The 71,139-nt window shown below is 56.5% G+C and overlaps 1 protein-coding gene across 1 annotated transcript; it reads right to left on the bottom strand.

The window, feature by feature from the left end:
* Nucleotides 1–13,350: 13,350 nt before the first annotated feature.
* Nucleotides 13,351–48,865, bottom strand: XKR6 (XK related 6). Its single transcript, XM_038771478.1, has 3 exons — nt 48,075–48,865; nt 16,327–16,523; nt 13,351–14,297 (listed from the first exon to the last, which is right to left on the bottom strand). Exons 1-3 carry the CDS (start codon nt 48,818–48,820, stop codon nt 13,351–13,353), a joined length of 1,890 nt encoding a protein of 629 aa, XP_038627406.1. The 5' UTR covers nt 48,821–48,865.
* Nucleotides 48,866–71,139: the final 22,274 nt, after the last annotated feature.

Raw genomic sequence — 71,139 nt, forward strand, 5'->3', positions numbered from 1 at the left:
CCCGCCCCGCTCCGGCTCTCCACGTCCACGGAAAGGCGGCAGCCTGATGGGTTGGGAAGGCCGCGGCCCCGGGGGGGTGAGGAGAGGGTGGGGGCGTCTGGAAGGTGCCACCCCCTCGCCACCTCGACCCACGGGGTCTCCAACGGATTCAGCCAGAGCAGCTGCTGGGTCCCCCGGCGCACACCCCCATCCTCGCCGCCATCCACACACCGAAGCCCCCTTCCTCACGACCCGGCGGCCGGAAGCACCCCAGGATTCACCGGGGGATCGATGGGTCCAAAATGAGAGTGAAAACAAAGTCCTGGAAGCCCCCACCCAACAAACACAACGATATTGACTCTAGCCTAGTGTGTCGGGGAAATTTGGCCCGGAGGGGAATTCCAACCAGTTAGAGAGCGGACAGTACACGGTTCTGCCAACTTATGAATATTCAGTGTTATAATAGCTTTGAGCTTTATTGCAAAGCAAAAAATATATATTTGTATATATATATATTTTTATCTACAGATCACCTCTGACATTTGATACGGCACGAAAGCACGGGAAATCAAAGAAATCATAATGAGGTAGATACGAACAGTTAGGGATGGAGACGGCCGAAGGGCTCCAATTTGGTGGGACCCCTCCCCTTCCTCCTTCCCCTCCCCTTCCTCCTTCCCCTCCCCTTCCTCCTTCCCCTCCCCTTCCTCCTTCCCCTCCCCTCCCGATCCTTTCCCTCCCCCCTCCCCCCTCCAGGTGGGCCTTGCTAGCCCAGCAGCAAACTCGGGGTGTGGGACCCCCCCCCGATAACCCCTCCCCCCCCCCCCCACAAAGCCTCCCCTCTTGATTTCTCTTAGAAGGGGGAGCTCCGTCCCCACTCCAAGGCAAACCCCGAGGAAGGGCTTGGGGGGCACCATGATGGGGCTGGGAGTAACCTGCCCTATGGAGCCGGGGGGCTCGCACTGGTCGGGCAAGCTGGTATGTCTGTTGGAAGAGAAGGGAAAGGAGGAGGAAGAAAGTGGAGGAGGAGGAGGAGGGAGAAGTGGTGATGGAGAAGGAGGAGGTGGTGGAGAAAGGTGGTGGAGGAGGAGATGGAGGAGAATGTGCTGGCGGAGGAGGAAGAGGTGGAGGAGGAGGTGGTGGAGAAGTGGAGCTGGTGAGGAAGGGGCACGTGGGATGGTGCCAGAGCTCCCAGACGGGGCTTTTCTCTGGACAGGGCCAGATCCCAGACCCGGGAGAGGCAGGTGCCCAAAAGCACCTTTAGCTCCCGGTACGAGTGCCTCCCGAGCGGATGGGGATCGTGCCTAATTCCCACCTGCGGATTCTCTCCCTTAGTTTAGTTCGCCGACTACTTCCCGGGGCTGGCAGGGTGGGCGGGCGGGGCCGGGGCAGGGTCCAGCTGGGACCCCGGAGCTTTCTTTTCTCTCAAGCCAGTCCCCGCTTCCGGCCGGTTCAAAGGACTCCGGAAACCCACTCACCCAAACTGACCTGACCGTGCACACCTCGGGAGACGGGGACGGACACAGAGACGGCCTCGGAGGAAGGGGGAGATGAGAGGCGCTCAGAGATAAGGGGAAGGGCCACAGACACACGGAGACAGCCTCAGAGGGAGAGGAGACAGGGGCGCGGACACAGTGAGACGGATAAAGGCAGAGACAGACGGAGAGAGGACGGGAGTCGGAAGGAAAGGTGACAGAGAGACAGAAGCAGAGGGGGACGCTTAAAGAGAAACAGTCTCGGAGAGATGGAGAGACCAGGAGAGAGGGGGACTAGAGAGACAGAGACCCCCCTCCCAATCGAGAACCCCTGGATGAAACTGAAAGCTACCATGCACATCTGGGTTTGGAAGTGCCCACCCCCCCGGGCCCCTGGTCCACCCTTTCCCCTTTGGGGAGGGGTGGAGAGTTGGTGGGCTTTGGACCCATGATCGGGTCAGGGGTTGGGGGGCGGGAGGGAAGGAAAGTGGTTAAGAAAAACTTCCGGGAAATAACCAGGCCTCCCGGCAACCCCCCAGGCCGGGGAAGGCTGGTTTCCTAGGTGCCAGGGGGGTGAGGGGAAGAGCTGGGTGGGGTTGGGGGCTAGTGGGCTATCCATAATCCAGCTAGCCCGAGAGGCCCGGGGGCCTTGGAGAAGCCCAGAGGAAGGGCAGGATCGAGTTAGGCCCGGAGGCTCCCCACCCCTCACTGTGTGCAAAGAAAAAACCTTAATGCAGGTCCCCTGAGAGGCAAAGCCGTGGGAGGGCTGGGTGGCAGGATGTTTGAGTCCCCAAAGACCCTCCTCCACTCTCCTCCACACCTCCCGCAGAGACCCTGTGGGTGGGGAGGGGGTGTCTCCACCTCCACCGCCAACCGGCAGGGCCTGTCCCGGCTGCCCTTGTGCCCGGGGGGCGAGGGGCGGGGGTGGCCACTATGTGCTTTACTCTCTTGTGCTATGCATCCCCTGGCCCAGGACGGGGGCTTCGGTACCGGCGGGGCACCCAGGCGCCCTCGCCCCATTCACCCAGCCGGCCGGCCCAACCCCTCACCTCCCCGGGGCCCCTCGGAGGTGACGGGGAAGGGAGTGGGGATTGGCATTTTCTGGGCACCCGGTGGTCGGGGCGGAGAGAAGGCCTGAGATTTGGGGAGGATGTTGGTGACCCCACAGGATCAGGTTACTCCAACCCATAAGGACAAAGGTGACGGGGAGGTCCGGGGCGGGGTGACTTGTCGCACATCTAGCTGTGGGTGTGCTACGGCTGTGTGCGCACGCACACTCCCCCCCCCACACACGTACACACACACCATCCCCTCCACGGCCCCCTCGTCCCAACAGGCCAAATTTGTGCCTTCCGCCAGCCTGCCCCAACACCTACGCTACAAAAACCAGGATTTAAACAAGAAAAGGAGAAGAACGTTCTCACACTGAAGCAAGAATGCAAAAAAGTTGGTCAACTCAACCCTGGCACACACATTAACCGAGGGAAAAAACCTACATACAAAAATACACAACGATTCGCTTACAGAGCCAAACCGGATTATGCTGAATCTCCGTTGGAAAAATGAAAGAAAAAACTCTACTGTTTTTTTCTCTTAGCTCTTATACTTTAAGAAAAAAAAAAAAAAACCGTCGCTGTAGCACTCTCACCTTGAACCAGAATTTTGGGTCGTGTGGTCCTTGTACGAAAGAAAACCTGTTTTGGGTATGGAAAAGAGTTTGGGAATCTGAGGTGGAGAGAGACGGAAAAAAAGAGGAAGGAGAGAGAGAGAGATAGGCAGAAACAGAGAGAGAAGGATTGCATAGTTGTGAGACAGTGGCTTCTCATCAAGGTGAAAAAGTGCATTTCTGATAAAATAGCATCTGATTCTCTCATTATTATTATTATTCTTTTAAGTTCGGTTCCGTTTGCGGTGAGTTTTCTCTGTCGCCTGTACACGTCACACATTGAAAAGGTAAACCACGGCACACACACATGCTAACATTGAACGTCGACAGCAAACATCCAGTCTTCTCCGTTCGGCGGACGACAGTTCTACACGAAGTTGACAACCCTAGAGACGCTTCTACTACGGCCTCCCGGCGGGTCTCGCTCGCCCTGCCCCGTGCCGTTACAGGCCCGGGAACGGGCCCGGCCGGCCGGTTCCGACCCCGACTCAACGCCCGGACTCTCCTCGTCGACCTCTCGGTTTTGTAAGAGGCGGGGGGCGTGGGGGGCTTAAGGAAGGAAAACGACGGCCTTTCTCTAGCTGCGGAAGTTACAGAGGGGACGGGGGCGACCTCTCCCTTCCCCGACCCCCGCGAACCTCCTCTCCAAACACTGAAAGGCGAGAAACGATAATAATAATAGTAACGATAATAATAACACTATCAAGAGTCCTCGAAAGATTCCTCCAAAGACGTTCCGTCCCGTCTAGACACAATTCGAGCGCCCTTCGCTTTTAACCTCACCTTTCTTGAGGAAACAGCAACCGGCTCCCTCTTGGTTCGTTATACCTTATACGAGATCTCTCTGCGTTTTGTCCCTTTATTTTTCCTTTTTCTCTCTTTTTGTGAAGGTGTTCCATTTTGGGGGGTGGGGCGGAAAAGGGATAAACAGTTGGTTATAACGCTCTATAGTAAAGGCTTCACAGAAGGAATTCTGCGTACTTTTCTCTTTCCCTCTAGGAACCAAAATATATAAAATGAGGTTAAAGTCTAGCACCGTGTATTAGTATTACAGATGTTGCTCCCTTGGTGAATCGCGGCACTACCCAGTCCCGGTGTGCGGCTCCACCCGGTTATTCCGGGATATTCGACGGTATTGCCAAAAGAAAATAAGACGGGATTTGTCGTTGTTCTGTTGGGGGTTTCGGTTTTTTTGTTTTGAGCGGGGGGAGAGACGGACGTGGGGAAACCGGGTCAGAATGCCGAAGAAAAACCAATGTTGTTACATCGCGAGCGGTCTCCCCCCGTGTCACGGGTGGGAAGGGAGGGACCCGGGCCCTTTCCTCGGGTCCATCTTCCCTTCTCCCTGCTCCCCGGCCGGAGGGACAGGGACAGGGACGGGGACGGGGACAGGGAGAGGCCCAGAGAGTACCGTATGTCTGCGAAGAGGAGCGTGGCCGCTTAGCACCGTAAATCCGCGAGGAGCGGCGCAGCCCACCCCCGTTGCTGGTGCCGCCACCCACGAGCCCGGGAGCACCGTATTTTGACGAACAGCGGCGCGCGCCGCCACGCGCCGGACCGGGCCGCAACTGACCAGCTCCAGTAGCACCGTGTTTCTACGAGGAGCGGCACGGATCCCTCCCCACCCCCCTCGGCCGCCGCTCGCGATAGTCGACGCCACGTCGGGCCGCAGCTAACAAGCCTCGGTGGCACCGTATTTCTGCGAAGAGCGGCGTGGTCCCCCCGCCCCGGCCCAGCCGCCGGTCGCGATATTCGACGCCACGTCGGGCCGCAGCTAGCGAGCCTCGGTGGCACCGTATTTCTGCGAAGAGCGGCGTGGTCCCCCCGCCCCGGCCCAGCCGCCGGTCGCGATATTCGACGCCACGTCGGGCCTTAGCTAACGAGCCTCAGTAGCACCGTATTTCCACGAGGAGAGGAGCGGTCACCCTTCCCTCCGACCCCCGCCCGGTCGCTACTCGCGATATTCGACGCCACGTCGGGCCGCAACTCACGAGGCTCGGTAGCATCGTATTTCTACGAGGAGCGGCGCGGACCCCAGGCGCTGGTCGCGATATTCGCCGCCACGTCGGGCCGCAACTAACGAGCCTCGGTGGCGCCGTATTTCTACGAGGAGCGGCGCGGACCCCAGGCGCTGGTCGCGATATTCGACGCCACGTCGGACCGCAACTAACGAGCCTCGGTGGCGCCGTATTTCTACGAGGAGCGGCGGGGATCCCCCCCGGCCCAGCCGCTGCTCGCGATATTCGACACCACGTCGGTCCGCAACTAACGAGCCTCGGTGGCGCCGTATCTCTACGAGGAGCGGCGGGGATCCCCCCGGCCCAGCCGCTGCTCGTGATATTCGACGCCACATCGGGCCGCAGCTAACGAGCCTCGGTGGCACCGTATTTCTACAAGGAGCGGCGCGGATCCCCCCGGCCCAGCCGCTGCTCGCGATATTCGACGCCACGTCGGGCCGCAGCTAACGAGCCTCGGTGGCACCGTATTTCTACGAGGAGCGGCGCAGACCCCAGCCGCTGGTCGTGATATTCGACGCCACGTCGAGCCGCAGCTAACGAGCCTCGGTAGCAGCCTATTTCCACGAGGAGAGGCGCGGACCCCAGCCGCTGGTCGCGATACTCGACTCTCTCTCGGACCGAAGCTAGCGTGGCCGACGCCAGCCTATCTAGGTGTGACTATGCGGCCCGATCCGGTCCCGCCTGGTCCCCAGCCCCGACCCCGCCCAGTTTGGAAAAGCACCACGAGAAAAGGCACCCAGAGGTGTTGAGACTTGAAACGTGTTTTGTTTTGTGTGTGTGTGTGTGTGTGTGTGTGTGTGTGTTTTAGCACCCTTGCGCGGAGCGGCGGGAACTCGGAGAGCGCCGGGGGCGGAGGGAGGGGGTCGGCCGGACATGGGAGGTCGCGTTAGATACGGGTGGAATCTGCAGTAAGCGCTCAATAAATACGATTGAATTAAATACGACTGAGTGGGTCTTCTACGGACCGGCTTCGGACCGTGGCGGGCGGATCACGGGCCCGTTTGGATAGAATAGCACCGAGTTGGGATGGGGGGGCCCCTCCCCACCGTGGCCCTCCCCGTTTCCCGCCGAACCGAGTTAGGGGTCCCCTTGGCCCGATGAAGCCCCCAGACTCAAACTCCAGAGAGGATTTCATGGGCCCAGGCCCAGGTGAGACCAGAGTCACGCATTGTCCACTCTGGACAGGGAAACCGAGGCCAAGGAGTGTCTCCCCTTCACCGCCCCGCCAAAGGAAAGCACCGTGCAGAGGAGGGTCGCTCCTATGCCGCGTGGTTCCTTGCCACCTCTCCCCACCCCCCTCCCCAAGGCAAACGGCGTCGGAGCAAACGGACCCCCGCACGTCCCTGGAAGATGGCGAATCCCGAGGTCCCGATTGCGGAAACCGCCCCCCTCCCCTATCTCCCCCTTTTGTGGTCTGGAAGGCGGCCCCGCTCCAATGGACAGGCCTTCACCCCGATGGATGTTTCCAGACAACTGGCTGGGGGAGGATTCCTTTCGGTGGTTCAAAACGGGGTGGGGGAACAGGGGAGAACCCCTTCAACCCCTTCCGCCCTGCTTTCTCCGGGCTACCCCCACCCCCATCAGTTGACCCACAGCCCCGGGAGGGGGGCAGCTCCGATGAAGAGCAAGGGTTGGTCCACGGCCTTCAACCCCATCTTCCTCCACCCTTTCCCCCACCATGCAGATTCATGGAGGTTTGGGGCGGCAGTGGGGAGGCTGGGGGCCCCCCGGATGCCCACGGGAAAGGGGCAAGATCATCCCACCCGCCAGGACTGCCTGGGAGAAAAGCAATGGCGCAGTCAGCGGGCGGCCTGGACCCCAAAAGCCAGCACCCTCGAGGGAGTCCATCCGGGCAGCTGAAGGGAGCCCCGTCACCCCCTTTTCTCCCCGAGGAGCTGGCGACCGGTAGGATCCCGCTCAAGGAAGTTTTCCTCCTTTGTGCGGGGTGGACTTGGAGAGTGGCAGCACGGACGTTTGTGGCCACGGAGCTCCCCCCTCGCCCCCCCAAGCACGGCACTGACTGAACTCCCACCGAGGCCAGAGCACTGTCCTGAGCCCTGGGGAGAGCACGGCAGAAGCGAAACCCGCACTCCCTCCCCACCGGGAGTTCCACTGGAAAAGGTCTCCTCTTTCATGTGGGCATCAGGGTTGAGTCCCCGAAGTGGAGCAGGCGCGTTGGGAGCTGAATAAGCACCTCTCCCTCCATCGGTGGGGTCTACTGAGCGCCTCCTGAGTGCAGAGCACTGCAGTGGGCACTTCGGGGAGCACAAGGGAAGGAAAACACCACCCCAGGGTCTTACGCTCTAATGGAAAAACAAGGGCTAGGGGAATTTAGAGGGGGGTTCTCTCGGCCAGAGAAGTCCCCTGGGTGGCGGGTAAGAGAAGACCGCCAACCCATCCTGTTCACTCTCTTCCCGTTCCTCCCCAGGGCGGTGAACAGATCTTTCTTGAGTTCTCCCACAGGCGCCCAGCACAGTGCTCTGTTCAATTAATACTAATGAATGAATGAATGAACCGCAAATTCTGCATAGGACCATGTGCGTTGGGTGCTTACATGTCACCCAACGTACGTGCTGTAGCTCGTACAAGTCCCAGGACTCGCCCCGTCTTCTCGATATACCAGGGGGAGGGAGGAGGGGTCCTACTCCGGACTACTCTCTCTCCCCCCGTCCCTCTCCACAGGGACATTTGGGCTCAAAGTTGGGAGGAAGGGGATGACTTTCTGATTCCTAAACCCCCCGCCCCCATCCCCGAACCCGGAATCACAGCCCCACTGTCAGCTTTGGCTGGGAGCACCTCCATATTCCCAGGCCCTTTCTCCTTAGGCGCAGGAAACTATTCCTTGAATGCTGAACCTGAGAATCCCAGGAATATCCCAGAGAACTCCCAGAGGACTTCTCTTGGACGGAAATTTTGACCACCTGAGCTCAGGTCAGAGCTGTCTGAGAGAAAGGTAGGCCAGAGGCTGAGAAAGAGACTCTTAGGTTTTAGCCCCCAGATGTTTGTGTTTGTGTGTGTGTGTGTGTGTGTTGCAGGGGTAGGAGGATTGCCTCCCTCCCAGGTCAAAGACTGGACTTGCGTCCATCATTCTGGAAAAGAGATACCCTGGGGGAAGGGCAGTGACCCCGGGAGATCAGGTCTGGAACAGAAAGAAGGAGGGAGGCTCACTAACCGGAAAGGGCAGGGAGTAAAGAGAGGGATTAGGGCAGGACTGGGATTAGAGGTTGGGTCCAAGAGTCGTAGAGGTCAACACGGAGCAAGGATACCCAGTGGGGGTTGGGAAATCAACGGGGTATGGGGTGGGGGTTGCGGGGCTGGTTCAGGCCTTTCTCAGGTGACCCCAGAAAGATGACCCAAGGCCTCGCCCTCGCTCCCCCATCACTGCCCCGAGGGGAGAAAGCCAGGGGCTCGATACCACTCTGGGGACAGGGCCTGTGTCTACTCCAGTGCTCGCCACAGTGCTTGGCACATAGGAAGCACTCAACAAACGCCACAGTTATCACTAGGCCGGCTGGAGGGAAGAGCTCGGCCTCCTGGACCCCAACCCGGCTGGACGGACCGGGCCCGGGGAGGGAGCCTCCCTCCGGACCGGTCGAGTCACGGGGCTCAGCTTCGGGAGGACAGAGCCGGAGCCGGGGCCGAGCGGGGCAACCCGAGCGGGAGGAGGCTCGGCTTCCGGGCAAGGAAGAGATCGGAAGGCTCTGGACCCCGCGGGCCGGTCGGACGCGGGCTGAGAGGGGCCGGAGCTGGAGTTTACAGAATCAGGAAGGGGATGGGCTGGGCCGGCTTGGAATTGTTGTTCCCCAAATCCCACCCCACCACGGCGAGGGACCCCATCGGGGCTGGACAGAAACAGTCTGAGAGGGGGCAGGGCTGGGAGGGGCAAAGAAAGCATTGCTGTTCCCCAAATCCCAGCAACTCCCCCCATCCCGGGGTAAGGGGCACCCAGGAGGACTGGAGGGTTTAGAACGGACAGCAGGAAACGCTTCTTCCCCCAGCAGAGCTGAGCACGGGGAATGTTTCCACAGGGAGCCGAGCCCCAGGGAACACCAGCAGGTCCAGAGGGATTTGGCATGGACCAGCGTTCCCTGCTGAGTTCCTGGGGGGAGAGTCAGGGGTGTGGGATGGTCCGGGCTGGGACACTGGGGGAGAGTCGGGGATGGAGAGGGGAGAGTTAGCGGCGTGGAAGGTTGGTGTTGGGTCACTGGGGAAGTGTCAGGAATGGAGCAGGGAGAGTCAGTGGTGTTGGATGGTCCGGGCTGGGTCAAGGAGGAGAGTCGGGGATGGAGAAGGGACAGTCAGGGATATTGGATGGACCGTGCTGGATCACCGAGGGGAGTCTGGGCTGAAGAGAGGAGAGGCGGGGAGAGTCAGGGGCGTTGAGGGGGATCCACCCGTCACCATGACAGCGACCAACACCCGGCTCCCTCAGTAGAGAGGGGACGGACTGCTGGTTGGGTGGGCCGTGAGGTTGACCCAGCGGGTTTCACCAAGAGCTCGGGGTCCTAGTTCTCTCGTGCCAAAGCCGCGGGTTCCCCCCGTCCCGTACGGCCCTCCCTGCTGGGTCAGAGAGCCCTCTGCCTGCCTGGAAACGCCCCGTTCGGGGGCATAAAGATGAAACCGTGGCTGCGGTTCCCAGGCTGGACAGGGCAAAACTGTCACAGGAGGTTGATGTGAAACCCCGATGACGGGCCCCAGGGATGAGGGAAAAAATCTCCCCCAGAGACCAGAAGGGGCAGAGACAGCGGGCTAACCGGGGGCTCTGCCCATTCCCTGAGCACTGAAGGGGACGGGGGAGGGGATGGGCAGAGGCAGGGCTTCGTCGGGGGGATGCCTGGGGTCGGGACTAGACGTGGGAAGGAGGGCCTGGGGCTGCGGTGAGAGGGGAGCCCGGCAGTATTCATGGTGGACGTAAGGGGACTTTCAGCGTCCGCCGCACCGGACGCTGGGTCACTCAACATCCTTCCCATCGCCCCGCTGTCCCCCCAACTCCGGGTGCCCTCCTGTCCGTAGGAGGGGGCACAGATGGGGTCGGCTCTCTTCCCTTCCCCCACGGCGCAGGAGTCGCCTGCCACCCGTCCACCCGACACCCGAGACTCTCACCCCGCATGGGCGCACAACGGACGCCGATGAGGGGGTATCCCGGAGTCGAGCCCGGCCCCACCGAGACTCGGTGCGCCTGGAAGCCCCAAAAGGCCGGGCCCCGGTGTGGGGGCGCGGGGGGCGCGGAGGGGTGGTGAGAGACCTCAGATGGGATCCCGGGACCGATCACGTGAGCGCCGAGCCCTCGAAGCACGCCGGCGCCGCTGGGCCGGCCGGGACCCAGGGGTCTGAAGACCCCTCGGCCCCCCAAGCGGGTTTCGCGCCGCGGTCAGCCCGCAGGGGGGCTTCGGCCTTGGGGTCCGGCCTAGGGTTCGGGATGCAAAGGACCGAGGAAGCCCAGAATGAGGGGAAGGCACAGTGAACGCCCTGCCGGACTCCAAGGAAGAGCGCCGGACTCCCAAAGGACGCTCGGGTGACCGCCGCTCCTCCCCTTCCTCTCCCAACGGCACTTTTCCCGGCAGCCCCGCACAGCCCCTACCCCATCTCGGGGAAATCGGCATCGGGTCTGCATATTTTCGATGGCCCACTGTTCTGGATTTTCCGTGGCTGGCCATTCTGGATTTTCAGTGACCTAACGACCTAGATTCCTTGGGAAAAGGGGAGCGGGGAGAGGGGGCCGTTGTTTTGGATTTTCCGTGGCCCGCCATTCTGGATTTTTCTAGAGCTCATCATTCTGACCCCCTGGACGGGGATGGGACCGGGAGAGGGCCTCAAAGCAGCCCCGGCCTCGATGGGAAACACCCGGAGCTCCTCCAAAAGACCCTTCCCCACCTTTCACTCGGGTCTGATCCCACCGTTTCTTTCTCTCGTCCCTGGGCCTTCTGGGGACCCCTCCCCAGTACACACACACACATCCGGTCCCCCCAGTCAGCAGACTGTAGTCGACCCCTCCTCCGCGGGGAATCTGGCGTGGGGGGGAAAATCACTCACTTTCCTCGTATCCCCACAAAACCTCAGCCCAGGGCGTGAGTTGGTGAAAGTCCGCGTGCCTTGCTCGGAGGCGCTTCCCAACCCCCGTCCCCAATATTCAGTCCCGGGGTCGCCTCCCCCACTCCACCTACAATCCGCAATCTCCTACGGGGGTCTCCTGGCCCCGTCGCCCACCCTGGCAAATTCCAAACAAACCACGCTACGACCCCGAGGGTCCCACGAGGCTCTCTCCGACGAGAGCTTACCACCCACATCTCTGTCGGGAAAACGGGGTTTTCCTCGGAGGTCCCACCCACGCACCCCCATCTCTCCAGGACGCGCTCGGGCTTTTGGAAATCGGCACTCTTTTTTTTTCCTTTCACCATTTCCGCAGACACGGGGAAATAATAACCACAGGAAGCGACCGAGCCTCTCTGAATGCGGAAAGCAAAGACACCGGAAACGACCGCGGGACCTCAAACCGAAAAGGCGACCTCTCAAACCTCCCCCCACCTCGGACGGCTTCCGCTCTCCGCGCGGGGGCTCGCGTCTTCGCCTGGACAGTTTACATCTGGGATAGAAAATTGCAAATACACACAGAAAAGACTAACGGCGTTTACCTAAAAATATTGTTTCTATATATATATCTATATATCTATATTTGTGGATTTTTTTTTTTTTTTTTGCAGGTTTCCTTGTGGGGGCCGGGGGGGGGGGGGGGGCGGTCACCGGACGGGTGTCCCGGTTCGAGGGCTGTAGCTCTTCAAAAACGGAAAAATGGCACGTGGTCCTCTCCCGGCCGCGCCCGAAGCCCTCCCCACCGGTGGGGGCTCCTGGGTCTCTGGAAAACGCGCGTGGGGCGGTCGGGACCCCCTTCCCCTCCGTACACACACACACACACCTACACACACACACACCACACACACCCCCAGCTCCGCCGTCCGACCCCCGGGATCCCCCACTTCCCGGGGCCGTCGCGCGTGGGGCCACCGGGCGGGTGTGGCCCACCAGGGGTGCCCCCCGGACGAAGCCAAGCCGAGCCCCGACGCCGGCCGCGGCCCAAGGGCAACGTCGGCCCCCCTTCGCCCCGTTCTCCTCCCCGCAACGAGGCCCCGGACGACGGAGGACGCGACCCGGAGCGGAGCACCAAGGGAGTCAGTCGGAGGGGAGATTCGTCTTGAACCCGAGGTTGACGCTGGGGCGGCTGCGACCCCCTCGTGAAGCTGGAGGGGGACGCCTTTGCACCCGGCTGAGTTTGATTATTACTGCGGCGCCCCTCTCCAGCGGGGGAAGGGAAGGCCGGGCCGAGGGGCTAAGTCTGGCTCCTCGTGGAGGGCCGATCCCCCGAGTCCCCGCCACCCGGACGGCGCGGCCCCTCCTCGACGGCCCGCTCGCCCCCGGATCGGCTCCCGTGCCCAGCGCCGACGGGCGGGTCTGTTTGGTTTCTGGGTCCCCCCCCCCCCCGCCCCGCAATGCCACCGTCCCACGCCGTCGCACGAGGAGCCAGACAGACAGTACGTAATGAAACTCAGCACCGAAGGACATAAGGCAGTTGAAGGTTTTTTTGTTGTTGTTGTTGTTGTTGTCGTTGGTTTCGTCTGTTCGTTTGTGTGTTTGTTTTCTCAATCAGCACCAATCCTGGAAGTGATCTGTACGCTTGGGGGTCGCAGAGGCGCGACCCCCAGGTTCGCGTTTGGTTACGTCTGTCCCCCGAGGGGCGGGTGTGGGACGGGGAGGGGGCCCGGTGGGGAGGGGGAGGAGGGCCGGCGCCTCCTCCTCCTGCCCACGGGGGACCGGAGCTGTGTGGCGGGGCTGGGGGGGGGGGGGGGTTTCAATCCTGTCTCTCGTGGGTAAAAACCAAAAGGAAAAGGCTTTTCTTTTTGTTTTTACTTCGACAACGTCGACGGTTATCTGGGTGAGGGGACGGCGACGGGGAGGGAAGCCGGGGAGCGAGGAGGGAGACAGGGGACGGCGGCGGTGTCGGCGCGCGAGCGGCGTGGGCCGCAGAGACGACGTCGTTACGTCCCTCCCCGCCCCCCGTCCAATCAGGGCGGCGCTCCGTCTCCGGGCCCCGCCCCCCGTCCAATCAGGGCGGCGCTCGGCGTCCCGGCCCCGCCCCCCGGCCCATAAGCCCCGCCCCTTTTTCGCGGCCACGCCCCCCGCCCCACGCGTCGCGCGGGCGGGCGCGCGCGCGGTCGCCTCAGAGCGAAGACTCGTACTGCAGCAGCTCGTAGAGGAGCGGGCCGTCGCGGTAGCGGATGCCCACGGCGGACGGCGTGACGTACTGCAGGACGTTGATCGTCCTCCGCAGGCGGCGGTCCACGAAGTGGGCGTCCCAGGCCGGGTAGCGCTTGCGGGGCATGTCGATCTTGATGAGGGGCCCCTCGGGCGGGAGGGGCCGGCCGGTGGGCGTGCTGGGCCCCACCACGCGCACCTGGAAGACGGGCAGGCACGTGTCGGCGGCGGGCTCCTCGGCCGGCTCCGGGGCGGGGGGCGGGGCCGGCGGGGCCGGCGGGGCCGCGGGGGGCTCGGCTTCCGGAGGCAGGGGGATGCCCCAGAGCAGCTCGGCGCAGCAGGAGCTGGCGAAGGGCCAGGCCCGCGGGCCCGTGGGGTGCAGGACGCCGTAGTAAAGGGCCATGAGCGCCACGCCCGCCGCGAAGCTCAGGAACACGCCGCACAGGGCGGGCGTGGCGTACGCGTCCGTGGTCTCGGGGTTTCTGTAAAAATACCAAAGGAGCGTGAGCGCCGCGTTCTCCGACAGCACGACCGTGTAGTACGCGAACATGCGGTACCGAGTCCGGCCTTCCTTGACGTTGAACCAGCAGAAGATGTAGACGATGCCCACCACCATGTTGAACAGGATCTCCTCCCACTTGGACATGCAGAAGTCGGTGCCGCCGTGGATGACCCAGAAGGCCATGGCGCACCAGTGCACCACCACGAAGATGCCGAAGTACAGCTGGAAGATGGAGGCGAACAGCGCGAAGGAGAGGACGCGCGACGAGATGGTGAACAGCCGCCAGAACAGGTGCACCACGGCGCCCCGGTAGCTCAGGCTCCGCTTGTCGTCTCTCGAGTCCCGCAGCAGCTTGTGGTAGGAGGCCAGCACCCAGGCCAGGGACACCAGCGACGTCGCCGACGACACACCTGCGGGGCGGGGGGCGGGGGGGGGGGTGGCGACAGGACACGGTGAGCGCGCCTCCCGGGCGGGGGCGGGGGCCGCCGGCTCCGGGGGGGTCCTTGCCGGGGCCCAGCGCGGCCCTCCGCACCACGTCCCGCGCGTGACAGGTGCCCGGCCTGGGGCCTCGCGCCCCGGAGGTGCCCGGCACGGCCTCCGGCACCCGGCGGGTGCCCCCCACTGAGCCCTATATCCGGCGGGTGCCCGGCTCTGCAACCTACACCCAGCAGGTGCCCAGCACGGCATCCGTCAGGTATCCACGTGGCGCCCAGCACAGCACCCCGCATCCAGCGGGCACCCAGGACAGCGCCGTACACCCGGCAGGTGCCCAGCACTGTACCCCGCACCCGGCAGGTGCCCAGCACTGTACCCTGCACCCGGCAGGTGCCCAGCGCGGCACCAGGCAGCCAGCGGGCAGCCAGCACGGTGCTCCCGTCCCACACGGGGCCCACGGCCTCAATCCCCATTTTACAGACGAGGGAACAGAGGCCCAGAGAACGTAAGTGACTTGCCCAGGGTCACACGAGTAGACGGGTGGCGGGGCTGGGATTACAAGTCAGGTCCTCGGATTCCCAGGCCCGGGTTCCGTCCACTGGGCCACGCTGCTTCTGCAGGACTGGGGGATTGAGAGCCGGTTGGCAGGATTTCTTGTTCTGATGTGGTTTTTTAATCCTCCTACGGGCCCCCGCTCGCGGCTGGTCTGCTCGTGGGGGGGTATTTTCCCTTAGGCTCCGTCGGCAGAGCGCCGCTAAGGAAGGGGAACCCGGGACTTATTGGCTCTGGTCCCCAAGCCCAAACCCGGCGACACCGGCCCCGTCACCCCCTCAGCTGGGACCAGAGAGACCGGCCCCGTCGTCCTCGCCGCCGGGACCCGGGGACTCCGGCCACGTCGTCCCCACGGCCGAAACCCCGGACCCATCGTCCCCACGGCCGAAACCAACAACCACATCACTGGACTTGAAGCTCCCAAAGGCCCCGATGGCCATTTCCAATGATGAAACCCCACTCGGCCTGGGGTCCACTACGACCCCCGGGGTCTCCAGCCCATCACCAAATATCCCGTTTGGATTCCCTGCCGTTTCCTCCGCCTGTTTCCCCGAATCTGCTCTCGGTGCTGTACACTCCATTCCCGCCTCCCGTGGCCAGTAGACTTGCCAGGAGAAAATCCCCCTCGCGTCGAGCCTTTGCGGTTTCCGACCGAAGCCCTTCCGAGGCTCCGGGCGTTTAGGCCAGTGGGGACTGCTGACCGGTACGGAGAAGAGGGTCCCTACGCCGACCGCCCCTGTTACTGTCCTCCCCTCCTGAAGTTGAATATGTGTTTACTGTGAGCCAAGCACTCTGCTGTGGGCCGGGGTAGATTCAGGGTAATAAAGGGGCTCACGGTGTAAGACGGCGGGAGGGAGAGAGGCTGCCGTCCCCGTTTTCCGGGTGAAGAAACTGAGGCCCAGAGTGCTCAAGTTCCCATAGGAGGCCGGGGAAGAGCTGGAAGAAGAGCCTGGGCCCCTGATGCCCAATCCTGTGCGCTGACCACGGAAATCACACTGCTTCCAGTGAGCCGGCACAGACCATCCCACAGCCTTGACTGTCCCCTCTCCACCCCTGCCTCTCCCCCAGTGAGCCAGCACAGGCCAACCCACACCCCGACTCTCCCCCAGTGACCCGGCGTGGACCGACCAACACCCCCGACTCTCCTCTTTCCATCCGTTCCTTTCCGCGAGCGAGCCAGGACGGGCCGTCTCGCAGTCCCGCGGTGACCCAGCGCGGACCATCCGGTACCCCCGACTCTCCTCCGGTGACCCAACGTGGACCGTCCAACACCTCCGACCCTCCGTGCTCCATCCCGGCCTCTCCCGGGTGACCCGGCCCGGCCCATCTGGCACCCCAGACGGTCCCCTCTCCATCCCCGCCTCTCCCCGGTGAGCCGGCACCCCTGCCTCGCCCGTCCGCGTCCCTGCCCGCCGGGCCTGCGGTGAGGCGGGTGGGCGAGCGGGTACTCACAGGGCAGCGTGTCGGCGCGGTTCTTTTGGATCATGATGCAGAGCTGCAGGACGAGCTGGGGGGCACTCTCCAGGAATGTCTCCAGCAGGCGCAGCATGTTCACGTCGGCGTACTCATACATCATTGCCCAGTAGAAGCGGCGCTGGTGCTCCTTCTGGCGCTGGCTCTGAATGCCCAAGTACATGGTGCGGATGTACCTGCAGGAGGGGGCAGACACCGTGGGGCTGGGTGGGACGCTCCCTCCCTGCCCCCCCCCAGCTGCCCGTTTCCCTCCTGGTATTTATCCAGTGCTTACTGGGGGGGGGGTCAACCACCGTTCTGCGCACCGGGATAGACGCCCCTCTGTCACAGTCTAAGCAGGAGGGAGAACCGCGGCGCAGAGAACTGAAGTGACTCGCCTCCGGTCGCACGGCCAGCAACTGGCAGAGCTGGGGGGAGAACCCAGGTCCTCCGGCTCCCAGAGCCGGGCTCTGACCATCAGGCCACGCTGCCTCTCTTTAGTCGGCGAACCTCGTCCGCAGCCCGGCAGGTGGGCCCGGCCTGGCATGCCTCATCCTGGCAGCCCCCCAGGTCAGGCCGGCCGCCAACCGCAGCCCAGCGTTGCCCGCCGTCCATGGGCCACCCTTTGCAGGGGGCAGGCCGGGATGGGATTCGGGCCTCGTGTGACCCGGGCACAGGGCGGAGACAACCCACCCCTCCACGGTCTCTACTGAGCGCCCAGGGCACCTGCGTCAACCCTGCCCGCAGCCCAGGGTGGCACCCACTCCCTTGGGCACCTACCTCACCACCAACCCCACCATCCCCCCCGGCAGGCCTGCTGGCAGCCGCTCTCACCGCGGGTGTGGGCCGAAGGAGAGCGGCTTTTGGAAAACTCAGGATCTTGCGGGGCTCCCCGCCATCATCGTCCTCGCTGCCATCGCCGCCGCCACCATCATTCATTCAATCGTATCTATTGAGCGCTTGCTGTGCGCAGAGCACGCGACTGCGCGGTTGGGAGAGTACAATACAATAAACAGACGCATTCCCTGCCCGCAACGAGCTGACAGTCTAGAGGGGGGAGGCGGACATCAGCACAGATAAATAAGGGCCGCGGGGCCGGGACGGGGGAAGGGCAAAGGGAGCGAGTCAGGGCGACGCAGAAGGGAATGGAAGGTGAAGAAAAGTGGGGCTTAGTCTGGGAAGGCCTCTTGGAGGAGATGGGCCTTCCATCTGAATAATACGAATAATGCCATTTGTTAGGCGCTTACTATGTGCCAAGCACTGTTCTAAACGCTGGGGAAGATACAAGGTCATCGGGTTGCCCCATGCGGGGCTCACAGTCTTAATCCCCCTTTTACGGATGAGGTAACTGAGGCCCAGAGAAGTGAAGAGACCTGCCCAAAGTCACACAGCTGCCGAGTGGCGGAGCCGGGATAAGAACCCACGACCTCTGCCTCCCAGCCCCGTGCTCTTTCCATTAAGCTACGCTGCTTCCCTAGGAAGTGGGGGAGTGGTTGTCTGTCGGGTTGGAGGAAGGAGGGCATCCCACGCCGGAGGCGGGACACGGGATGGGGGTCGACTGCCACCCTCCCGATCCCCACCATCACCGCCCGCCCAGCTACTGCTCGTGTCACCGTCCTCACCCTTACTGCCATCACTGCCATCTCCGTCACCACCCCCTCTACGTCATCACTATCATCCAGTGTCGCTGCCACCGGCCCCGTTCTCGCCGTACATCGGGGCCACCGAGGCCATCAGCTCCGACATCGCCCTTCTCGCCGTCACCCTCCTCCCTGCCGTTGCTGTTACCGCCGCTGTCACCGCTACCAGAGCGTGGCTTTTAGCGCGACCCGTGGGATGGTCACTACCATCACCCTTTTCCTCTCCGTCACTCTGACCATCGACGGACCTCCCGCCGCCACCTCTCTCGCAAATGCACACACACGTTCCCATATTAAGCCCCACTGGGGCACCGCCCATGTCAACTGACATCAACGTTTGCCCCGGTGACCTCAATAGGAATAATAACGATAATGATGGCATTTATTAAGCGTTTACTATGTGCCAAGCACTGTTCTACGCGCTGGGGAGGTTACAAGGTGATCAGGTTGTCCCACGGGGGGGGGCTCACGGTTTTCATCCCCATTTTACAGATGAGGGAACTGAGGCACAGAGAAGTGAAGTGACTTGCCCAAAGTCCCACAGCTGACAAGTGGCGGAGCCAGGATTTGAACTCATGACCTCGGACTCCAAAGCCCGGGCTCTTTCCACTGAGCCACGCTGCTTCCCTGGTGAGCTGGTCCCTGTGGCCCCCGGCTGCGGACAGCTTGCCCTGTTAGGGAAGGACGCCCGTGGGCCCTGGGACCCTCAAGCCTTCCCAAAGAACATCGCCGGAACCACGGCTGGGGTGATAATAATAATAATAATAATAATAATAATAATAATAATAATAATTGGCATTTGTTAAGCGCTTACTATGTGCAAAGCACTGTTCTAAGCGCTGGGGAGGATACAGGATGATCAGGTTGTCCCACGTGGGGCTCACAGTCTTCATCCCCATTTTACAGATGAGGCAACGGAGGCCCAGAGAAGTGAAGTGACTTGCCCAAGATCACAAAGCTGACATGCGGCGGAGTCGGGATTCGAACCCATGACCTCTGACTCCAAAGCCCGCGCTCTTTCCACTGAGCCGTGTTCCGTGGGTAATAACAGTAACCACAATAATAGTAACTGTAGTATTTCTTAAGCGCTTACTGTGTGCCAGGCACTGTACTAATCACTGGGGCGGATACAGGCGAATCAAGTTGGACACAGTCTCTGTCCCACATGGGGCTCACGTTCTCAATCCCCATTTTACAGATGAGGTGAGTGAGGCACAGAGAAGTGAAGAGACCTGTCCAAGGTCATCATCATCATCATCAATCGTATTTATTGAGCGCTTACTGTGTGCAGAGCACTGTACTAACCGCTTGAGAAGTACAAATTGGCAGCACATAGAGACAGTCCCTACCCACCAGTGGGCTCACAGTCTAAAAGGGGGAGACAGAGAACAAAACCAAACGTACTAACAAAATAAAATAAACAGAATAGATATGTACAAGTAAAATAAATAAATAAATAGAGTAATAAATATGTACAAACATATATACATATATACAGGTCACACAGCAGCCAAGTGGCAGAGCCAGGATTAGAACCCACGCTGCCCCCCAGCCCGACCTTCGGGAGCCCGAGGGGAGAGGCGTCCATTGCTGGAGGAGACTAGGGATAACATCATCATCAATCGTATTTATTGAGCGCTTACTATGTGCAGAGCACTGTACTAAGCGCTTGGGAAGTACAAATTGGCAACATCTAGAGACAGTCCCTACCCAACAGTGGGCTCACAGTCTAAAAGGGGGAGACAGAGAACAAAACCAAACATCATCATCATCAATTGTATTTATTGAGCGCTTACTGTGTGCAGAGCACCGTACTAAGCGCTTGGGAAGTACAAATTGGCAACATCTAGAGACAGTCCCTACCCAACAGTGGGCTCACAGTCTAAAAGGGGGAGACAGAGAACAAAACCAAACGTACTAACAAAATAAAATAAATAGAATAGATATGTACAAATAAAATAGAGTAATAAATATGTACAAACGTATATACATATATACAGGTGCTGTGGGGAAGGGAAGGAGGTAAGATGGGGGGGATGGAGAGGGGGACGAGGGGGAGAGGAAGGAAGGGGCTCAGTGTGGGAAGGCCTCCTGGAGGAGGTGAGCTCTCAGCAGGGCCTTGAAGGGAGGAAGAGAGCGAGCTTGGCGGAGGGGCAGAGGGATTGGGGGCATTCCAGGCCCGGGGGATGACGTGGGCCGGGGGTCGATGGTGGGACAGGCGAGAACGAGGTCCCGAGCCCCGTTAGGGAGAGAAGATGAGGTGGTACAAGAAATCTCCCCATTTCACAGTGGGGCACACTGACACCCGGGGAAGCTAACCAACGCGGGCCGACGAGAGCCTCGATGGCAGATAGGGGAATCGGAAGCAAGCGAGCCTTGTGGGCCGGCTCTCCCGCGACCCCACACTGCTCCTCTCCCTCCTCCTTTTTTTTAAATAAATGGCATTTGTTAGGCGCTTACTATCATCATCAATCGTATTTATTGAGCGCTTACTATGTGCAGAGCACTGTACTAAGCGCTTGGGAAGTACAAATTGGCAACGTATAGAGACAGTCCCTACCCAACAGTGGGCTCACAGTCTAAAAGGGGGGAGACATAAAAATGATGGCATTTGTTAAGCGCTTACTATGTGCAAAGCACTGTTCTAAGCGCCGGGGGGATACAAGATTATCAGGTTGGCCCACGCGGGGTTCCCAGTCTTCATCCCCATTTTACAGGTGAGGGAACTGAGGCTCAGAGAAGTTAAGTGACTTGCCCAAGGTCACACAGCAGACACGTGGCGGAGTCGGGATTCGAACCCAAGCCCGGGCTCTTTCCACTGAGCCACGCTACTATGTGTCAAGCGCTGCTCTACGCTCTGGGTAGGCACAAGTTAATCAGGCCGGATCCCGTCCGCGTCTCAAGCGGGATTCGCCGTCTAAGTAGGAGGGAGAACCGGAACTGGATCCCCTTTTGGCAGTTGAGGAAACTGAGGCCGGGAGAAGTGGGGTGACTGGCCCCAGATCACGCAGCAAGCAAATGCAGGACTCGGGCTCCCAGGCGCTGGGTTTTATCCAACTAGACGCCGCTTCTCCTCAGAAGCCTCAGTTCCCTCATCTGTAAAATGGGGATGAAGACCGTGAGCCCCGTGTGGGACAACCTGATCACCTTGTATCCCCCCAGCGCTTAGAACAGTGCTTGGCACATAGTAAGCGCTTAACAAATGCCATCATTATTATTCCCTTCCTTTTCTTCCTCCTCCTGCTCCTCGTCCCTAGGGCTTCCCCTTTTAGACCGTGAGCCCACTGTTGGGTAGGGACTGTCTCTATATGTTGCCAATTTGTACTTCCCAAGCGCTTAGTACAGTGCTCTGCACATAGTAAGCGCTCAATAAATACGATTGATGATGATGATGACGGGCTCTGTGGAAGATACAGCCCCTCCTTGGGGCCCAGGACCCCGTCTACTTCTCATCTATTTGTGTTGCCGCTGCTTAGTACATAGAAAATCAGCATGGCCTAGTAAAAAGAACCCGGGCCACGGACTCAGAGGACCTGGGTTCTAATCCCAGTTCTGCCACTTGCCTGCTGTGTGGCCCTGGGCAAGTCGCTTAACTTCTCTGTGCCCCCCCAGTTCCCTCCTCTGCAAAATGGGGACTCGAGGCCTGCTCTCCCTTCTACTTGGACCATCATCATCATCAATCGTATTTATTGAGCGCTTACTGTGTGCAGAGCACTGTACTAAGCGCTTGGGTAGTACAAATTGGCAACATATAGAGACAGTCCCTACCCAACAGTGGGCTCACATCATCATCATCATCAATCGTATTTATTGAGCGCTTACTATGTGCAGAGCACTGTACTAAGCGCTTGGGAAGTACAAATTGGCAACATATAGAGACAGTCCCTACCCAACAGTGGGCTCACATCATCATCATCATCAATCGTATTTATTGAGCGCTTACTGTGTGCAGAGCACTGTACTAAGCGCTTGGGAAGTACAAATTGGCAACTCATAGAGACAGTCCCTACCCAACAGTGGGCTCACAGTCTAAAAGGGGGACCTGAGCCCCATGTGGGACCTGATTATCTTGTAACTACCCCAGCGCTTAGTATAGTAAGCGCTTAACAAATACCATTATTATTATTATAGTGCTCGACATACAATAAGCGCTTAACAAATATCACATTTATTACCATTATTACAGTTACTATTATTAAGTACTATCGAGTCATTTCCAACTCATGGCAACTCCATGCATTTCATTCACTCATTCAATTGTATTTATTGAGTGCTTATTGTGTACAGGGCACTGTACTATGGACATACTTTCTCCAGGACGTCCTGTCCTCTGCCATAATCCGCAACCCTTTTAATAATAATAATAATAATGGCATTTATTAAGCGCTTACTATGTGCAAAGCACTGTTCTAAGCGCTGGGGGAGGTTACAAGGTGATCAGACTGTCTCACGGGAGGCTCACGGTATTCATTCGTTCGTTCAATCGTATTTATTGAGCGCTTACTGTGTGTAGAGCACTGTACTAAGCGCTTGGGAAGTACAAGTTGGCAAAATCCCCGTGGGTCTTCTGTTATCATTATTATGGTCTCTCTCCGTCTAGCTGCTGGTCTGCCTCTTCCACATTTTCCCTGGACTTTTCCTAGCATCAGTGCCTTCTCCAGAGAATTAGTCCTCCTGATTAGGTGTCCAAAACATGCTAATAATAATAATGGTATTTGTTAAGCGCTTACTATGTACAAAGCACTGCTCTAAGCGCTGGAGGGGATACAAGGTGATCAGGTTGTCCCGCACGGGGCTCACAGTTTTAATCCCCATTTTACAGATGAGGTCACTGGGGCCCAGAGAATCAATCAATCAATCATATTTATTGAGCGCTTACTGTGTGCAGAGCACTGTACTAAGCGCTTGGGAAGTACAAGTTGGCAACATCTAGAGACAGTCCCTACCCAACAGTGGGCTCACAGTCTAAAAGGGGGAGACAGAGAACAAAACCAAACATACTAACAAAATAAAATAAATAGAATAGATATGTACAAGTAAAATAAATAAGTAAATTAATTAATATGTACAAACATATATACATATATACAGGTGCTGTGGGGAAGGGAGGGAGGTTAGATGGAGGAGGTAAGAGGTAAGAGAAGTGAAGTGAAGGAGGTAAGAGAAGTGAAGTGACTTTCCCAAAGTGACACAGCTGACAGTTGGCGGAGCCGGGATTTGAACCCATGACCTCTGACTCCAAAGCCCGTGCTCTTTCCACTGGGCCATGCTGCTAATCTAAGTTGAGTCATTTGGCCTTCCAAAGACCACTTGGGTTTAATTTGCTCCAAAATCCATTTATCTTTCGAGCAGTCCACGGTATTCGCAAAAGTCTTCTCCAACAGTTATTACGGTAGGCACTGAGTAAATAGCATTACTCCTACGACTACCATTGCCTAAATTTTCATTCAATCGGATTTATTGAGTGCTTACCGTGTGCAGAGCACTGTACTAAGCGCTTGGGAAATACAAGTTGGCAACATATAGAGACGGTGCCTACCCAACAGCGGGCTCACAGTCTAGAACTGTAAGCTCTTCGAGGATCAGGGACGGGGTCTACTAACAATAATGGTATTTGTTAAGCGCTTACTCTGTGCCAAGCACTGTTCTGCACACTGGGGAAGATACAAGATCATCAGGTTGTCCCACATGGGGCTCGCAATCTTAATCCCCATTTTCCAGGTGAGGTAACTGAGGCACCGAGCAAGTAAGTGACTTGCCCGAAGTCATACAGCTGACGAGTGGCGGTGCCGGATTTAGAACCCGTGACCTCAGACTCCCAAGCCCGGGCTCTTTCCACTCAGCCACGCTGCTTCTTACATAGTAAGCGCTCGATAAAGACTATTGGACTCTCCTTGGCGTTTAGCACAGAGGCACTCAGAGGATACTACTGGTTGCTAGCAGCAGGTGGGAGCGAGATGGCGTTTTCGGTCATCGAAGGCATCTTGTACAGTCTCTCCCCGGGGAAGAATTCCTCTGGGGAGGAGAAGGGGGATCCCGATCCCCCACCACAACTGGAACCGCCCTCTTCCCCGCGGGATTCGGAGGTGCCACCCCCCCAGATTCCCCCTGGCCTGGAATGCCCTCCCTCCGCACATGATGATGATGATATTTGTTAAGCGCTTACTATGTGCAAAGCACTGCTCTAAGCGCTGGGGGGGGGGGATACAAGGTGATCAAGGTGTCCCACGTGGGGCTCACAGTCTCCACCCCCACTTTACAGATAGGGGAACTGAGGCTCTGAGAATTTACGTGACTTGCCCAAGGTCACACAGCAGACGTGTGGCGGAGTCGGGATTCGAACCCATGACCTCTGACTCCAAAGCCCGGGCTCTTGTCACTGAGCCACGCTGCTTCTCACGTCCGCCAAGCTAGCTCTCTTCCTCCCTTCAAAGCCCTACTGAGAGCTCACCTCCTCCAGGAGGCCTTCCCACACTCAGCCCCTTCCTTCCTCTCCCCCTCACCTCCTTCCCCTCCCCACAGCACCTGTATATATGTTTGCACAGATTTATTACTCTATTTTACTTGCACATACTTATTCTATTTATTTTATTAATATGTTTTGTTTTGTTGTCTGTCCCTCCCCCCCCCCGGACTGTGAGCCCGCTGTTGGGTAGGGACCGTCTCTATATGTTGCCAACTTGGACTTCCCAGGCGCTTAGTACAGTGCTCTGCACACAGTAAGCGTTCAATAAATACGACTGAATGAATGAATGATTGAATGAATGACTGAATGATTGGATGAGTGACTGAATGACCGCCAGGTGGCGCTGCGCCCTCGTCCACCGCCTCTCCCAGCTAATAACTGGTATTTTCAAAATCAATCAATCAATCAATCGTATTTATTGAGCGCTTACTGTGTGCAGAGCACTGTACTAAGCGCTTGGGAAGCACAAGTTGGCAACATATAGAGACGGTCCCTACTCAACAGTGGGCTCACAGTCTAAAAATAATCATGTTGGTATTTATTAAGCGCTTCCTATGTGCCAAGCACTGTTATAACAGCTGGGATGGATACAAGGTCATCACCTCCTCATTCTGAGCCCGGTGTTGGGTAGGAATTCTTTCTGTTGCCGAACTATACTTTCTAAGCGCTTAATACAGGGCTCTGCACACACTAAGCGCTCAGCAAATACGATTGAATGAATGAATGGATGGATATATTAATCAATCAATCGTATTTATTGAGCGCTTACTGTGTGCAGGGCACTGGACTAAGCGCCTGGGAAGTACAAGTTGGCAACATATAGAGACGGTCCCTACCCAACAGTGGGCTCACAGTCTAGAAAGGGGAGACAGAGAACAAACCCAAACATATTAACAAAATAAAATAAATAGAATAGACATGTACAAGTAAAATAAATAGAGGAATAAATACGTACAAACATATATACAAGATATATGGATGACATAGCTTTAATTCTATTTGTTCTGACGGTTTTGACACCTGTCTACATGTTTTGCCGTCTCTCCCTTCTAGACTGTGAGCCTCTTGTTGGGTAGGGACCGCCTCTATATGTTGCCAATTTGGACTTCCCCAGCGCTTAGTACAGTGCTCTGCACATAGTAAGGGCTCAATAAATACGATCGAATGAATGAATGAACAGGGATTGAATCCCCACTTTACAGTTCAGGAAGACGAGATACAGAGAAGTTGGGTGACCACTTTTTTGGTATTTTGTTAAACGCTTATTATGTGTCAGGCACTGTACTAAGCGCCGGGGCACGTAATAAATGAATGAATGACAATCTCTGCCCCACATGGGGCTCAATCTTCATCCCCATTTTACAGATGAGGCACCTGTGGCCCAGAGAAGTGACTATACTAAGCGCTTGGGAGACTACAACAGATTTTGTAGACAAGTTCCCCCCCAACAAGGAGCTTCCAGTGAATGAATGAATGAACGTTAGGGGCTTATTCATTCATTCAATCGTATTTATTGAGCGCTTATTGTGTGCAGAGCACTGTACTAAGCGCTTATGATTCTCGCTGTTTGGCTCTCGGGTCTCTGTCTAAAAAGGTGGTAGGGAGAAAGGAGGGACGGGGAGAAGGGAGAGGAGGAGGAGGTGGAGTTTGCTGTTCTTTTGTACTCTCCCAAACGCTTAGTACAGTGCTCTTTATCCAGTAAGCCCTCACGCGCAGTAAGCTCCCCCCCTCTGCTCTACCCCTCTTCCCGCCCCACATTCATTCATTCATTCATTCATTCAATCGTATTTATTGAGCGCTTACTGTGTGCTGAGCACTGTACTAAGCGCTTGGGAAGTCCAAGTCGGCAACATCTAGAGACGGTCCCTACCCAACAGCGGGCTCACAGTCTAGAAGGGGGAGACAGACGACAAAACAAAACATATTAACAAAATAAAAAAACAGAATAAATATGTACCAATAAAATAGAGTAATAAATACGTACAAACATATATACATATCATCATCATCATCAATCGTATTTATTGAGTGCTTACTATGTGCCGAGCACTGTACTAAGCGCTTGGGAAGTACAAATTGGCAACATATAGAGACAGTCCCTACCCAACAGTGGGCTCACAGTCTAAAAGGGGGAGACAGAGAACAAAACCAAACATACTGACAAAATAAAATAAATAGAATGGATATGTACAAATAAAATAAATAGAGTAAAAAATATGTACACACATATATACAGGTGCTGTGGGGAGGGGAAGGAGGAAAGGCGGGGGGGATGTGGAGGGGGCTCAGTCTGGGAAGGCCTGTACACGTATATGTATACATGTATACATACACATCTACAATTCCATTCATTTTATTAATGTCGTGTATGTATCTATAATTCCATTTATTCCTATTGATGCCTGTTTACTTGTTTGGTTTTGTTGTCCGTATCCCCCTTTCTAGACTGTGGGCCCGTTGTTGGGTAGGGACTGCCTGTTGGTTGTTGAGTTGTACTATCCAAGTGCTTAGTACAGTGCTCTGCGCACAGTAAGTGCTCAATAAATGTGACCGAATGAATGGACGAACAGTGGCTCTCCATTCTGCTGAGGCCGGCTGAGCGCTGCGCACAGGGTCTGGGCGCCTGCGAAACCCTCCACTTGCCCCCCGACCCCCGGGCCTGGGAGGAGGGGGCGGGCCAGACCCCCTGAGAACAGGTCAGGGGTGGGGGGCCACAGTCTTCCCCGGCTTCTCCTTTAGGGCTTGGGCCTCAAATGCGGCCAGTCGAGGTCACTCCAGGACAAGGTCGCGTCCTTCCTCCCATCTTCGTCCCCCCACACCCCCATTCCTTGGTGTCTCTCTGCTCCCAGAGTCAGGGACGGAGAGGGGACAGTCGGCGGTGTGGGATGGTCCGTGTTGGGTCACTGAGGGAGGGAGGGAAGGCCGGGGGGTCGTTGGCTAGTCAGTCCCTAATAACATTAATCATCATCAATTGTATTTATTGAGCGCTGTGTGCAGAGCACTGTACTAAGCGCTTGGGAAGTACAAATTGGCGACATATACAGTCCCTACCCAACAGTGGGCTCACAGTCTAAATGACTAAATTAATGATGGTATTTGTTAAGCGCTTACGACGTGCCAAGTACTGCTCTAAGCGCTGGGGTAGATACAAGGCTGGATACGGTCCCTGTCCCACATGGGGGCTTCACAGCCTTAATTCCCCATTTTACAGAGGAGGCCCAGGGAAGTGAAGTGACTTACCCAAGGTCACACGGCAGACAGTTGGCGGAGCCGGGATTACAACCCGTGAGCTTTTGCCTCCCGGGCCCGACGTCTATCAGCTACACCTGGAATGGGGACGGCCAGGGGTGCGGGATGGTCCGTACTGGGGAGAGCCAGGGCAGTGGGATAGCCTCTCCCCGGCCCCCAACCCCACAGGCAGATCATCATCATCATCAATCGTATTTATTGAGCGCTTACTGTGTGCAGAGCACTGTACTAAGCGCTTGGGAAGTACAAGTTGGCAGATGCTGAGGAGGCATCCGGCACACTGTTCCTCTCCAAGGATGAGAGGTGACAGACATCCCAGGTGGCCAGGGAAATGCCCAAGGGGCCCATTCTTTGGTCCTCAGGCCCCTCAAGACCACGGGTTGTCATCATCATCAACTGTATTTATTGAGCGCTATGTGCAGAGCACTGTACTAAGCGCCTGGGAAGTACAAATTGGCAACATATAGAGACAGTCCCTACCCAACAGTGGGCTCACAGTCTAAAAGCTGTCCCCCAGCCGGCTGACACTGCCCCCCACTCCCCAGGGGCCGCTTTTCCATCGGGGTATAAGACCCCCTATTTCTCAGCACCAGGGGTGGGCCGAGGGGCTTCTCCTGGGTCACTGGGGGTCGGGTCCACCCGCCTCCGTCACTGGTGGGGCCATCTTCCGTGCACAGAGCACACATCACTGTACTGAACGCCTCCCATATGCAGCACACCATACTGGGTTGCTGGGGTGGAGCTGCCCAGGCATCAGAGGTTAGAAACCCTCTGGACTGTAAGATCCTTGTGGGCAGGGAACGTGTCTACTGTTGTATTGCAATAATAATAATGGTATTTGTTAAGCGCTTACTTTGTGCAAAGCACTGTTCTAAGCGCTGGGGAGGTTACAAGGTGATCAGGTTGTCCCACAGGGGGCTCACGGTTTTAATTCCCATTTTACAGATGAGGTAACAGGCACAGAGCAGTTAAGTAACTTGCCAAAGTCGCACAGCTGACAGTCAGCAGAGCCGGCATTTGAACTCATGACCTCTGACTCCAAAGCCCAGGCTCTTTCCACTGAGCCACACGCTGTGCTCAAGTGTTTCATACAGTGCTTTGTGCGCAGTAAGCGCTCAGTAAAGATCATTGATAAGGTCATTATGGGCATGCAATGTGTCTACCAGCTGTTGTACTCTCTCAAGAGCTTGGTATAGTGCTTTGCACACAGTAAGCGCTCAATAAATACCATTGATAAGCTCGTTGTGGCATACATCGTGCCTAACAAGGGTCTAAACTCTTAGTACCTCTGCACACACAGCAAACGCTCAGTAAATACCACCGATTGATAACCTTTCATTCATTCACTCAATCGTATCTACTGAGGGCTTACTGTGTGCAGAGCACTGTACTAATTGCTTGGGAAGTACAATTCAGCAACAAAATCAGCTCAATGTGGGCACTTATCAGGTTTACTAATTGTCATAAGGTACTCTCTCAAGCTGTTAATACAGCGCTCTGCACACACATAAGCGCTCAGTACATACCACTGTTGGGTCCCGATGGGGTGCCCGGCCACCGGCTCCCTTGTGGCTTCTTGATGATGATGGGATTTGCTAAGTGCTTATTATTCGCCAAGCACTGTGCTAAGCGCTGGTCCTGGCCCAGGGGAGGAGGCAGGTTCGGAAAACCCGCTGCGCCGGGACAGGGAGGGCGTGCTGTCATCTCTCCAGGCCGGCGACTCACCCCCTTCCCCTTGTCGTGTGTGTCCCCTGCTCGCCCCAAAGGCCTGGGGTCCACGGTGACCCCCCCATCACCCCACGACCCCCCAAGCCCACCCCTTGGCTGCCGGGCCCTGCCCAGGACACCCAGCCGTATGTACGCATGCATGTATATGTGTGCGCGACAAACACACACACACAGAACCCCGGGGGGAGGTCCTTTATACTCTATAATTTAAATTTAAATATAATTTAAACTCACATACCTAAGTTCTGGGGGGATGGTGGGAGAACCAGCTCAGCCTGCTACCCAGGGGGCTGGGGGTCCCTGGGGGCTGCATCAGAGAATGGCCACAACTGAAGTACTCGTTGAGCACGTTCTCTATTTCAAACTCTGTTAAACGCTGGTGAGGATACCGTACAAGCAGAACGGATAATGGTGCCGGTCTCACCTGGGGCTCACAGTCTAAAAGGGACAACAGGTACCTAAATTCCCGTTTAACAGATGAGGAAACCGAGGCGCAGAGAGGCGACTTTTCTAAGGTTGGTCACGCTGCAGTGCCAGGGGCAGACCTGGGATTAGAACCCAGGTCCTCGGACTCTCGGGCCCGTGCTTTTTCCACCAGGCCACGCTGCTTCTCGGCGGGTCTGGTGGGCCGTTGGAGGAGGTTACTGGGGGAGTCGCTGGGGCGGCCCCCAAGCTCGAGGAACCCCCTCTTTTGGGTAGAGACCCCAAATCCTGACCTCGTGGCTTAGGATCTCTCCAGGGTAGCTCTGAGCCACCTGGGCTTGGAGCATCTGTGGGGGGAGTAGCATTGCTCCCAGTGTGCATGCTCGACCCCTGCAACCTTAAGTCCCCACAGCACCTGTACATATGTATATTTGTACATATTTATTACTCTATTTTACTTGTACATATCTATTCTATTTATTTTATTTTGTTAGTACGTTTGGTTTTGTTCTCTGTCTCCCCCTTTTAGACTGTGAGCCCACTGGTGGGTAGGGACTGTCTCTATATGTTGCCACCTTGTACTTCCCAAGCGCTTAGTACAGTGCTCTGCACACAGTAAGTGCTCAATAAATACAATTGATGATGATGATGACGACCTCAGGGTTTTCAGTTACTCTGCCCCTCTCTTCCCACTTAGGAGAAGCAGCGTGGCTCAGTGGAAAGAGCACGGGCTTTGGAGTCAGAGGTCACGGGTTCAAATCCCGGCTCCACCACATGTCTGCTGTGTGACCTTGGGCAAGTCACTTCACTTCTCTGGGCCTCAGTTGCCTCATCGGTAAAATGGGGATTAAGACTGTGAGCCCCACGTGGGACAACCTGATCACCTTGTATCCACCCCAGCGCTTAGAACAGTGCTTTGCACATAGTAAGCGCTTAATAAATGCCATCATCATCATTCAACCCACAATGCCAAGGAGAGCAGGGCCTGGGGACGGTCCCTCCCTCATTGGGTGGCAGGTGGTGCCCACAAGGGGATCACAGCGGGCATTACCTTGGGATCTCCAGCCCCCCCGTTCCCCTAAAATCTTCCCCCAGGCACCGACTGTCCGGTTCCTGGGTCAAAGAGATGGCCGGTCCTTTCCCTGTCCAGAATGTGAAGTCAATATGGGCAGGGAACGTGTCTGCTAATTGGTGTGTTGGACTCTAACGCTCAGTACGGTGCCCGGCCCGTAGTAACCACTCAAAAAATAGGACTGATCGATCGAGGCTAGAGCCCTGGTCTGAACATCGGGACAGCAGGGTTGTGATTCCAGCTTTGGGCCCTGGTCTGCAACGCCACCCTGGACAGGTCACCTCTCTGGATCTCTGGCTGCTCACCTGGAAGTCGGGGAGAACCGATCCTCGCCTCTCCCGTCCTCTGAGGGCAGCAGGAGGGAAAGAGATGCTCTGGGAGGTCCTGGGATTGTGGAGGAATCGGGCTAGGAGGCCGAGGGAAGAGCCCCCCCTTCCCCTCCCCCTGTGCTGTTTGTCTCGTGCCGCCTGGAACTCGTGCCAGAAACGGGAGAGGCGTCGGGCAGCCCTCGGGGAATGAAAACACAATCTGGGGTTTGCAGAAAGCTGAGAAAAACAACATCTTGAGGGCTTTTCTTGGGGAGATATGGCGAGCCAGAAATTCTGCTTTGGCCCGAAATATCCTGGCATCCTCGCCGCCGGAAAGCCGCGAGGGGGGCTGCCTCATGTCCCGCGTTGGGTGGGGGGAGGGGGTGGGAAAAGGAAACCACAATCAGGGAGGTTGAAGCTCCGGGGTCCTGGCGCTACCAGCCCTCCTGCTCCACAATGCCCGCTGGTGGCAGCCAGCAGGCACCCGGTGAGTATCGGCTGGGAAATTCTGCTTCCGGACACTACTCCTACTTTGGTTGTCTGTGTCTCGGCCTGCCCGGCTCCAGCAGAGCTGGTTCTCCCCCCGGGGGGCCCACCCCGGGTGCCCCCTGAAGCCCCAGCGGGCGTCCCGCCCTGCCTGTGGGAGAGGATGGAGGCCCAGGGCCCAGGAGAAGCGGAACACGGCCACCATCCACCACAGTAACCCACCCGGGACTATCTGCTCCTTAACGACCCTCCCGGCAGGCAGAGCCAGGCCATGGTGCCAGCCGAGTGGGCAGGGAACGATGCCCAGCCCCCAGGAGAGGGGCCGCAAGGGCGGCAGGAAAGAGTTCGGTGGACTCTTTTAGACTGAATCCACTGTTGGGTAGGGACTGTATATGTTGCCAACTTGTACTTCCCAAGCGCTTAGTACAGTGCTCTGCACACAGTAAGCGCTCAATAAATACGATTGATTGATTGATTGGGAGCCATCTGGGGGCAGAGTGTTGTTCTGAGCGCAACATCGATGAGACACAGGTTCCCCGCCATCTAGGAGCAACTGATCTAACAGAGTGGGGTGGAGGGCAGTGCAGGGGGCCCGGGCCAACCTGGGGTCCATCCTGGGCCGGGCCGGCGCCAGCAGCCCGAGGGAGAAGAGGCAGGACTGTGCTGTCCTTAGTGCCATCGCCCCATTTCTAGGACAGGGAATGCCCTCGGTGGGGACCTTAACTCTTGCCTCTGACCATCCCCTAGGCCCGGCCCTTGTGGTCCCTTGGCCCCCAGGTCCAGCCCCCCCCCAAACCCATTCTCCAGACACTGGTCTGGTGGCCTGGCTGGTAAAGAGGGTCCAGAGTTGCTTGGGGGGGGGAGGGGGTGTCATTCAGGAGTCCTGGCCATTCATTCAATCATATTTATTGAGCGCTTACTGTGTGCAGAGCACTGTACTGAGCGCTTGGCCAGACACAAGTCCCCCGACTGACCCTGGCAGAGACTGCCAACCTATCCGCTCGGCTGGCCCACACCTAACTGGGCCAAACGGCCTCCTCTCACCCGGTGCCAGGGAAGCAGAACTGGGTGTTCTGGCCCCCTGGGGCTCGATGCCCAGTCGGCTTCTCATCAAGCAACTCCCTCGCTGAGCTAAACGCTCTGGCTAGAAGCCACAAGATCGTGCCAACAGGGGGATTCCCTCGCCGCCTAGGAGCCCCCCACCTCCCAGGGGTTAGCAGGCCCGAGCCCGCCGGGGGCCCAGTGAACTGGGTAAGCAAAGTGGGCACCAGTCTGGGACTCGCGTGTCAGTGCCTGCGCTTGGTCCTCCCGGCATCTTGTGCGGAAGGGCGAGGAGGGGGATAAGGATGCCCGTTGGTTCACCAATCAGTGCTCTGGCCACACACCCCCCGTAGCTCTCACCCCTCGTTTTCCAACAGGCCCGTGGCCGCCATCAGCTGAGGTGGAGGTGGAGCGGTCTCCGGCAGGATCCTCTCTCTCTGGGGTAGGCCCAGGGAGTATGGGGGGGGGAACCCCACATCTCCCGGACGACGAGGCCCCGCTCCACGCTGGGACTCTTGCTCCTCCCTGCCCCCCCCTCCCAGCCCCAAGTGCTCGCCCCCCGATAACACAGAGTCACGTAGCCACGCCTATGTAGTCTAGGCCGGCGCCCGCCATTAGACGGAGCCATTTTGAGCGCCTCCCCTACGTTCAACGATACAGATCCAGGATTCTGAACATGCCATCACCCCCAAAATACGCAAACCTAAAAAACAAAAAGAAAAAAAAAAGTTCAACAAGGTCAAACAGAAAAAAAAAAAAACCAGAAAAAAAAAAGACTCAATTTCAACAAAACCGGGGGACCGTCCTGAGCAGGATACAGTTCATTCATTCAATCATATTTATTGAGCACTTACTGTGTGCAGAGCACTGTACTAAGCTCTTGGGAGAGTACAACATAACAATATAACTGACATTCCCTGCCCACAACGGGCTTACAGTCTGGAAGGGGGGACAGACATTAATGCAAATAAATGACGGATATGGACGTAAGTGCTGTGGGGCTGGGAAGGGGGATGAATAAAGGGGGCAAGTCAGGGCGAAGCGGAAGGGAGTGGGGAAGAGGAAAGAAGCACGGCTTAGTCAGGGAAAGCCTCTTGGAGGAGATGTGACTACAGAACACCCTTGTCTTACTGGTTCACTGTCTACAGGGGTCCGAGACTACCCGAGAACGGCGGGGCTTGGCCCATGTTCTGCTGGCGAACTGTTACGGGAATCACAGGCCCCGCTGGCTGGAACAGGCCAAAGAGCACCCCACTGAGCACTGAGGAACGCCACGCTCTCCGCCTGTACAAGCGAGGGAGGGACCCGAGTCAGGGGTGGGGAACTTGTGGGACCCTGGCCACCCAGGACGTAACATGTCCCCCAGGGGTGTCCAGGCTCACGGCACCGGCCCGTCCCGCTCCCGCAAGGGGTCGAGAGCGTCTGAGCAGCTTCGGGCCACCCCCGGCCCTGACCCTGGGCCCGGCTTTCGGTCCGCCCCCGTCGTCCGTCGGGGTCACCGGACGATAGCCGTCCGACCATCCTCCCAGGTTAGCTGCGCTGAGGCTCATGAGGCTCGGCCCCTGCCCACCTCGTGCCAGCCCAGGGTGCGGAACCAACGGCGCTGGCTTGGCCGGCCTGTTGGTGGGAAGAACCTCCCTGAAGCGGAAAGCGAGGACGGTGGTAGAGGAGGAGGAGGAAGAGGAAGCGGAGGGAGGAGGGAAGCTGGGGGAGAAGGAAGCGGGAGGAAGGGAGCTGGGGGAGGAGGAGGAGGAGGAGGAGGGTAGTGGGGGGAAGTAGCGGAGGGGTGGCCCTGCCTCTTCCATTACCAGTCCTGCTGGAAGTGGTTTCGGGCCGCGCTGACATCGCTCACGCCTTCCAGTCACAAATCAGATGACCCCAAAACAATCTCCCTTCAGCCTCAGGCCTCCTGTCTTTGGCTTATGGCTAAAAATAAAAATACACATGAATGAACAGGAGGTTTGAGGGGGGAGGAAGAGGAACGGCGGCTCTCGCGGGACGTTCACACGCAATATCCCGCGACAAATCCCGGCCTCCGGGCCCCGACAAACCCAAGAGGGAAACGCTGAGGGGCTCGAGCGGGGGCCTCCACCTAAGGCCGCTCCGCGTTTCGGTCTGTCCCCGCTCCTGCCCAGGCCCAAGGGCAGTCGAGATTCTCCCTGATCCCCGGGGCACTGGTTACGGCCTGTTTTGCCCTCCCCACCAGCTGGAGACTCCCTCGCCCTCCCACCTCCTTCCTGCATCAATGTCTACTAACTATTGTCCTCTCCCAAGGGCTAAGAACAGTGTCCTGCCCCCTTAGGGTAGGGATCATGACTACGGACCGTTACTCACCCATTCATTCAATTGTATTTATTTATTTATTGAGCGCTTACCATGGCAGAGCACTGTACCAAGTGCTTGAAAAGCACAATTTAGCAACAAAGAGACAATCCCTGCCCACAATGGACTCACGGTCCATAAGGGGGGAGACAGACGTCAAAAAAAGTAAACAGGTAAAACCGTACCACACTCTCCCCAGCGCTCAGTACTGTGCTCTGCACAGCATAAACACTCAATAAATAACACAACCAACCACATGATCATGTGGTCAGTTGCTGCCACAGACCGGCTGAGAAGCGGGAAGGAGACCGGCGACCTATTTAACCACCCATTTGGCCTCCACTCAACTTCCATTGCCGATGGCTGTGGCTACTGGTTTTGCGGTCGCTACGGTTCACAGATAGCAAGATCCTACCTTTACCCACGGCCGTCAAAACTAAGTGATCAATATTCATTCATTCATTCCATTGTATTTATTAAGCGCTTCCTGTGTGCAGAGCACTGTACTAAGCGCTTGGAAAGTACAATTCAGCAATAGAGAGAGACAATCCCTGCCCGGACTGGGCTTAGGATACTGCTGATTGATTGAAGCACTTCAGGAATCACCGGGCTGCTACAGGGGCACTGTCCCGGGCACGCTTCGGACCCAAAGATGCCACCCAGACCTGACGTCGTTTGCCACTGAGAAAGCCCGGGCATTCCCCTCTAGACTGTAAACTGGTTGTGAGCAGGGAATGTGTCTGTTTATTGTTATATTGCACTCTCCCGAGTGCTTAGTACAATGCTCTGCACACAGTAAGCGCTCAATAAACAGAACTGAATGAATGAAGTTTTAACTGAGCCTTTCCCATGGAAAACTTTTTGTTCCGGAGCTCTGGGCAGCCCGGGATGAAAAGCGGACCCACTCAGAGTGTTACTGCCCGGCGCGAAGGGAACGGTTCTGGTGAAAGTAATTCAGAAGATCTGGGGAGATGGCTGCCTCCACTTCAAACCTGCCTTGTCAAGAAGCCGTTAGTTGCGTGGAACTATTCTCCCGGACTTGATGGGAGGGATGAATCGCAGGCGGTGAGCCAGCGCTCAGCCTCCTTCTCCGCTGAAAATGGGCTTTGGGACGGAGCGCGGGAGACACGGAGGGAGAGAAGGAGTGTGTTTATGTGTGCTCGTGTTTTCATTCTGTGATTCTGGGGACCGGCAGGCGGCCCAAGCTCTCTGAGACCTTAACTGTCCCCAACGATGAGACTTAGGGTCGGGGAGTGGGGGCAGCACGGGCCTAGTGGAGAGAACCCAGGGGTGGGCATCAGAGGACGCAGGTTCAGATCCCAGCTCTGCCCCCGGGCAAATCACTTCACTTCCCTGGGCCTCGGTTTCCACCTCTATAAAAGGGGGTGAATAATGCCCGTCCATCCCTCCCTTCCAAGGAGGACGTGAGTGGACAGGAGTGGTGGCCGGGGGGCGGGGGAATCCTGGTCCAAATTGGCCTGAAACCATACGGAGCCCTAGGCAATGGATCCTCTCATCAGTCCCATGCCATCAGAGGACTTTGAAGGCTACAAACACACAACACACAACTCTATCTCTCCCTCTCCCTAGTGCTCAGTACGGTGCTCCGCACACAGTAGGCCCTCCACTCACTGATCGAATTGCTAGGCTAGAGACTCAGACGGACACACACAGGCCGCCACCGAGGCCCGGACGGACAGCAAAGCCCAGGGACAGAGCGAGGCTCGGGGACGGACGGCGAGACCCAGACCCGCAGCGAGACCCGAACCGTCGACTAGGCTCGAACGGACAGTGAGGCCCAGACCGACAGAGGTACGCTGTGAGACAGACAGATAATGAACAGAGACAGAAAGGGGAAGGAGGGAGATAAGAGAAGGGGAGGGAGAGAGAGAAAGAGGAGGAGAGGGAGAAAGAGAGAGAATGGTGGAGGAAGAGGAAGGGTGGGGAGGAGAGAGAAAGTGGAGGGAGAGGATGAGACAGACACACACACACAACGGTGTGAGGGTCCACGGGCAGGCAGCGGGGCGACTGCTGGACTCCGGCGACTGAGGACTGCACTTGCCGGTCCCCCGCTGGGCCCTCAGGGGGTCCACCTCCCCTCAGGCTGCCGACCTCGTGCGGGGAAGTTTCAAGGGAGCCGGGCCGAGCCCGGAGCGCTTTGATCCGCTGCGCTCGACTCTCTCCGATTGTGTGTCAGCGTGGCACCGCTGGGAGGCAGGTCAATTGCTGTCAGCTTCCACGGTACAGTCGTCTCCGTCCCCGCCACTCCGTCCCCCGCTCCCCGACTCTAGCCCCGCCTCCCCACCCGGGCTCGGCGTCCACCGGTCTGGGCCCCGGGGCCCCCCGCCCCGCCCCTCTGGGGTCACCCGGGTGGTCACCAGGGTCTGGTGCGGCGGAGTGGGCCCACGGGGCACCTGCTCCCCGGCCAAACCTCTGGGCTTGCGGCAGCCAGTGGCCGCTCTCGTAGATGTTAGCGGCCGACTGACCGACCGGTACCACGCTAGAGTGCCTACTGCCTGTGGGACACTCTATTGAGCGCCGGTCCGACACCAGAAAGAAAACAGGTCCAAAGCACTCCAATTATTTGAAGATGGCTTCCACAAATGCCCCCCCCGGCCCCCTGACACTCCCAAGCTAGGTGAGGGCCCCCCGCCAGCGCCAGCCAGGAAACAGGCTCTGTGAAACCAGCTGGCCATCGGCGGCTCTCTCTCCGGGAGTTCTGGCCGCCTTCTGCTTCTCTTCCAGAAGCCCCGCCGCTCCTCAGCCCGACACCAACACAGCCCCTATCGCGCGCATCTCCGACAGCCCGTGGCGTCGCGGCCCAGCCCGTGCAGTTGGGTCACGGCCACTGACCCACTCACTCCAGCCGCCCCACGGCCACCCCTGGCCGTGGCTGGGACCCCCGACACATTCGGCTCCAGGGGAACTCTCCCGGCCTCTTGCCGTCCCATCTCCCCGTCAGCCCAGGAGGGTCTGAAGCTGCCGGAGGCGGAGGGGTCGACGGGTGCGGGCTAAAGGAAGCCACTGTTCCCATCAGGTCCCGGGGGGTGCTGGGAGGTCCAAGTTGAGCTCCCGAACTCCAGGTGCCAAAGCAAAAGCCAGGCTCTCTCCTGGGGAATTCCCTTGCAGCCTCCCGGAGGGCCTGGGAGGGTGGGGGCAAAAAGGCCCCCAAAAGGGGATGCACCTCGAAAAACCGCCCCTTGGAATGGGAATGGGGAGGGGGGGGTTTCGCCGGCCTCTCAAGTTTCGTATTTTCCGCCTAATTTGTTTTCTCAAATTGCAGCTTGCCCGGGCATCAGACTGGGGCAGGAGTGGAGAGGCCCCTCGCCCACTCCAGATCTAGAGGGGGCCAGCCCCCCAACACCCACAGAAGCGTGGGTCTCTGCTTCTAGACTGTGAGCCCACTGTGGGGTAGGGACCATCTCTGTATGTTGCCAACTTGTACTTCCCAAGTGCTTAGTACAGAGCTCTGCACACAGTAAGCACTCAATAAATACGACTGAATGAATGAATAAATGAATGACTGGCTTCTGCGGGCCCATCTAGGGGATGCTGTCTTTTCCTGACCCGGGAGGGGAGGGCGGGGGGGAAAGTGAACTGAGGTCCAGAGAGGTTAACCAACTTCCCGAGGTCACGCAACAGGCCACGACAGAGCCGGGGTGGGAACCCGTGCCTTCCGCCCTGCCGGTTGCGTGCTTTTCCCGCTAGGCCCCGCTGCCTCCCCCGGACCACTTTCCGCCTGTTTCTCCTGGGCCACGGGGCCATGGCAGCGAGTAGCCCACACCTCCCATCCCTTGGGGGGCCGCAGCAGTAGCCTCTGGGAAGACTCACACCCTAACCTGCCCTCCCCAACCCCACAATGAACTGTGCCGGGGGAAAGAGGGAGAGGAGAGAGAGAGAGTGTGGGAGGGCTGGTAGTGAGAAGAGAAAACGAGACCCTCATTCTCCAGCCTGCCGGACGGACCCTCGATGGATCCTGGGGCCCTGGCAGGGACAGAACCCTCCCGCCCCACTTCCGAGAAGCCACAACCCACCCCTTCCTATCCATCCCATCCCCTCACCGCACCTGTCTTCCTGCCAAGACAACTGGTCCCACTGCTGTCCGGGCTCTGCACTCAACAAATACGATGGACTGACTGGTGCCAGGACCGCCACCCCCAGCTCCCCCCAACCCCAGGGCTCCCGATCCCAAGCCTCCCAAGGGGACAGTTTCCCCACCCCACCGTCCCCACCCTCCGCTCACCTGGCCTTTTCCGGGGCTGAGGGTAGGCAGGGAGCACTAGGTCCCTCCGTATGTTGGGCGGTGCCCGACGGAGGGAGGTTTCTCTGTGCCCAGGAGAGCCCCCTCTCCACCTCCTACCCCCCAGCTCGGGAAACCCTTTCAGAGGGACGGAGCGGAACGGCAGGAGGCCCCGGGCGGGCGGAGGGGAGTTCCCTTGATGCTTTGCAGCTGGCGGATAAGCTGGGGAATCTTCTCCTCAGAAGCCACTTCAGAGCCCGAACGGGGAATGTCGTGGAGGATCGAGTGGCCCCGGGAGGCGCCGAGAACCAGGGGCCGCTTCATCGGTTCCCTCTAAATAGCGAGTTTTCCCCAGACATCCAATGCCCCGGCCAGACATGCGGTTGGGGGGGGGGGGGAGGGGGTGTTAGGATGGCCCAGCCCATGGGCAGTTGCAATTTAAGTCGGAAAAGCCTCAAAACAGGGGGGCCGCGGTTCCTTGTCAGCTCCCTGGGGCCCTTCTGGGGACAGATTCCCCCCTCTATCCGCTACCCTACATCCATCCCACCCCCCTCCCATCTTCCAGCCGGAACAACTGGCACCTTTGCCAATCCCAGAGCGAGGAACCCAAGCCGAATGAGGCCAAGCTGTCCGGGCGCCACCCCGGCCGGTAACATTTCGCTTGGCCTTGGTGTCTGCTGCCCCTCAGGGCGTTGCCAATGCCCTCTCCCCCCCAGGTGCACCCCGGGTGTGTGGGGGGGAGGGTCCGGGAGGGAGGGCCGGCCCCTTCAACGACCAGGAGAGAAAAGGAGGAAACGGAAGTCAACGGACGGCTCGTACCCAGCAGCCAACTCTGCCGGTCCCCCGACCGGGCACAATTATCATTACCACCCACGTGCGTCGGTCAAGCCCGTACGCACCAAGCACTGCGCTAAGCTCTGGGGTAGATACGAGAGACCACAAGATGAGACACGGGTCCCTGTCCCACACGGTACTCACGGTCTACAGGGGAGGGAGAACGGGTACCGACTCCCCATTTTACAGATGGGGAAGCGGCGTGGCTCAGTGGAAAGAGCCCGGGCTTTGGAGTCAGAGGTCATGGGTTCGAATCCCGACTCCCCCACAAGTCTGCTGTGTGACCTTGGGCAAGTCACTTAACTTCTCTGAGCCTCAGTTCCCTCATCTGTAAAAATGGGGATTAAGACTGTGAGCCCCACGTGGGACCACTTGATCACATTGTATCCCCCCCAGCGCTTAGAACAGTGCTTTGCACACAGTAAGCGCTTAACAAATGCTGTCATTATTATTATGAGGGAACTGAGGCCCAGAGAGACGAAGTGACTCGACCAAGGTCACGCCGGAGGCAAGTGGCGGGGCTGGCGTGAGAAGCCAGGGCCTCCGACTCCCGGGCCCGGAGCCTTCCACGAACAAGCCAAAGCGAATCCCCAATGGCCCCCCAACAGATACTTGCCCTACTAGTGGGGGGGAGGCGAGGGAGGGTGGTGGGCCCAGGGCCCAGGCAGCATGTACAGCATGAATGTTTAATGCCCGGCGAAATCAAACTCGCTTCTCACGACACGCTCCAAACTGATTGGGAAACCTGAGCCGGGAATTCCGGAGCATCGAGAGGCGTGCTCATCCGGAAGTTTCCGCGAGATCTGCAAGGTTCCCATCGTGCCCATCCGGCCCCGGAAGCAGGCGGCGCCCCGGGGAGACCGCGGTCCGGGCTGACCACCACCCGCCACCCCAGCGATCTGCTCCGGAACCATTCGGCCCAGAGCTTCCACACTCCAAAGCCCGTGGGGGCCATTCGGGTGAGGAGGCGGAGAGGGGGTCCCAGCGCTGCCCGCCCGCCCTGATCACGGGAGGTTTGCCGAACGGACAGCCAGACCCCTCTACTCCTCCCCGGGCTCCGCCAACACCCGTTGGCGAGCGGCTTCCAGGAAGAGGCCCGCTGCCCGCTGCCGCCCACGATCCTCCAGAACGCCGGGGCGGCCGGGTCCCAAGCCTACACCTCCAAGTGAGCCGCGTCCGGGAAGCCCATCCCGGTGGCTCCTCCCGAGGGCCCCCCTCCCCCCGAAATCACGCTTGAGAGAGAGCCCCCTCAGCCGCAGGGAAGCGCTCCCAGACAGTGGCCATCGTGCCCTGCCAAGCCCGGATAGTCCTGATTCACCCCCAGGCCCGTCGAGAGGACAGGCTCCGCTGGCCGCCCCCAGCCCCGGCGGGCACGCTCACCCAGCTTCTCCCGGCCACCTCCGCAGGCCGAGGCCTGGAGACGGATGCCCCGGGGGCGGGGTTAACGGGCACTTTTCCCAGGCCCGTGGGCAATGCCAGCTGGCCCTGACTCTGACGGGGCCTGGGGCAAGTGGAGGGTTGAGGGGGACGGCCCCTCCCCCTGCCCAGGGTGCCAGGGCACAGACAGGGCTCAGGGTTGCCGGGCCAGGGGGGAGCCCACCGCCGGGTACGGGGGTCCACAGGGATCGGAAGAGCGGAGGAGCCCCGGGCACCAGGAGAGGGCCGAGCACGGTACCCGGCCAGAGGAAAGGCACGGGGAGGAGAAGGATGGCGCTGACCAGGCCGGGGCCGCATCCCTCACCCGCCACGTGCCCCGGAGGACCCAAAACGGGCAACCCCCCGCTGCCCCCCCAGACACACCGACCCCACCGGAGGGCATGGGGGCATTCGCTGAGAAGCCCCAAGAACGAAGGCCGGGCAACGCACCGCGCGTCCTTCTCCCACCCGGCCGGGACACGCCCCCCTCCGCATCCCCAGAAGGGCACCTCTGCTTCGAATAATAATAATAATAATGGCGTTTATTAGGTGCTTACTATGTGCAAAGCCCTGTTCTAAGCGCTGGGGAGGTTACAAGGTGATCAGGTTGTCCCACAGTGGGCTCACAGTCTTAACCCCCATTTTACAGATGAGGTAACTGGGGCCCAGAGAAGTGAAGTGACTTGCCCCAAGTCACACAGCTGACAGCTGGCGGAGCCGGAATTTGAACCCATGATCTCTGACTCCAAAGCCCGGGCTCTTTCCACTGAGCCACGCTGCTTCCTGCTTCGAAGGAACCCGGGAGGTCCGGGGGTCCCCCCCACCAAAGGCCGGGCGGGGTTTGGGAAACGGAGGGGGGGGATCGCAAGCTACACGAGAAGCGCTTAGTACGGCGCTCTGCACACAGGAAGCGCTCAATAGATACGATTGAACGAGACGCAGCGTGGCTCAGTAGCAAGAGCCCGGGCTTGGGGGGGTCCGAGGTCTTGGGTTCTAATCCCATCTCCGCCCTTTGCCAGCTGTGTGGCTTCGGGCAAGCCACTTGACTTCTCCGTGCCTCAGTGCCCTCATCTGTCAAATGGGGATGAAGACCGTGAGCCCCACGTGGGACAGCCTGATGACCTTGCATCTCCCCCGGCATCTTGGAACAGTGCTTCGCACATAGTAAGCACTCAACAAATGCCAACATTATTGTTATCGGAACAGTGTTTTGCACATAATAAGCACTTAAATAACACCGCTATTATTATCAGAAGAGCGCTCAGCGCATAGTAAGCAGTTACCAGATACCAACATTATGACTATTATTGCAGGAGCGCTCAGAACATAGTAAGTGCTTAACAGATACCCTCACTCTCCCCTCCCTCCTCCAACCCCGGTGTCGGCGGTGGAGACAGGGACCTGAGGGCGGCGAGGGGGGGAGTTCAGTACGGTAGTCCGGTGCAAGCGCTCAGTACAGCGCCGTGCTCCCCGAAGGCGGTTGAAAGAATGAATGAGCCAACTCGTACTTCCCAAGCGCTTAGTACACAGTTAGCGCTCCCCGACGGTGGTTAAATGAATGAATGAACTAGAGAAGCAGCGTGGCTCGGTGGAAAGAGCCCGGGCTTGGGAGTCAGAAGTCATGGGTTCTAATCCCGGCTCCGCCACGTGTCTGCTGTGTGACCCTGGGCAAGTCACAACTTCTCTGGGCCTCGGTCCCCTCATCTGTAAAATGGGGATAAGAGTGTAAGCTCTGTGTGGGACAACCTGATCACCCTGTGTCCACCCCAGAGCTTAGAACAGTGCTTCGCATATAGTAAGCGCTTAACAAATGCCATCATTATCATTACTTCCCAAGCGCTTAGTCCAGCGCTGTGCACCCAGTTAGCGCTCCCCAAAGACGGTCGAATGAATGAATGAACTGGTACTTCCCTAGCGCTTAGTACACAGCGCTCCCCAAAGACAGTCTAACGAATGAATGAACTTGTACTTCCCAAGCACTTATGCTTCGGCACGTAGTAAGCGCCTACCAAATGCCATCATTAATTACTTCCCAAGCACTTATGCTTTGGCACATAGTAAGCGCCTACCAAATGCCATCATTAATTACTTCCCGAGCATTTAGACCAGCGCTGTGCACTCATTAGCGTTCCCCGAAGACGGTCAGATGAATGAATTCATTCATTCAAACGTATTTATCGAGTGCTTAATGTGCGTTCAACTGGTACTTCCCAAGCGCTTGAATGTGGGACAACCTGATCACCTTGAATCCCTCCTGGCGTTTAGACCAGTGCTTCACACATAGTAAGCGTCTAACAAATGCCGTCATTAATTACTTCCCGAGGGCTTAGACCAGCGCTGTGCCCCGGTTAGCGCTCCGCAAGGACGGTCGAATGAACTGGTATTTCCCCAGCGCTTAGTACACAGTTAGCGCTCCCCGAAGATGATCGAATAAATGAATGTGGGACAACCTGATCAACTTGTATCCCTCCTGGCGCTCAGAACAGTGCTTTGCCCATAGTAAGCACCTAACCAGTGCCATCATTAATGACTTCCCAAGTGCTCAGACCAGCGCCGTGCACCGGGTTAGCCCTCCCCGAAGGCGGATGAATGAACGAATGAACTGGTATTTCCACAGCGCTCAGTACATAGTCAGAGCTCCCCGAAGACGGTCGAATGAATGAATGAGTCAACTGGTACTTCCCCAGCGCTCAGTGCACAGCTGGCGCTCCCCAAAGAGGGCCGAGTGAATGAACTTGTACTTCCCCAGAGCTTAGTAGACAGCTAGCGCTCCCGCACCGTACCTCCCAAGCGCTTAGTACAGTCCTCTGCACACAGTAAGCGCTCATTAAATACAACTCAACGAATGAATGAAAGAACTGGTACTTCCCCAGCGTTTAGTACAGAGCTAGAGCTTCCCGAAGACAGTCTAATGAATGAATGAACTGGTACTTCCCCCGCGCTTAATACACAGTTTGTACTCCCCGAAGACGGTCGAATAAATGAATGAGCCGGTACTTCCCGGGCGCTTAGTACGCAGCTAGCACTCCCCGAAGGTCGAATGAATGAATGAATGGACTGGTACTTCCCCGGCGCTTAGTACACAGTTAGGGCTCCCCGAAGACGGTCGAATGAATGGATGTGGGACAGCCTGATCACCTCGTAACCCTCCTGGTGCTTAGAATAGTGCTTTGCACATAGTAAGCGCCTAACAAATGCCATCATTAATTACTTCCCAAGCGCTTAGTCGAGCGCTGTGCACCCGGATAGCGCTCCCCGAAGAGGATCAGATGAATGAATGAACTGGTATTTCCCCAGCGCCTAGTGCAGTTAGCGCTCCCCGAAGATGGTCGAATGAATGAATGAGTGAACTGGTACTTCCCCAGCGCTCAGTACACAGCTAGCGATCCCTGAAGACGGCCGAATGAATGAATGAACCGGTACTTCCCCAGCGCTCAGTACACAGTTAGGGTTCCCCGAAGACGGTCGAATGAATGAATGAACTGGTACTTCCCCGGCGCTTAGTACACAGCTAGCGCTCCCCGAAGAAGGTCGAATGAATGAACTGGTACTTTCCCAGCGCTCAGGACACACCTAGCGCTCCCGCACTGTACCTCCCAAGCGCTCAGTACAGTGCTCTGCACACAGTAAGTGCTCAATAAATACAATTGAATGAATGAAGGAATAAGTGAATGAATGAACTGGTACTTCCCCAGCGTTTAGTACACAACTAGCCCTCCCCGAAGAAGGCCGAATGGACTGGGACTCCCCCGGCGCTTAGTACACAGCTAGCGCTCCCCGAAGACGGTCGAATGAATGAGTGAACCGATACTTCCCCAGCGGTTAGTACACAGTTAGGGCTCCCCGAAGACGGTCGAATGAATGAATGAACCGATACTTCCCCAGCGGTTAGCACACAGTTAGGGCTCCCCGAAGACGGTCGAATGAATGAATGAACCGATACTTCCCCAGCGGTTAGTACACAGTTAGAGCTCCCCGAAGACGGTCGAATGAATGAATGAACCGATACTTCCCCAGCGGTTAGTACACAGTTAGGGCTCCCCGAAGACGGTCGAATGAATGAATGAACCGATACTTCCCCAGAGGTTAGTACACAGGTAGGGCTCCCCGAAGACGGTCGAATGAATGAATGAACCGCTACTTCCCCAGCGGTTAGCACACAGTTAGGGCTCCCCGAAGACGGTCGAATGAATGAACGAACCGGTACTTCCCCAGCACTTAGTATACAGTTGGGACTCCCCGAAGACGGTGGAATGAATGAATGAATGAATGAATGAATGAATGAGCCGGTACTTCCCCAGCGCTTAGTACACAGTTAAGGCTCCCCGAAGACGATCGGATGAATGAATGAACCGGAACTTCCCCAGCACTTAGTATACAGTCGGGACTCCCCGAAGACGGTGGAATGAATGAATGAATGAGCCGGTACTTCCCCAGCGCTCAGTACACAGTTAAGGCTCCCCGAAGACGATCGAATGAATGAATGAACCGGTACTTCCCCAGCGCTCAGACCAGCGCCGCGCACCGGGGTAGCGCTCCCCGAAGACGGTCGGATGAATGAATGAGTGAACCGGTACTTCTCCGGCGCTTAGTACATAGCTGGGGCTCCCCGAAGACGGTCGGAAGAATGAATGAACGAACCGGTACTTCGCTGCCGCTCAATACACAGTTAGGGCTCCCCGAAGACGGTCGACTGAATGAATGAATCGGTACTTCCCCGACGTTTAATACACACTTAGGGCTCCCCGAAGACGGTCGAATGAATGAATGAACCGGTCCTTCCCCGACGTTTAATACACACTTAGGGCTCCCCGAAGACGGTCGAATGAATGAATGAACCGGTCCTTCCCCGACGTTTAATACACACTTAGGGCTCCCCGAAGACGGTCGAATGAATGAATGAACCGGTCCTTCCCCGACGTTTAATACACACTTAGGGCTCCCCGAAGACGGTCGAATGAATGAATGAATGAATGAACCGGTCCTTCGCCGCCGCTTAATACACACTTAGGGCGCCCCGAAGGCGGTCGAATGAATGAATGAGCCGGCCCTACCCCGGCGCTTAGTACACAGATGGGGCGCCCCGAAGGCGGTCGAATGAATGAATGAACCGGTACTTCCCCGACGCTTAGTACACAGTCGGGGCTCCCCGAAGACGGCCGAATGAATGAATGAGCCGGCCCTTCCCCAGCGCTTAGTACACAGTCGGGGCGCCCCGAAGACGGTCGAATGAATGAATGAGCCGGCCCTTCCCCGGCTTTTAGTACACAGTCGGGGCTCCCCGAAGACGGTCGAATGAATGAATGAGCGGGCCCTTCCCCGGCGCTTAGTACACAGTTGGGGCGCCCCGAAGACGATCGAATGAATGAATGAACCGGTACTTCGCCGCCGCTTAATACACAGTTAGGGCTCCCCGAAGACGGTCGAATGAATGAACGAACCGGTCCTTCCCCGGCGCTTAGTACACAGTCGGGGCGCCCCGAAGGCGGTCGAATGAATGAATGAGCCGGCCCTCCCCCGGCGCTTAGTACACAGTCGGGGCTCCCCGAAGACGGCCGAATGAATGAATGAGCCGGCCCTTCCCCGGCGCTTAATATACAATTGGGGCGCCCCGAAGACGGTCGAATGAACCCCCGGCGCTTAGTACACAGTTGGGGCACCCCGAAGACGGTCGAATGAATGAACGAGCCGGCCCTCCCCCGGCGCTTAGTACACAGTCGGGGCTCCCCGAAGACGGCCGAATGAATGAATGAGCCGGTCCTTCCCCGACGCTTAGTACACAGTCGGGGATCCCCGAAGACGGTCGAATGAATGAACGAGCCGGCCCTTCCCCGACGCTTAGTACACAGTTGGGGCGCCCCGAAGACGGTCGAATGAATGAACGAGCCGGCCCTTCCCCGGCGCTTAGTACACAGTCGGGGCGCCCCGAAGGCGGTCGAATGAATGAATGAACTGGTCCTTCCCCGACGCTCAGTACACAGTCGGGGCTCCCCGAAGGCGGTCGAATGAATGAATGAAACGGTCCTTCCCCGACGCTTAGTACACAGTTGGGGCGCCCCGAAGACGGTCGAATGAATGAATGAGCCGGCCCTTAGTACACAGTCGGGGCGCCCCGAAGGCGGTCGAATGAATGAATGAACCGGCCCTCCCCCGGCGCTTAGTACACAGTCGGGGCGCCCCGAAGGCGGTCGAATGAATGAACGAACCGGTCCTTCCCCGACGCTTAGTACACAGTCGGGGCGCCCCGAAGGCGGTCGAATGAATGAATGAACCGGCCCTCCCCCGACGCTCAGTACACAGTCGGGGCTCCCCGAAGACGTCCGAAGGGATGAACCGGTCCTTCCCCGGCGCCTAGTAGACGGCTGGCGGTCCCCGGAGGCGGTCGAACGAAGAAGCCGGTCCTTCCCCGGCGGTGGGACCGGGTTCCCCGGAGAGGGCGGGGCGGGTGCACCGGCCCGTCCCCGACCGGCGCTCGGTCACACGGAGGGAGGGGGGGGGAAAGGGAGGGCCGGGGCTTCCTTACCTCCACACCTGCCCCATCTGCAGCAGATGGATGACGACCTGCCAGATCCAGACGGAGAGGCGGCAGAGGCGCTGGGCCCCGGGGGTGGCGCGGCCGGGGAGGCGGCCGGCGCCCATCATGGGCGGGCCCCGGCTGCTGAGCCCCTCGACGGCGCCCAGCCCCCCGCCGGTGTAGTCCTGCACGAACCAGCGGAAGCTGAGGGTCTGCACCAGCAGCGACGGCACCAGCACGAAGAAGAGCGTCAGGCCGAACCAGCCGTAGTCGCCCTGGCCGTAGTGGCGGGCGGCCAGCCACACGTCCGTGCCCACGTCCCCGAAGAACACCAGCAGGGCCAGCACGATCCACAGGCAGTCCAGCCAGGGGCGCTCCGGCGGAGGAGAGGGGGCCGGCGGCGCCGGGGCGGTGGGGGACGACGGGGAGCCCGCCGGGGGCGGGGAGGAGGCGGCCGGGGGCCGGCGGGCCTTCCGCGCCAGCAGGTCGCGCGGGCAGGCGGAGCGGCAGCCCCAGTAGCACGACGACGTGTTGCAGCAGTGGCAGATGTGCAGGGAGCTGCTCTCCCCGGGCTCCTCGCCCTCCTCCTCCTCCTCCTCCTCTCCCCCCCCCTCGGCCGGGTCCCCGTCCTCCTCCTCCTCCTCGCCGGCCCCCGCGCCGCCCCCGCCGCCCGCCGCCGCCGCCGCCTCGTCCGGGTTGTGCAGCGGGGCGAAGCCCACCCCCGCCACGCCGAGGCCATCGGACTTGGCCGCCATGTTGGCCCCTCACAGCCGCCCACAGAGACCCCCCGCGGCGGGGGCGCCGGCCGGCCGACGGGCGGGCGACTGAGGCGAGGCGAGAGGCGGCGGGGGGAGGGGAGGGGGGCGCCAGCGCGCGCGCATGCGCGCGCTCGCGCCCCCCTCCCCTTCCGCCCGATCGCGTCACTTCCGGTCGGCCCCCCCCCCCGTCCAAGATGGCCGCCCGTCGGCGCCTCGCCTCAGCCGTCCCGTCCTCCTCCCTCGCTGGACGGGCGGAGCGGCCCCTCGACGGCGCGGGTTCGACCGTCCCCGCCGTCTCCCTTCCCTTCCCCGCTCCCGGGGGGCCCCGCCCCTCACTTCCGGTGGGCGCGATGACGTCATCCCCGCCCCCTCACTCCCTCACGCCCTCACTCCCTCACCAAAATGGCCCCCCTCAGCCCCCGCTGCCCACACCGACGACGACGATGATGGCGCCCGCTGAGCGCTTACCATGGGCTTACCCCCCCAACACCGTCTTTAAAAAGGCGCTCAGTACAGTGCTCTGCGTGCAGTGAGCGCCCAATAGAAACGGTTGATTTTACAGACGAGGTCACTGATCATCAGGCTGCCCCCCTCCCCCGTCTTTAAAACCACACCGACGACGACGATGGCGCCCGATGAGCGCTTACCATGGGCCTACCCCCCCCCCCCACCGTCTTTAAAAAGGCGCTCAGTACAGTGCTCGGTGCACACTGAGCGCCCAATAGATACGGTTGATTTTACAGACGAGGTCACTGATCATCAGGCGGCCCCACCGTCTTTAAAACCACACCGACGACGATGATGGCGCCTCATCCCTCCCTCACTCCCTCACGAAAATGGCCCCCTCAGTCCCCGCTGCCCACACCGATGACGACGATGATGGCGCCCGCTGAGCGCTTACCATGGGCCGACCCCCCCCACCACCACCGTCTTTAAAAAGGCGCTCAGTACAGTGCTCTGCGCGCAGTGAGCGCCCAATAGATAGGGTTGATTTTACAGGCGAGGTCACTGATCATCAGGCGGCCCCACCGTCTTTAAAACCACACCGACGACGATGATGGCGCCTCATCCCTCCCTCACTCCCTCACGAAAATGGCCCCCTCAGTCCCCGCTGCCCACACCGATGACGACGATGATGGCGCCCGCTGAGCGCTTACCATGGGCCGACCCCCCCCACCACCACCGTCTTTAAAAAGGCACTCAGTACAGTGCTCTGCGTGCAGTGAGCGCCCAATAGATAGGGTTGATTTTACAGGCGAGGTCACTGATCATCAGGCTGCCCCCCTCCCCCGTCTTTAAAACCACACCGACGACGACGATGGCGCCCGATGAGCGCTTACCATGGGCCTACCCCCCCCCACCGTCTTTAAAAAGGCGCTCAGTACAGTGCTCGGTGCACACTGAGCGCCCAATAGATACGGTTGATTTTACAGACGAGGTCACTGATCATCAGGCTGCCCCCCCGTCTTTAAAACCACACCGACGACGATGATGGCGCCTTATCCCTCCCTCACTCCCTCACGAAAATGGCCCCCTCAGCCCCCACTGCCCACACTGACGACGACGATGATGGCGCCCGCTGAGCGCTTACCATGGGCCGACCCCCCCCACCACCGTCTTTAAAAAGGCGCTCAGTACAGTGCTCTGCGCGCAGTGAGCGCTCAATAGATAGGGTTGATTTTACAGACGAGGTCACTGATCATCAGGCTGCCCCCCGTCTTTAAAACCACACCGACGACGATGATGGCGCCTCATCACTCCCTCACGAAAATGGCCCCCTCAGCCCCCGCTGCCCACACCGACGACGACGGTGATGGCGCCCGCTGAGCGCTTACCATGGGCCGACCCCCCCGTCTTTAAAAAGGCGCTCAGTACAGTGCTCTGCGTGCAGTGAGCGCCCAATAGATACGGTTGATTTTACAGACGAGGTCACTGATCATCAGGCTGCCCCCCTCCCCCGTCTTTAACACCACACCGACGACGACGATGGCGCCCGATGAGCGCTTACCACGGGCCTACCCTCCCCCCCACCGTCTTTAAAAAGGCACTCAGTACAGTGCTCGGTGCGCACTGAGCGCCCAATAGATACGACTGATTTTACAGACGAGGTCACTGATCATCAGGCTGCCCCACCGTCTTTAAAACCACACCGACGACGATGATGGCGCCTCATCCCTTCCTCACTCCCTCACGAAAATGGCCCCCTCAGCCCCTGCTGCCCACACCGACGACGACGATGATGGCGCCCGCTGAGCGCTTACCATGGGCCTACCCCCCCCCCACCGTCTTTAAAAAGGCGCTCAGTACAGTGCTCGGCGCGCACTGAGCGCCCAATAGATACGGTTGATTTTACAGACGCTGCCCCCCCCCCCCCGTCTTTAAAACCACACCGACGACGACGATGGCGCCCGATGAGCGCTTACCACGGGCCTACCCTCCCCCCCACCGTCTTTAAAAAGGCACTCAGTACAGTGCTCGGTGCGCACTGAGCGCCCAATAGATACGACTGATTTTACAGACGAGGTCACTGATCATCAGGCTGCCCCACCGTCTTTAAAACCACACCGACGACGATGATGGCGCCTCATCCCTTCCTCACTCCCTCACCAAAATGGCCCCCCCTCAGCCCCCGCTGCCCACACCGACGACGACGATGATGGCGCCCGCTGAGCGCTTACCATGGGCCGACCCCCCCCCACCCCCCGTCTTTAAAAAGGCGCTCAGTACAGTGCTCTGCGCGCAGTGAGCGCCCAATAGATACGATTGATTTTACAGACGAGGTCACTGATCATCAGGCTGCCCCCCCGTCCTTAAAACCACACCGACGACGATGATGGCGCCCGATGAGCGCTTACCATGGGCCGACCCCCCCCACACACCGTCTTTAAAAAGGCGCTCAGTACAGTGCTCTGCACGCAGTGAGCGCCCAATAGATAGGGTTGATTTTACAGACGAGGTCACTGATCATCAGGCTGCCCCACCGTCTTTAAAACCACACCGACGACGATGATGGCGCCTCATCCCTCCCTCACTCCCTCACGAAAATGGCCCCCTCAGCCCCTGCTGCCCACATCGACGACGACGATGATGGCGCCCGCTGAGCGCTTACCCTGTGCCGACCCCGGGTCATCAGGCTGCCCCCCCCGTCTTTAAAAAGGCGCTCAGTACAGTGCTCTGCGCGCAGTGAGCGCCCAATAGATACAACTGATTTTACAGACAAGGTCACTGATCATCAGGCTTCCCCACCGTCTTTAAAACCACACCGACGACGATGATGGCGCCCGCTGAGCGCTTACCATGTGCCGACCCCAGGTCATCAGGCTGCCCCCCCGTCTTTAAAAAGGCACTCAGTACAGTGCTCTGCGCGCAGTGAGCGCTCAATAGATACAGTTGATTTTACAGACGAGGTCACTGATCATCAGGCTGCCCCCCCATCTTTAAAAAAGGCGCTCAGTACAGTGCTCGGCGCACAGTGAACGCTCAATAGATATGATTGATCTTACAGACGAGGTCACTGATCATCAAACTGCCCCACCGTCTTTAAAAAGGTGCTCAGTACAGTGCTCTGCGCACAGTGAGCGCTCAATAGATACTGTTGATTTTACAGACGAGGTCACTGATCATCAGGCTGCCCCACCGTCTTTAAAAAAAGCACTCCGTACAGTGCTCTGCGCGCAGTGAGCGCCCAATAGATACGGTCGATTTTACAGACGAGGTCACTGATCATCAGGCTGCCCCCCCCCGTCTTTAAAAAGGCGCTCAGTACAGTGCTCTGCGTGCCGTGAGCGCCCAATAGATACGGTTGATCTTACAGACGAGGTCACTGATCATCAGGCTGCCCCCCCCCCGTCTTTAAAAAGGCGCTCAGTACAGTGCTCTGTGCGCAGTGAGCGCTCAATAGATACGGTTGATTTTACAGACGAGGTCACTGATCATCAGGCTGCCCCACCGTCTTTAAAAAGGCGCTCAGTACAGTGCTCTGCGCGCAGTGAGCGCCCAATAGATACGACTGATTTTACAGGCGAGGTCAATCATCAGGCTGCCCCACCGTCTTTAAAAAAAGCGCTCAGTACAGTGCTCTGCGCGCAGTGAGCGCCCAATAGATACGACTGATTTTACAGGCGAGGTCAATCATCAGGCTGCCCCCCCCCCGTCTTTGAAAAGGCGCTCAGTACAGTGCTCTGTGCACAGTGAGCGCCCAATAGATATGGTTGATTTTACAGACGAGGTCACTGATCATCAGGCTGCCCCCCCGTCTTTAAAAACGCGCTCAGTACAGTGCTCTGCGCGCAGTGAGCGCCCAATAGATACGATTGATTTTACAGACGAGGTCACTGATCATCAGGCTGCCCCCCCCCCCCCGTCTTTAAAAAGGCGCTCAGTACAGTGCTTGGCGCGCAGTGGGCGCTCAATAGATACGATTCATTTTACAGACAAGGTCACTGATCATCAGGCTGCCCCACCGTCTTTAAAAAAAGCGCTCAGTACAGTGCTCTGCGCGCAGTGAGCACCCAGTAGATACGACTGATCTTACAGACGAGGTCACTGATCATCAGGCTGCCCCACCGTCTTTAAAAAGGCGCTCAGTACAGTGCTCGGTGCGCAGTGAGCGCTCAATAGACACGATTGATCTTACAGACGAGGTCACTGATCATCAGGCTGCCCCCCCCGTCTTTAAAAAGGCGCTCAGTACAGTGCTCGGCACGCAGTGAGTGCCCAATAGATACGATTGATTTTACAGACGAGGTCACTGATCATCAGGCTGCCCCCCCGTCTTTAAAAAAAGCGCTCAGTACAGTGCTCTGCACGCAGTGAGCGCCCAATAGATACGATTGATTTTACAGACGAGGTCACTGATCATCAGGCTGCCCCACCGTCTTTAAAAAAAGCGCTCAGTACAGTGCTCTGCGCGCAGTGAGCGCCCAGTAGATACGACTGATCTTACAGACGAGATCACTGATCATCAGGCTGCCCCACTGTCTTTAAAAAGGCGCTCAGTACAGTGCTCGGCGCGCAGTGAGCGCTCAATAGACACGATTGATCTTACAGACGAGGTCACTGATCATCAGGCTGCCCCCCCCCCCGTCTTTAAAAAGGCGCTCAGTACAGTGCTCGGCGCGCAGTGGGCGCTCAATAGATACGATTGATTTTACAGACAAGGTCACTGATCATCAGGCTGCCCCACCGTCTTTAAAAAAAGCGCTCAGTACAGTGCTCTGCGCGCAGTGAGCGCCCAGTAGATACGACTGATCTTACAGACGAGGTCACTGATCATCAGGCTGCCCCACCGTCTTTAAAAAGGCGCTCAGTACAGTGCTCGGCGCGCAGTGAGCGCTCAATAGACACGATTGATCTTACAGACGAGGTCACTGATCATCAGGCTGCCCCCCCCCGTCTTTAAAAAGGCGCTCAGTACAGTGCTCGGCACGCAGTGAGTGCCCAATAGATATGATTGATTTTACAGACGAGGTCACTGATCATCAGGCTGCCCCCCCCGTCTTTAAAAAAAGCGCTCAGTACAGTGCTCTGCACGCAGTGAGCGCCCAATAGATACGATTGATTTTACAGACGAGGTCACTGATCATCAGGCTGCCCCACCGTCTTTAAAAAGGCGCTCAGTACAGTGCTCTGCGCGCAGTGAGCGCCCAATAGATACGGTTGCTTTTACAGACGAGGTCACTGATCATCAGGCTGCCCCACCGCCTTTAAAAAAAGGCGCTCAGTACAGTGCTCTGCGCGCAGTGAGCGCTCAATAGATACGATTGATTGATTGGCTTTACGGACGAGGTCACTGAGGCGCGGAGAATAATAATGATGGTGATGATGCTGGGGTTTGGTGAGTGCTTACTACGTGCCTAAGCGCTGCTCTAAGCACTGGGGGGATGCAGGGTCATCAGGTTGTCCCCGGTGGGACTCGGGGGCTTCACCTCCGTTTCACAGATGAGGTCACTGAGGCGCAGAGAATGCTAGAATATTAGACTGTGAGCCCACTGTTGGGTAGGGACTGTCACCAACTTGTACTTCCCAAGCGCTTAGTACGGTGCTCTGCACACAGTAAGCGCTCAATAAATACGATTGATTGATTGATTAATAATGATGGTGTTTGGTAAGCGCTTACCCTGTGCCAAGCGCCGCTCTAAGCCCTGGAGAGGACGTAAGGTCATCAGGTTGTCCCACGTGGGACTCACGGTCTTCATCCCCATTTTCCAGATGAGGTCACCGAGGCATAGAGAATAACAATAATGATGGTATGCGATGAGCGCTTACCCTGTGCCAAGCGCTGCTCTAAGCCCCGGAGACGATACAAGGTCATCGGGTTGTCCCACGTGGGGCCCACGGTCTTCATCCCCATTTTCCAGATGACGTCACTGAGGCACAGAGAATAATAATAATGATGGTATGCGATGAGCGCTTACCATGTGCTAAGCACTGTTCGAAGCCCTGAGGAGGACGTAAGGTCATCAGGTTGTCCCACGTGGGACTCACGGTCTTCATCCCCATTTTCCAGATGAGGTCACCGAGGCATAGAGAATAACAATAATGATGGTATGCGATGAGCGCTTACCCTGTGCCAAGCGCTGCTCTAAGCCCCGGAGACGATACAAGGTCATCGGGTTGTCCCACATGGGGCCCACGGTCTTCATCCCCATTTTCCAGATGACGTCACTGAGGCACAGAGAATAATAATAATGATGGTATGCGATGAGCGCTTACCATGTGCTAAGCACTGTTCGAAGCCCTGAGGAGGACGTAAGGTCATCAGGTTGTCCCACGTGGGACTCACGGTCTTCATCCCCATTTTCCAGATGAGGTCACCGAGGCACGGAGAATAACAGTAATGATGGTATGCGGTGAGCGCTTACCATGCGCTAAGCGCTGTTCGAAGCCCTGGAGAGGACGTAAGGTCATCAGGTTGTCCCACGTGGGGCCCACGGTCTTTATCTCCATTTTCCAGATGATGTCACTGAGGCACAAAGAATAACAATAATGACGGTATGCGGTGAGTGCTTACCATGTGCTAAGCACTGTTCGAAGCCCTGGAGAGGACGTAAGGTCATCAGGTTGTCCCACGTGGGGCCCACGGTCTTTATCCCCATTTTCCAGATGACGTCACTGAGGCACAGACAATAACAGTAATGATGGTATGCGGTGAGCGCTTACCATGTGCTAAGCGCTGTTCGAAGCCCTGGAGAGGACGTAAGGTCATCAGGTTGTCCCACGTGGGGCCCACGGTCTTTATCCCCATTTTCCAGATGAGGTCACTGAGGCACAGAGAATGATAATAGTGATGGCATGCGGTGAGCGCTTACCATGTGCTAAGCGCTGTTCGAAGCCCTGGAGAGGACGTAAGGTCATCAGGTTGTCCCACGTGGCGCCCACGGTCTTCATCCCCATTTTCCAGATGAGGTCACTGAGGCACAGAGAATGATAATAGTGATGGCATGCGGTGAGCGCTTACCATGTGCTAAGCGCTGTTCGAAGCCCTGGAGAGGACGTAAGGTCATCAGGTTGTCCCACGTGGCGCCCACGGTCTTCATCCCCATTTTCCAGATGAGGTCACTGAGGCACAGAGAATAACAATAATGATGGTATGCAGTGAGCGCTTACCATGTGCTAAGCACTGTTCAAAGCCCTGGAGAGGACGTAAGGTCATCAGGTCGTCCCACGTGGGGCCCACGGTCTTCATCCCCATTTTCCAGATGAGGTCACCGAGGCACAGAGAATAACAATAATGATGCTATTCTAGACTATGAGCCCGCTGTTGGGTAGGGACCGTCCCTAGATGTTGCCGACTTGTACTTCCCAAGCGCTTAGTCCAGTGCTCTGCACACAGTAAGCGCTCCATAAATACGACTGAATGAATGAACCCGGGTCCTCTGGCTCCCGGACCCCGGCTCTGTCCACCAAGCCACACTGCTTCCCATTTGGATTTGTAGCCTGTGTAACCAAAAAAATTTGGATTTTTAGTCTGTGAGCCCACTGCTGGGTAGGGACTGTCTCTATATGTTGCCAACCTGTACTTCCCAAGCGCTTAGTACAGTGCTCTGCACACAGTAAACGCTCAATAAATACGATTGATGATGATGTAGCCGATTGAGGGCCCTTCTGAGGACTCCCTCACTTCTCCCCTCCACCTCCTCCAGTGTTCCCTTTTTTCCCCTTGCCCTTCCGCTCGATCTCTTCTTTTCTGACTTTTCTGACTTTCTGATCTCTTTCTTTTCTTTTAGACTGTGAGCCCACTGCTGGGTAGGGACTGTCTCTATACGTTGCCAACTTGTACTTCCCAAGCGCTTAGTACAGTGCTCTGCACACAGTAAAAGCTCAATAAATACGATTGATGATGATGTAGCCGAATGAGGGCCCTTCCGAGGACTCCCTCACTTCTCCCCTCCACCCCCTCCAGTGTTCCCTTTTTTTCCCCTTGCCCTTCCGCTCGATCTCTTCTTTTCTGATTTTCTCATCTCTTTCTTTTCTTTTAGACTGTGAGCCCACTGTTGGGTAGGGACTGTCTCTATATGTTGCCAACTTGGACTTCCCAAGCGCTTAGTACAGTGCTCTGCACACAGTAAGTGCTCAATAAATACGATTGATTGATTGATTCTGACTCACTTGCCTTCGTCGTCACTGGTCACTTCTTCGGTGGCCTTGGCCTCCTGCGTCTTCTCCGTATTCTCCCGCCCTTTTCCCATCTTCTGCACGGACTCTCTGCACCCACCTCCCCAGCTCACACTCTTCTGCCCCTCATCATCATCAGTGGTATTTACTGAGCTCTTCCTGCCTGCGGAATACTGTACTAAGCAGTTGGGAGAACGTGCGTTCCTGGCCACATCGAGTATGCCTCCCCCTCAACTCTCCCACCTCCCTCACCTTCCGCAAGCTAATCCCCCCACTCACCTCTAATCTAATCTAATCTAATCTAATCTAATCTAATCAAGCTAATCCCCACCTCTCCCCAACTCTTCCCGGGCTCAGTGCCCCCCTGGAACGCCCCCTCCTCCGAGACGTCCACCTTTATTTCAAAGATTCAATTGTTAGGACAAAGAATGGCTCTGGGGACATTGCCATGTTAACACGCAGCGTGGTAGAACGAAAAGTGCTTTCTATTAAATGTGTGCGGCGGGCGGTAATTGTAACGACTTTGGTATCTCCTCATGGTGTCGCGGATAAAGCCCGGGCCTCGGAGTCTGAGGGTCACGGGTTCTAATCCCGGCTCCCCCACTTGTCTGCTGCGTGATCTTGGGCAAGTCGCTTCACTTCTCTGTGACTCAGTTACTTCACCTGTAAAACGGGGATTAAGCGTGTGAGCCCCGCGTGGGACAACCTGATTACCTTGTATCTACCCCAGCGCTTTGCACATCCTAAGTGCTTAATAAATGCCATCATCATTATTATTATTATTCATCTGCAAAATGGGGATGGAGACTGTGAGCCCCACGTGGGACAGGGACTGTGTCCAACACTGCCGGCTTCATTCATTCAATCGTATTTATTGAGCGCTTACTCTGTGCAGAGCACTGGACTAAGCGCTTGGGAAGTACAAGTTGGCAACATATAGAGACGGTCCCTACCCAACGGTGAGCTCACGGTCTAGAAGGGGGGGAGACAGAGAACAAAACATATTAACAAAATAAAATAAATAGAATCAATATGTACAAGTAAAATAGAGTAATACATACAAACATATATACAGGTGCTGGGGGAGGAGAAGGAGGTAAGGCGGGGGGATGGGGAGGGCAAGAGGAAGGAGGGGGCTCAGTCTGGGAAGGCCTCCTGGAGGAGGTGAGCTCTCAGAAAGGCCTTGAAGAGAGGAAGAGAGCTAGCTGGGCGGATGGGCAGAGGGAGGGCATTCCGGGCCAGGGGGATGACGTGGGCCGGGGGTCGACGGCGGGACGGGTGAGAAGGAGGCTCGGTGAGGAGATTAGCGGCAGAGGAGTGGAGGGTGAGGGCTGCGATGGAGAAGGAGAGAAGGGAGGTGAGGTAGAAGGGGGCGAGGGGATGGACAACCTTGAAGCCCAGGGTGAGGAGTTTCTGCCTGATGCGTAGGTTGATTGGTAGCCACTGGAGATTTTTGATTTTGAGATTTTGAGGGGAGTAACATGCCCAGAGCATTTCTGGACAAAGACGATCCGGGCAGCGGCGTGAAGTATGGAGAGACAGGAGGATGGGAGATCGGAGAGGAGGCTGATACAGTAGTCCAGACGGGATAGGATGAGAGCTTGAACGAGCAGGGTAGCGGTTTGGATGGAGAGGAAAGGGCGGATCTTGGCGATGTTGCGGAGCTGAGACCAGCAGGTTTCGGCGACGGCTCGGATGTGATGGGTGAACGAGAGAACGTAGTCGAAGATGACATCAAGGTTGCGGGCTCGTGAGACGGGAAGGATGGTAGTGCCGTCAACGGTGATGGGGAGGTCAGGGAGAGGGCAGGGTTTGGGAGGGAAGACAAGGAGTTCAGTCTTGGCCATGTTGAGCTTTAGGTGGCGGGCAGACATCCAGATGGAGATGTCCTGAAGGCGGGAGGAGATGCGAGCCTCCACCCCAGTGCTTAGTATCGTGCCTGGCACATAGTAAGCGCTTGAATACCACACATTATTATTGCGACCGTAAACTCGTTTTGGGCAGGGAATGTACATTTACTGTTCTATTAATACTCTCCCAAGCGCTTAGAACGGCGCAGTCAGCACTCAATAAACGCGATCGAACAAGTGAATGGAACGCGTCTACCAATTCGGTTAAGTTGTACTCTCGCGAGCTCCGCACACAGTAAACATTTGATGAGTACCGCCGCCCGACTGATTGATCTCCTTTGACTGAAGCACCGCGTGACGAAGAGAATTCAAAGCCCAGAACCGAGGGCTTTGAATGAGAAGCAGCATGGCCAAGCGGCTAGGGCCTAGCGCGGGCACGGAGTCGGAAGGTCATGGGTTCTAATCCTGGCTCCGCCACCGGTCTGCCGCGTGACCCCGGGTAAGTCACGTCGCATCTCTGCCACCGTTACCGCGTCTGTAAAATGGGGATTGAGACTGTGAGCCCCACGTGGGATGGGGACTGTGTCCAACCTCATTAACCTGTACCTACCCCAGGACTTAGAGCTTGGCGCATTGTGAGTACTTAATATGTCCCGTAATTATTATTATTATTCTCCCGAGCACTCAGTACAGTGCCCGACCCAGAGTGAGTGCTCAATAAATACCATTCATTGATTGACTGATTCTCCTGGCCGAGGCTGTCGGTATGCCTGGGTCTAACTGGATGAGAATCACCTCGATTCCGTGAACGAACGTGGTTTTCAACGAGTGAAATGTTCTCACTCCGCTTATCTCATTAAGACGGGTGCAGGTACACCACTTCCTACTTAGCCACCAAATTACAGAAAGCGTTGAATCGCTGAATTGATTTGAATTACAATGATTTTTCCGCAACCGCTTCGTCCGGATCGCCGTCGCGGGTACCCGTCGACGGACTCGGCGGTCTGATGAGAAGGGTGTTGGACTCCGATCAGATCCATTCATTCGATCGCGTACCGGGCGCTGACTCTGTGCGGAGCACTGTACTTCTACTACTACTAATTATGGTATCTGTTAAGCTCTTGATAGGTGCCGAGCACCGTTCTAAACGCTGGGGTGGGTACGAGGTAATCGGTTTGTCCCCCTCACAGTCTTAATCCCCGTTTTCCAGATGAGCTCAGTGAGGCACAGAGAAGTGAAGTGCATATATGTATATATATATATATGTTGCCAATTTGTACCTCCCAAGCGCTTAGTGCAGTGCTCTGCACATAGTAAGCGCTCAATAAATATGATTGATGATGATGATATATGTATATATGTATGTACATATTTGTTACTCTATTTATTTTACTTGTACATATCTATTCTATTTATTTTATTTTGTTAGTATGTTTGGTTTTGTTCTCTGTCTCCCCCTTTTAGACTGTGAGCCCGCTGTTGGGTAGGGACCGTCTCTAGATGTTGCCAACTTGGACTTCCCAAGCGCTTAGTCCAGTGCTCTGCACATAGTAAGCGCTCAATAAATACGATTGATGATGATGATGATGAAGTGGCTTGCCCAGGGTCACGCAGCAGAGAAATGGAGGAGCCGGCGTTGGAACTCACGGCTCCGGACCCCCAAGCCGGGGCTCTTTCCACTGACGCTGCTTCCCTCTTGGGTCCAAAATAACGATAAAAAGACAGATTTCCTGCCCGCGACGAGCTTACTTAGAGTCTACGGGGGAGGCAGGCGTGGATCTAAGAAAGCAAACGACAGCTAGGTACAGAAGTGCTGCGGGGTTGGGAGGGGGAGATGAATAAAGGGAGCAGGTCAGGGCGACGCAGAAGGGAGAGGGGGAAGAGGAAAGGGTCCTTCGGGCCTTCATCTTTGACCGTCCTACTCAACTACCGAGACTTGGCAGCGCCCCGACCCATCCTCTCGCTCAGTGTTCCTCTCTGTACCCCCTCCTCTCCCCCGCACCCCCAAACCGCTGGACTGGTAGAGGTTTCTGAGAACGGAGATCCTGCCTTCGAACTCTTTCGGGCTCTCAAAGAAGCAGGTGCTCAACGGTATTAGTTCAGCGCATACTGTGTGCCAAACGCTGTCCGAAGCGCTGGGGCGGTTCCAAGGTAATCGGGGCCGACACAGTCACTGCCCCACGTGGGGCTCACGGTCTAAGTGGGAGGGAGAAAGGACATTGACTCCCTATTTTGCAAACGAGAGAACGGAGACCCGGGGAAGTTGCCCGGGGTCACCGGGCAATCGACGGACAGAGTCAGGATTAGAACCCAAGTCCTCTGACTCTCAGGGCTGTTTCCACTCGGTCACGCTGCTCAATAAATGGTACCGAATGACCAGTAGAATGAATTCTGCTCGCCCTTTCCTCCTCAGCGACGGAGGGAGGATGGATCATCATCATCATCAATCGTATTTATTGAGCACTTACTATGTGCAGAGCACTGTGCTAAGCGCTTGGGAAGTACAAATTGGCAACACATAGAGACAGTCCCTACCCAACAGTGGGCTCACAGTCTAAAAGGGGGAGACAGAGAACAAAACCAAACATACCAACAAAATAAAATAAATATCAGAGGATCAGATCCTCTACGTACCGCCCTTTGGTAGTCTGTGGGAAAAAAATGCCGTATAATTCAGCGGAGCAACTTTTTTTGGTTCTTAGGGTGAGTCGTCACCCCCTGGGTGGTGCTCCAGTGCCTTGAGGGGTGGTTTTCGGAAAATAAAAACCCATTGGAGAAGCCGCGTGGCTCAGTGGAAAGAGCCCGGGCTTTGGAGTCCGAGGTCATGGGTTCAAATCCCGGCTCCACCACTTGGCTGTGTGACTTTGGGCAAGTCACTTCACTTCTCAGGGCCTCAGATACCTCATCTGTAAAATGGGGATGAAGATTGTGAGCCCCCCCCATGGGACAACCTGATCACCTTGTAACCTTCCTTAGAACTTAGAACAGTGCTTTGCACATAGTAAGTGCTTAATAAATGTTATCGTTATTATTATTGACCAAGAATTTTGCCCAGAGGATGGCAGCCATGGGGTGAATTCACAGAGACCCTTTCGCTCAGCCAGACAAGATGGACGTAACTCATCATCATCATCATCATCAATTGTATTTATTGAGCACTTACTGTGTGCAGAGCACTGTACTAAGCGCTTGGGAAGTACAAGTTGGCACTCTATTCTTTCCCTACTGGACTGTAACATCCTTGAAGGCGCCCTTCATGTCTTCCAACTCTGTCATACTCTCCCGGCACTTGCTTCGGTGCTCTGCACACAAGAGGAGCTCAATAAATACTATGAATTCCCTTAAGCACCTCTTCCCCTTCCTTATAAATTGCTGTGTGTCTGTCTCTCCTCCCTCCCCCCGTTAGGCTGTAAGTGCAGGGGTCCTGTCTATTAACTCTATTTCCCTCTCCCAAGCGCTCAGTACAGTGCTCTGCACACAGCAGACTGCAAGCTCCCTGAGGGCAGGGATCGGATCTACCAATTTTACCGCCCCCCAAGCGTTCAGTACAGTGCCCTATCTACCGTAGCCTGTGAACTTCTGGCAGGCAGGGATTCATTCATTCAATCGAATTTATTGAGCGCTTACCGTATGCAGAGCACCGTACTAGGCGCTTGGGCAGTGCAGGTCGGCAACATCGAGGGACGGTCCCTACCCACCAGCGGGCTCACGGTCTAGAAGGGGGAGACGGGCGACAGAACGAAACGTGGAGACGAGGTGTCGAAAACATCTTTCCAACTCTACTGAACTCTCCCAAGCGCTCAGTGTTGTGCACATGGTAAGCGCCCGGCATCGACTGGTCGGTCTTGTCCTGTCTGACAGACAGTGACTCTCCCCCGTTTCAAAGGCTTATTGAAGGCCCATCTCCTCCAAGAAGCCTTCCCCGTCTAATCAATCAATCAATCGCATTTATTGAGCACTTACTGTGTGCAGAGCACTGTACTAAGCGCTTGGGAAGTACAAGTTGGACAAAGCCCTCCTCTCCTCTTCTCCCGCTCCCTTCTGCGTCGCCCTGACACTTGCTCCCTTCGTTCACGGCCCCCCAGCCGCACAGCGCTTACGTACGCATCTGTGATTTATTTACTTATGTCTGTCTCCCCCCTCTAGACTACAAGTAATCAATCAATCAATCAATCGTATTTATTGAGCGCTTACTATGTGCAGAGCACTGTACTAAGCGCTTGGGAAGTACAAATTGGCAACACATAGAGACAGTCCCTACCCAACAGTGGGCTCACAGTCTAAAAGTAAGCTCATCGTGGGCAGGGAATATGTCTATTGTTATATTGTCCTCTCCTAAGCACTCAGTACAACGCTCCGCACGCAGTAAGCGCCCGGTAAATACGACCGACTGATATTTAAGAAGGTTTTCGGGAAAGCTGAAGCGCCTGGCCTTCCCAGCTGCTTTCGAGTCTCCATGAACGCATCCCTGTGACTGACATTCACCCTCCTGCTGAACTTTGAACCGCTCCATCTTGCAATGTCCTTCTCCATGCAACCAGCCTTCGAAGGATGGAAATAGCAGCTGAGCAATCGGTGGAAAGTCACCCGAGAAAAATGATTTTGGGGGGACCTAACGATAATAGTAATAATAATTTTAAGTGCCTTCTCCGTGCTAAGCACGGCACTAAGCACTAGGGTGAAAGAAAAGAGAGTTAATAGACACGATCCCTACCCACAAGGAGCTTACTGTGTCGTGGGGAGAAAGACACTTACGTGAGCTAGCAAAAGGAGGAGAAAAGTTCTCAAAACCGATTTTTCCTTCTTTCCGGCACACACACGCTCTCCCTCTCTCTTTCACTCTCCGTCTGTCTAGGGACCGGGTAGCTTCGGTGCCGTGAGAGTGGAGAGAAAGCAATTAGCGTTGGATGGTAGTTAAGCTCAAGTGCTGGCTTCCCTGCTCTTCCAAAATCAGAAAGTGTGAGATTTCGGTATCTCCGAGTCTTCCCGCCGAGTTAAAACTGGGTTAATCTCTCTCCCACTAAGTCCTCCCTCCACTCTGCCTTTCATCCTTCCTCTATCCACTGTCTCCACTCTCTCTCCCGGTTGACCTCTCTCGCCCACGTCCTCCCTCTGAGACCACCGCTCTCTCCAATCAATCAATCAATCGTATTTATTGAGCGCTTACTGTGTGCAGAGCGCTGTACTAAGCGCTTGGGAAGTCCAAGTTGGCAACATATACCGTCCCTACCCAACAGTGGGCTCACACTCTCCGCTCCCCAGACCCTCCGACGATCGCATCTCCTCCATCAGGCCTCTCCTGACTTAAGCCCTCATTTCCCCCTCTTCAAGCAAAGGCATTTCTTGAGCGCTTGCAGAGTGCAGAGCACTGTACTAAGCGCTTGGAAGAGTACAATACAGCGAGAGTTGGTAGACACGTTCCCTGCCCGTAAGGAGCTTACAATCTGGAGGGGGAGGCGGACGTTCAAATAAACGATGAATGCGGACGTAAGTGCTTTGTGAGGTGAGGACGGACTCAATCATTCCATCGTATTTATTGAGCGCTTAACCGTGCGCAGAACACTGTACTGAGCACGTGGGAGGGTACCATAGAACACTAAACAGACACATTCCCTGCCCACAGTGAGCTTACAGTCTAGAGGGAGGGATGGAGTGAATAAAGAGTACAAGTCCAAGTGTCAGGGCAAGGCAGAAGCGAGAGGGAGAAGTGGAAATGAAGCCTTAGTCGGGGAAGACCTCTTGGAGAAGATGTGATTTGAATAAGGCTGGGACTGATTATTTTTCTTTCGATGGTATCTGCTAAGCGCTTATTATGTGGGGTAGCCACAGGTTAATTAGGTTAGACGGAGTCCCTGTCCCGCTTACGGCTCCCAGACTAAGTAGGAGGAGAACTCTCTAACAGGAGAACTGAGGCACAGAGAAGTTGGGACTAGTTCAAGATCATTGCACAGCAAGCAATGGCAGGGCAGGATTAGAACCCAGGTCTTCTGCCCCCCAGGCCCGCTAGACCCCGCCGCTTCTCTAAGGTTAACTGGAGATTATCTGGGAAAAGCCTGTTGCAGGAACGAATCTAATAAGAGTAATGATAATAAATACTTTGGGTTTACTGATGAATACAAATGCTAAGACAAAATGGCGGTCAGCCCATCCAGAAACCTGGAGACCCTGGGTAAGTCACTTGACTTCTCTGTGCCTCGCTTTCCTCCTCTGTAAAATGGGGACGCCATACCTGTTCTCCCTCCCCCTCAGGTTGTGAACCCCATGAGGGTAAAGGACGGTGTCCCATCTGATGAGTTTTGTATCTCCCCCGCGACCCCCCGGTGCTTAGTACAGTGCCTGACACTTAGTAAGCGCTTAGCAAACCCCACAGTTAGGCTTATGATGCCTCGCTCCACACGCTGAGACACTGTTTGGGCTACACCCTCCTAATGACTCACAATTACACAAGTTGCTGTTCTCACAATAAGCCAACGAGCCGGGTGCCATATTAGGGGACATATGTGTGTTTAGTGTTGCAGGCTGATTTGTAAACTTATTAGTGTCTGCGCACCCCCTATAATTAAGACCTAATTAGTCAACAGTTAAAAATAGTGGTTGTCTCTACTGTAGCATGGAATCCTAGAGGAGACAACAAACGGGCAATGCCGGGGTGCCGATGGACACAGCTAATCCAGGATTCTGTCCTGCTGGTACCAGGAGTGATATTACTATTATTAATAATAAATATTATTATTATTATTAAGATAATGATAATTGAGAAGCAGCGTGGTCTTGTGAATTAAATATGGTCCTGGGAGTGAAGCCTTGGGTTCTAATCCTAACTCTGCCACTTACCTGCTAGGTGACCTTGGGCAAGTCACTTAACTTCTCTGTGCCTCAGTTTCCTCAATTGTAAAAGAGGGATTTAATACCGGTTCTCTCTCCTGTTTAGAGTGTGAGCTCCCGTTCAGAGAGGAGGGAAAGGAGCAGAGAAGGGAAGGGAGGGAGGGAGAAAAGGAGAGGAGGGAGGGAAGAGGGGAGTGAGAAGAGAAGGGTGGGAGGAGGGGACGGGAGGGAGGAAGGGGAGGAGGGGAGGGAAGGGAGGGAGGAGAGGAGAAAAGGGAGAGAGGAGAGGAGAGGTGGGAGGACAGAGGGGAGAAAAGGGAGGGAGAAGGGGTGGGAGGAGGGGAGGGAAGGGAAGAGAGGGAAGGGAGGGAGAAGAGAAGGGAAGGTGGGGAAAGGAAGGGAGGGAGGGAGGGAGGGGAAGGGGAGGGAGGGAGGGGGAGGGAAGGGAGGGAGGGAGGAGAGAAGGGAAGGGGGAAGGAAGGGAGGGAGGAGAGACGGGAGAGAGGAGAGAAGGGAGGGAGGAGGGGAAGAGAGGAGGGAGGGAGAAGAGGAGAGAAGGGAGGGAGAAGAGGAGAGAAGGGAGGGAGAAGAGGAGAGAAGAGAGGGATAAGGGGAGGGAGGAGAGGAGAGAAGGGGAGGGAGGAGGGCAGAGAAGGGAGGGAGGGGAGGAGAGGAGGGAAGGGAGAACTGGAGAGAATGGAAGGAGGAGGGGAGGGACAGACGGAGGAGGGGAGGGAGGAGAGGAGGGAAAGAAGGGGGAGGGAGGACGGGAGGGAGGACGGCAGAGAAGGGAGGGAGGAGAGGAGGGAATGGAGGGAGGAGAGGAGAGGGGGAGGGAGGAGGGAATGGTGGGAGGAGAGGAAAGGGGGAGGGAGGAGGGAATGGAGGGAGGGGAGGAGGGAATGGAGGGAGGAGAGGAGGGAATGGGAGGAGAGGAGGGAATGGGAGGAGAGGAGGGAGAGGGGGAGGGAGGGGAGGGAGGAGAGGAGGGAGGGTGAAGGGGAGGGAGGAGAGCAGAGGAGGGAAGGAGGAGGGGAGGGAGAACTGGAGAGAATGGAAGGAGGAGGGGAGGGAGGAGAGGAGGGAAATAAAAGGGGTAGGGAGGAGGGAAGGAGGGGAGGGAGGCCGAGGGGAGGAGGGCGGCCGAGGGAGGGAGGCTGGCGGGCGGGCGGGCGGGCGGAGGGTTTGGGCGGCGCCGTGCTGCCCTCTGCTGTTCGCTGAGCGTCAGCGCGCCCCGGAAGGGCCGCCCGCCCGCCCGCCCGCCCATCTTCCCATCCCTTCCTATTTACTGAACGCTTACTGTGTGCAGACCGCTGTACCGGGCGCTTGGGAAAGCACAACACAGCACAGCAATAAACAGTGACAATCCCTGCCCACAACGAGCTCAGTCTACAGGGAGACACACATCAATACAGATAAACAAATATCACAAGTATTATTATTATTATAAGTAAAACGACAGCTCCCGCTCGACCCCGGGAACGGCACCTACGACATTTCCTGACTGCCCGGCACCGTACTAAGCGGGGCAAGGGAGATGGACGGGTGACATCTGACATGGTCTCAAGGGCTCCCAACCTCGGAATAAGGCGTCTGAGAGGAGGCCTGGCGCTTATGTACATATCCGTAATTGTAATTATTTGCATTGATGTCTCTCTCCCCCACTGTAGACGGTGAGCTCGTTGTGAGCAGGAAAGGTCACTGTTTATTGTTGTTATTGTGCTTTCCCAAGCGCTTAGTACGGTGCTTATCACACAGTAAGCTCTCAACAAACACGATTGAATGAATGAACAGTATCTATTGGATGTTTCCTCTGGTAAGAGCGCTATAATAAGTGATATTTAATAAGTGCTTACCATGTGCCAAGCACTGTAATAAGAGCTGGGATAGGTATAAAATAATCACATCCCACATGGGGCTCACAGTCTAAACAACAGGTGGGAGAACTGGCATTGCATCCCCATTTTACATTCATTCATTCATTCAATCGTATTTATTGAGCGCTTACTGTATGCAGAGCACTGTACTACTACTAATAATGGCACTTGTTAAGCACTTACTATGTGCAAAGCACTGTTCTAAGCGCTGGGGGGATACAAGGTGATCAGGTTGTCCCACGTGGAGCTCACAGTCGTAATCCCCATTTTACAGATGAGGTAACTGAGGCTCAGAGAAGTTAAGTGACTTGCCCATGGTCACACAGCAGACAGGTGGTGGAGCTGGGATTCGAACCCATGACCTCTGACTCCAAAGCCCGTGCTCTTCCCACTGAGCCATGCTGCTACTAAGTGCTTAGCATTGTACCAACGCACAGAGAAGCAAAGTGACTTACCCTGGGTCACACAGCAGGAATGCGGCAGAGGTGGGATTAGAACCCAGGTCCTCTGACTCCTGGGCCTGAGAGCTTTCCACTAGGCCGCTTGGGAGAATTCACTAGAGCTAGGAGACACAAACCCTGCCTTCAGGGAGCTAACATTCGTTCAATCGTATTTATTGAGCGCTTACTGTGTGCAGAGCACTGTACTGAGCGCTTGGGAAGTACAGTCTGGTGAGTACAAAGCACTGTACTACACACTTGAGAGAGTACAATAGTAGATACAGTCCCTGAGTTCTAGGAGCTTATTCATTCATTCATTCGATGTTATTTATTGAGCACTTACTGTGTGCAGAGCATTCATTCATTCAATCGTATTTATTGAGCGCTTACTGTGTGCAGAGCACTGTACTAAGCGCTTGGGAAGTACAATTCGGCAACAGATAGAGACAATCCCTACCCAACAACGGGCTCACGGTCCAGAAGGGGGGATGGAGACAACGAAACAAGACAAACAGACAGGCATCAATAGCAGCAATATAAATAAATAGAATTATAGCTGTATAAACATCATTAATAAAAGAATCTACCGTGTGCAGAGCACTATACTAAGAGGTTGGGAGAGTTCACTAGAGTTAGAAGGAGCTTACAGTTGCGGGACACTGTACTGAGTGCTTGGGAGAATACGATGGAGAAGCAGCGTGGCTCAGTGGAAAGAGCCCGGGCTTTGGAGTCCGAGGTCATGGGTTCAAATCCCGGCTCCGCCAATTGCCAGCTGCGTGACTTTGGGCGAGTCACTTCACTTCTCTGTGCCTCAGTGACCTCATCTGTAAAATGGGGATAAGCCCCTCGTGGGACAACCTGATCACCTTGTAACCCCCCCAGCACTTAGAACAGTGCTTTGCACATAGTAAGCACTTAACGAATACCATCATCATTATTATTATTATTATTATTAGGAAACAAAGTCCCTATTCTCAAGAAGCATACAGTCAGTTGTGTGGCAGGGCACTGTACTGAGCACTTTTTGAAGAGTAGAACAGGGTTAATGGATTGAGTAGGGAAGCAGTCTACTGGAAAAAAAAAACAAGCCTGGGAATCGGAAGACCTAATCCCAGTTCTGCCACTTACCTGCTGTGTGATCCAAGTCATTGACTTCTCCGGGCCTCAGTTCCCTCATCTGCGAAATGGGGATCCCAAACCTGTTCTCCCTCCGACTTAAAATGGAAGCCCACGTGGGTCCTGATTATCTTCTACCCATACCAGTGCTCGGCAAAGAATAAGCACTTAGCAAATACTATTTAGAAGACCAGTAATGTGATTTCAGGGGGGTTTTGAAGATGAGGAGAATGGTGGTCTGGTCTGCGAAGGAGGAGGGAGTTCCCGTTAGGAGAGAAGATGTGAGCGAGGGGTTTGTCGGGGAGATGAGAACGAGGAGCAGCGAAAGGATTGGCTTGAAAGCCGCATCAAGAAAGACGCGCAAAGATGAAAAAGTTTGAGGTAACGGCGGGACATCCAAGTAGAGTCATCTGGAAATAATAATAATAATGGCATTTATTAAGCACTTACTACGTGCAAAAACACTGTTCTAAGCGCTGGAAAGCAGGAAGAATGGCAAAACTGCAAGGAAGGACAGGTAGATTTGGGCATCACCTGACTAGGGATGGTAATTGATGCAATGGGAACGAATTGGTTCGCCAAGGGAATGGATGGAGATGGAGACCAGAAGAGGACTATTTAAATAAAAACACTAAAGTGCAAATTCGGCCTGCTGAATAGAGCACGGGCCTGGAAAGAACCTGGCTACTGATTCCCCGCCCCACCATCTGCCTGCTGCGTGACCTTGAGTGAGTCACTTCTCTTTTCTGGGCCTCAGTTCCCTCAGCTGCGAAATGGGGATTATGAGTGTGAACCCCATGGGGGACAGGGCCCCAGGGCGGTCTTGAAGGGGTAGGCGGGTGTCAAAATCGTCAGAACAAATAGAATTATAGCTATATGCACATCATTAACAAAATAAATAGTAAATATATACAAGTAAAATAGAGTAAAATAAAATCTGTAGAAATACATATACAGGTGCTGGAGGGAGAGGAAGGAGGTGGGGCGGGGGGATGTGGAGGAGGAGAGGAGAAAGGGGTCACACACTGGGCAAGCCACTTCATTCATTCATTTATTCATTCAATCGTATTTATTGAACACTTACTGTGTGCGGAACACTGTACTAAGCGCTTGGGAAGTACAAGTCGGCAACATATAGTGACGGTCCCTACCCAACAACGGGCTCACAGTCTAGAAGGGGGAGACAGAGTGTGAGCCCCATGGGGACAGGGCCAGTGCCCGACCTGATGAACTTGTATCTTCCCCAGCGCTTCGTACAGTGCCGGGCACCTTGGAAGCCCTTCACAAATACCCTTATTTTAATTAATTGTCAGCTGTGTGACTTTGGGCAAGTCACTTCACTTCTCTGCGCCTCAGTTCCCTCATCTGCGAAATGGGGATTATGCGTGTGAGCCCCATGGGGGACAGGGCCTGTGCCCGACCTGATGAACTTGTACCTTCCCCAGCGCTTCGTACTGTGCCGGGCACCTAGGAAGCGCTTCACAAATACCCTTATTGTAATTAATTGTCAGCTGTGTGACTTTGGACAAGTCACTTCACTTCTCTGTGCCTCAGTTCCCTCATCTGTAAAATGGGGATTATGCGTGTGAGCC

The sequence above is a fragment of the Tachyglossus aculeatus genome, chromosome X2 (genome assembly GCF_015852505.1).
Source record: "Tachyglossus aculeatus isolate mTacAcu1 chromosome X2, mTacAcu1.pri, whole genome shotgun sequence".
NCBI lineage: Eukaryota > Metazoa > Chordata > Mammalia > Monotremata > Tachyglossidae > Tachyglossus > Tachyglossus aculeatus.

Excerpts from the sequence above, each read along its gene's own strand:
- XKR6 (XM_038771478.1), bottom strand. The coding sequence starts at position 48,820 with ATGGCGGCCAAGTCCGATGGCCTCGGCGTGGCGGGGGTGGGCTTCGCC. Across the intron at positions 16,524-48,074 it reads CAGATGGGGCAGGTGTGGAG|GTACATCCGCACCATGTACT; the intron begins GTAAGGAAGCCC and ends CCCCTCCTGCAG. Across the intron at positions 14,298-16,326 it reads CCGCGCCGACACGCTGCCCT|GTGTGTCGTCGGCGACGTCG; the intron begins GTGAGTACCCGC and ends CCCGCCCCGCAG.